Source organism: Coffea arabica, chromosome 1c (assembly GCF_036785885.1).
Source record: "Coffea arabica cultivar ET-39 chromosome 1c, Coffea Arabica ET-39 HiFi, whole genome shotgun sequence".
Taxonomy (NCBI): domain Eukaryota; kingdom Viridiplantae; phylum Streptophyta; class Magnoliopsida; order Gentianales; family Rubiaceae; genus Coffea; species Coffea arabica.
Window position 1 is genome coordinate 3,791,545 of NC_092310.1, and position 72,089 is coordinate 3,863,633.

The 72,089-nt window shown below is 36.7% G+C and overlaps 4 protein-coding genes and 1 long non-coding RNA gene across 17 annotated transcripts; 2 read left to right on the top strand and 3 right to left on the bottom strand.

Annotated features, from left to right (window-relative positions):
* Nucleotides 1-10,033: 10,033 nt before the first annotated feature.
* LOC140038398 (uncharacterized) lies at nt 10,034-11,095 on the bottom strand. Its single transcript, XM_072083745.1, has one exon. It carries the CDS (start codon nt 11,093-11,095, stop codon nt 10,034-10,036), a length of 1,062 nt encoding a protein of 353 aa, XP_071939846.1.
* Nucleotides 11,096-20,063: 8,968 nt separating this feature from the next.
* LOC113736415 (putative disease resistance protein RGA3) lies at nt 20,064-26,283 on the bottom strand. The gene is made up of 4 exons (XM_072047405.1): nt 22,440-26,283; nt 21,942-22,076; nt 21,771-21,866; nt 20,064-20,929 (listed from the first exon to the last, which is right to left on the bottom strand). Exons 1-2 carry the CDS (start codon nt 25,856-25,858, stop codon nt 22,073-22,075), a joined length of 3,423 nt encoding a protein of 1,140 aa, XP_071903506.1. The 5' UTR covers nt 25,859-26,283; the 3' UTR covers nt 20,064-20,929; nt 21,771-21,866; nt 21,942-22,072.
* Nucleotides 26,284-42,453: 16,170 nt separating this feature from the next.
* Nucleotides 42,454-43,683, top strand: LOC113701026 (uncharacterized). The gene is made up of 3 exons (XR_003450796.2): nt 42,454-42,830; nt 42,950-43,170; nt 43,383-43,683. It is a non-coding gene; the product is annotated as an uncharacterized lncRNA (long non-coding RNA).
* An 8,150-nt stretch (nt 43,684-51,833) lies between these two features.
* LOC113701072 (disease resistance protein RGA2-like) lies at nt 51,834-58,498 on the top strand. 13 transcript variants are annotated; one of them, XM_027222032.2, is made up of 7 exons: nt 51,835-55,164; nt 55,516-55,546; nt 55,853-55,928; nt 56,014-56,059; nt 57,181-57,266; nt 57,390-57,591; nt 57,710-58,498. In XM_027222032.2, the coding sequence occupies exon 1, from the start codon at nt 52,004-52,006 to the stop codon at nt 55,133-55,135; it is 3,132 nt and encodes a 1,043-aa protein (XP_027077833.1). In that variant the 5' UTR covers nt 51,835-52,003; the 3' UTR covers nt 55,136-55,164; nt 55,516-55,546; nt 55,853-55,928; nt 56,014-56,059; nt 57,181-57,266; nt 57,390-57,591; nt 57,710-58,498. The 13 variants fall into 13 exon arrangements, 11 of the variants coding, with proteins under 11 accessions (XP_071903846.1, XP_027077833.1, XP_027077685.1 ...); XM_027221884.2 differs by having other exon boundaries at nt 56,014-57,266; XM_027221958.2 differs by having other exon boundaries at nt 51,836-55,164; nt 55,516-55,928.
* A 5,973-nt stretch (nt 58,499-64,471) lies between these two features.
* Nucleotides 64,472-67,368, bottom strand: LOC113736424 (putative disease resistance protein RGA3). The gene is made up of 2 exons (XM_072083749.1): nt 64,595-67,368; nt 64,472-64,499 (listed from the first exon to the last, which is right to left on the bottom strand). The coding sequence occupies exons 1-2, from the start codon at nt 67,366-67,368 to the stop codon at nt 64,472-64,474; spliced, it is 2,802 nt and encodes a 933-aa protein (XP_071939850.1).
* Nucleotides 67,369-72,089: the final 4,721 nt, after the last annotated feature.

Consider the following 72,089-nt stretch of genomic DNA (forward strand, 5'->3'; position numbering starts at 1 on the left):
TCATTATAGAAAAGTCCACCATACTACCAAGATGAGAAGCTCAAAAAAGAAAAAAGAAAGTTAGGCAAATAGGTTATTCAAATCGAGTTTAATTTTGTGGATTGTGTTCGAGTGGACGTGTTATTCAAGATACTTGATTAGAGCACACAAATTTTTTGTGAAGAAGTGGTCTGTCATCATCAACTGAGTCAATTTGTACTGGTGGTGACAAAGATAATGAATTTTTAAAAAAATTTTAACAAGACATGATGAACCGTTGCCGATTGAACGGTAAAACCCGAAATCAACTACTTCGTCGGGTCACTCAGTTATCGGAATTTTGAAAACGAACATACCAATTTGAGAATTCCTTTCAGTTGGTTAGAAATTCTAAGAAAACAGTCAAGACTGGGCTTTAAAACCTTAAAAGTATTTGGTTCGGATAACATTAATTGTGGTAGTATGTATAGTCACATGATAAATTAAGTATAATTAAAATATATTAACAAGTGCTCACAAATGCATGTTAAAATAATGCTATATCCGCATAGAGGATACAGGTGCTTTCCTATTAAAAACCAGGGATAAAAGGGCTTTCCAATTTTAAGAAAAAGGGAAAAAAAAGGTGATAGTATCCCCATCTATATGAGCTTAACATCGAATTATATATATATATATGAATAAATCTTATATACACTGACATCCAAGATATAATATATATATATATATATATATATATATATATCTTGGATGAAATTTCTAGTACGGACAATAGATACACTAACCGTTTTAGATGCATAGCAAATATATAAAATTTTGAGTACCTAATATCATGCATTCAGACCTGCTAATGTGCACAATGTTAGTTTAGGAAAGATTAATAATTTTTTTTTGTTACATATGGTTTTTTTGGCAGTTCAATTTCTGTATTGATGAGACTTCATGATATGTTCAATTTTTTTAAATATATTTTTCGTAAGTGCGTGTCTCACGTATGAGAGGCTATAATTAGATTTTTACATTTTTTCATGACAATTTGCTTTTGTTTTACATTGAATTCCATTCTGGTAACAGATGACACTCTGAGAGAAATCCTCCAAAATTCGTTACTACTTACCAAAAAAAAAAAAAACAAAAGAAAGAACATCATAGAATCGATTGCAGTGTATTTTTTTGGTGTTTGTATAAAATTTTACTGTAATTTACTATAAACTTTGTAGAAAATACTCTTGTATTTAGGTTTTAGAGATATTAAAATTTTTTCTCTTTTTTTCCTTTTCTTTTTCTTTGATTTTTTCACCTTTCTTTTCTCTTCTCTTCTTTCTTTTCTACACCTTAACTCCTCCCATCCTCTCCATTGTCACCACAGCCTACTGTCGCGCCCCATTTTTTGAATAAATAAATGAATGGTTTAATAAATGTATTTTGTGATTGGAAAATGAATCGTGATTTAAAAGAAAAATGGGTCTAAATGGGATTTTGAGAATGCGACGATTTGACCCAAAATTATAGTTTAAAAAGGGTTTTTAAAACTAAATACGGAGTCGCCACTTGATAATGAATTAAGGTGTACCAAGTCACCTAAAAATGTATTTTTAAAGAAAAATAGGAAAGAGTAGTGAGAAACCCTTTTTAAACGACTCATAGTCTACGTAAACCAAGAAAAAAGGTTCGGGAGTCACATTTGACAAAGGGGAAGGCAAGGATACAATCCAAGGCACCCCTTTGACCTAGCCAAGGCTAGTTGCGTGATTTAATCAAAAGATTTTCTTGTTTTAACCAAAGAATTTATTACATTTGGATGTGCTACATGAAATGCAAAACTCTAGATTCTAAGATGTCTCTTGTAAGGTTTTTGGTCCCAACCACATGAATTGTGGCGGCCAATGAAAGAAAACCTTATAGAGGTCGATTAATGCAAATGATGATTCAAGTGCAAGTGTGCAAGTGTAAAAAAGGGTGCATGTGTGCAATTGTATGGAAATCCGAGTGTTTGTGTGCAAATGTATGAAATATAGTGATAAGTGTATATAGATCGTAATTAAGTGCAATTTTGTGAAGTAGAAACCAAAATTGAACAATAAGGAAAGGAAAAGTAATGAGGAAATGTGAATTGAAAAAGTGAGTAAGTGAAAAATTGAGAATGAATGAACCTAAAGGAATGCATCAGGTCGGGTATGGAAATGACTCCTAACTTTTTCGACTTTGATTTTCCCTTTGATTAGAAGGCAAAACTAGCGTGCTAAGGCTATCGAGTAGCCACACTCGCTCGTTTTCCTTATCGGAAGGGGACACTCAAGCAAAATGAACCCTATAGCTAGTATGGGATGCAAAACCCTAAAAATGGAGGGAAAAGGGGTTTGAGAGGCATGCCCAATGATAAAACTAAAGAAAGTTGCATGATATGTGGTGAACAAGCAAATGATGCACTAATGAAAAGAAAGGAAAAAGCCTATTGGGTCTAGCGTTGGACTAGCCCATTCTATGAATTCCGACTAGCGTTGGACTAGTGGAAACGATGAAAGAAGCCACAACTAGCGTTGGACTAGTGTGGTGACGTACATTCATCCATTCCATTCATCCACACTATGGAAAGCAAGTAGACATACCAAATACTCATAAACACGTAGCACGTAACATTTAGCATGCTCGACTAGATGCAAGGCCCTAATAAAGCAAGTAACAAGTAACACATAGGCATGCAACTAAGCTAATGAACTTATTACATTCACTAACTAAAACAAAAGGGGAAAGAGAAAATGGATCAAATTGCTCGCCACAGCCCTATCTATTACAAGCCAAGAGGTGTACACATACCCCATTTAAAAGAATAATTTAATAAAAGCAAGAATGAATGAAATAATGGAACTAAAGAATGGTAATGAAAGCAAATTAGGCATGCGATTCACACTTAGCACATTGGATCACATAGGAGAGACAAAAGGGATAAAAGAAATTATACCTCCCTTGAAATGAAGCTCTAATGGAGTGAAATCAACTTATTTACCCTCCAAAATAAAAGAAATGGTCAAGGTACCAATTTATTTGAGAAAATTAAAGAAAATAGGCAAACACAAGCTCACTTGGTCATAAAGCCCCTAAATTCATGTATGACGTGCAATTTAAACAAAGCATGGTAACTAATTGAAGCAAACAAACAATGAAAAGTGGTAAAGTTTGAGCTGCCAAGGACCAAATTGAAGAGATTATTCAATTGCTTGGGTTATAGTGGCATAAGGAGAAACCTAAGGGGTCAAAGTGCAATTCTTGGACATTTACATGCATGCATACGTAGGAAACAAAATTTCTGCAATGAACATCTTCTTGATATTAAAACAAACGCTGGCTGCAATTTCCATCTTATGCACAAATTCTAAGCAGCTTTGACTAACCCTTTCACCTATCCAAACTTTGGATGAAGCAACAAAACGAACAAGTTCCACATCTAACAATCAAAACATGGAAGGAAATTATGCAAAAGCTTATGAAACATTGATGCAAGATGAAAGAAGATTGCTACAATTTAGGAGCTTTGGCAAAGGGTGTGACCTTTCGGCAACAAAACTAGTTGTGATTCTCATTTTCAAACACAGGTCTCAAGTGTGCCGAACATAAGGCATGCTGCATTTTAGTTTCCTAACTCAATTTTTTCCAGTTTTTGACACATGATTTTGATTGAATACTCCCAACTCCAGGTTCACATCTTTACACTAAGCAATTAACTAACCAACCAAGCCAATCAAGATCAACAAAAATCAGATGGAAAGCCACGCCCAAAAAAATCTAGAACATATGTGCGCAAGACTGGTTCAATGGTTAATTTCAGCAAGCACTTGGTCCTAATTTAAAGCTTTCAAGCCTCCCCAAGCACACACGTATATTGCATCTTCAACTCCAACCAACCATATAACTCACATGCGTTAAACCAAAGAGGAAAATCAAATCATTTCAGAAGGCTTAGATACCCAGAAATTATCAATCAAAAATGAAAATCTGTTTGCTGTTCAACTGTGAGACAGACTTCAGATTCAAAGTACTTCAGAAATAATTCATGTTCATGCTAAAATTTGACTCAAACAAACCAGAAAACAATGCCAATGAGCCAGAGTTTTAAATGAGGACAGGTAAGTTCACGGCCAACCTTCATACAAAATCAGTTAACGGCCAACCTTAGATTGCCGCAAGACTCTTCATTCATTTTTTTTAATCTTCAACCCAAATCACAAATCTTTACCATTATTGAACCACATCCCAACAATCAACATCATGAATTTTTAGGCTTCTAACAAGAAAACAATATGCAACACTTCCACATGTAAAAATCTATTCCAGAAATTCCAACTCTTCGGCCCCTTTAGCGTTAGAACAAAATGAAGAACTAGCCCAAGACAAAACAGGCATGATCGATAACTACCCAAACAAAACTGATTCTCACGACAAACAAACTCCAAAATCTTCAATCTCAACCTCCGACAACAAACCCAGAATGTCAATATAAACTCATCATATCAAAACAATGTCCAAACCTGCAACTCTCTACCGTGAAACTTGCGGACCAAAACTGAAAATTTATGAAGTCTAATGGAAAAGGAAAAACATACAAACTGCTGAGCTTGTTGGGAGATATGAAGCCAGAAAAGGATTACCTTTGTAGCCTATGAAGTTGAGATGTAGGAATCCAAATTTTGGGAGCTCAGAGTCTTCTGTCGTTCGCTGGAAAAATGCAGGCTGGAAGGTCGAATTTTTTGCTGCTCTTCACCTCCTTGCCCGTCGATTTCTGCCGCTTTTGCCTTTGTTGAGTTTCTATCAATTTCCTCTAGATTCAATCACCACTCCCATCCTATGTTCTCTCCCTTCTCACCTCTATCTCAGCCCATATTTCTCCCTCCCCTTTCTGTTCAGTCGTCACTCTTTTTTTTTCTTCTTTTGCCGTTTCTTTTGCTCTTTTTGTTCCGTCAATCTCTTCTCACCATCTCGGTTTTTCCTTAGCCGTTCCTAGCTGTTTTTTTTTTCCTTGTGTTTTCCTTTTGCCGTCCAACTCCCTCTTTGATTTTTCAGCCGTTCTTTTCTACCCTTCCCCTTGCGGCTGTCCCTTTGGCTTTTATATGGGCAGCCTCCAACCCTAAAACTCCAGGATCTTCTGCTATATTTGCAACTAAGGATCTCCCCAAAGTTCACTTGCAAGCTGCGTTTTTGCAGCAGCTTGCATGCTGAGCGTTAGTTTTAGTTTTTTTTTTAAACTTAATAAATACAGAATATAAATAATAATAATAATAATAACAAAATGACAAAATCATGTAACAATAATAAAAATGAAAACAAATAAATAAATAAATAAAAACAACAAAAATGTCCATTTTTCAAATTTTCTCCATTTTTCCCCTTTTTCCTTTTTTCTTTTCTTTTCTCAAAATAACTTAATAAAAATAACTAAAGTGCCAAAAGATTGAATTTGAACGTATTTTTGTGACCAATTTTCCCTTTTTCTCTTTTTTCATGATTTTTCCATTGTTTTCTTTTTCTTTTGAGAAATTCCATCCTAAAAGTTTAAAATAAAATAATGACATGAAAACTAAAAAAAACTAAAAATGAATAAAACAAACATGACAAAAACAAAAACTAAGAAACAAAGAGTAAATGAACTTGAGCTAAAATTTGGTGTCTACACCTACTGTCAGCCACTGTTGACTGAAATACTATCCTCTTTTTTTCTTCTCTCTCTCCCTCCCTCCTTCTCTCCTTCTCTCATCCTTTCCCCCTTCTCTAGCTATCCCTTCTCTCTCCTCTACATCACCTTGCACTCCTAGCTCTCCCTTTCTCTTGTCCCCGCAACTTTTGATCATGCGATCGTCTCAAGCTGCATGACCGAAGGTCAAAGGAACTAAGGGTGGCAATCAGGTCAAGTCGCAAGTTGGCCAGTTGTGTTAAGATTTAGTATCCTAAATAACATGTCAACTTGACTGCGATTTGAAAAATTAAATTTGCCAACTTTCTTGGCCTGAAACCTTCTCGTTAATTTTGTGAGTTATTTGAACTGGACCTAAACAACCTATTTGATTAACTTTCTTTCTTTTTTCTTTGGCACTTTTGCCTTGAGAGAATGGTAGACTTTTCTACAATGGAGTTTCCATAAGGATAGACAGCCCAATCCTAGATTTTGTATATAGTGGTTGTGGTAATTTTTGGATTTTCCTTTTTGTACAAGAAAAAGATCATGAATAAAAACAAAATTATGACATTTTCACAAATAAAATATCTTATTTTTGCATAATATCCATGATTCCATCCTCAAATACTAATTTATAGCATTGGCTAGTTTTCTTTTGATTTATTTCATACCTCCAATTTATTTATTGATTATAAACTTACACATCATACAAGTCAAATGGGTCAACCTCTATTTGACCTGATTTGGATATTTTTGTGCTGCTAGTTATTCAGGTTTGACTTGATTTTTATCAGATCTCATGAAAAGTGAATCCATACCCGCTAATTTTGTATTAAATTTGAGTCATATTTTTGGGTTATGTCGAGAATTGTCACTCCTAATAGGGACAGAGAGGGGTGCAGGAGAGAGGGGAGAGGAGATTATTGAGGAAGGGGTAAGGAGGAGAAGAGGGAGGAGAGAAGAGGAGAGGAAAGGAAAGGAGGAGGGGAAAGCGGAAGGAGAAGAGGGAGGGAAAGAAAAGAAAGAAAGGCACTAGTATTGGCATTGCGGAGGTGTTGACTAGCGATGGTGGAGTGAGGTGGGGAGGAGAAACAGAAAGAAGAAATGTAAGAAAGAAAAAAAAATTCGAATATTTTTGGTTATTTTAGAGTGTGTATTTTAAAATTTTGAAGTGTTTTTAAAGTTGCAGAAAAATTTCGCCATAAACAAACATGCTAAAAAATTACTTCTAAATGTGGTCAGGGTTTTAGTGGTTGAAAATTGGGGGGGGGGAGTTGTCATGTGCTTTTTTCTTTTTTTTTGAATACAAAGGAGAGGCCACTGCCTTCTAACATGGTATTAAACGTGGGGTTGTGACCACAATCATATCTGCTCCTAGTAACTCCCTTAGTCCTTCCGGTGGCTCTTCTAATCTTCCACCTGTTGACTGTAAACTGATTGCTTCCTTGGCTAGCCAGTCTGCACATCGATTTCCTTCCCTCCAGATATGTTGCAGCTTGCAAGACCAATCTCTGCTCTTCATGCTCCTAATCTGTTTCACCAGATTGTGGTAAGGCGATGTGATCACTACCTCCTCTATTAACTCCAGACCCACTTTTGAGTCCGACTCTAAAATTACTTCTTTGTATCCTTTATCCCAAGCCAGCTGCAGTCCTTTAAGAATTCCCCATAGCTCAGCCGCTATGTTACTTGCTTTCCCTATACTCTCTGCAAATCCTCCTAACCATATTCCTGCCGTATCCCGAATGAGCCCACCAACTCCAGCTCTTCCGGGATTCCTTTCTGATGCACCATCGACGTTAACTTTGATCACTCCTTCCCGTGGTGGGATCCATCTTATAAAACACTCTTTCTTAGAGCTTCTGCCTCTCCCATTGACGAGGAGCTGCCGCACTTGCTCTGCCAACTGCCTCAAGGCTATTGGGGACATCTTAAGGAAGTTATTCTCGCCTTTAAAAGCAAATCCGTTTCTAGCCCTCCATGCATGGTATGTCGTTATTTGGAAAATTAGTTGCCACACCACTCTCCCCCCAGCTCCTATGCCATCTTGCGTTAGGTTCCAATCAATCCAATCTATCATACTTTTACTAAAAAATTCCTCCCAAAAATGTGGGAACACCAAGCTTCTCCAAATAGACTTAATCCAGGCGCAATCTCTGAGTGCATGGAGTGCGGTTTCAGCGTGCTCTCTACATATCGGGCATTTGTCCTCCAACGCCAAGTGCCTTCTCTTCTTCTCTTTTTGTGTAAGTAAGTTGCCATGTCTGACCATCCACAACAGAAATTGCCACCTCTCAGGACCTCTCTATTTCCAAATTCTCTCCCATGCTTTAGCTTTTCGCCCCAATTGTTCCTCTTCTAAAAGAATTTCATAAGCTGAAGCGGTCGTAAACTCCCCTCTTACTTCTGGGCTCCAACTCATTACATCTGGGTTATCCTCCCCGTGCACTACACAATATCCTTTGAGTTTAGCTAGCGTATCCAGTGTTAATACTCCTTCCAATTCATCCCATTTCCATCCCTCTCCTGCCCTCCAGTACTCCCCAACCTTCCGTTGCAAAATCTCAGGGTTCAAATCCCCTTCGACTTCTTCAACTAGAGGTGCATCTATCAGCCACCTATCTGTCCAGAACAGAGCAGACTTGCCATTTCCGATTCTCCACTTTCTTCCTCTAGCTATAACCTTACTTCCTTCGCAAATACTCTTCCACGTGTGTGAATCGCCAACCTTTTTCAAGAATAGTTCTCCTCGTCTTCCACAATATTTCTCTCTCAAAACTTGCTTCCACAAAGCCTCCTCACTATCCATTAACCTCCAGCTTGCTTTTGCTAACAATGCTTTATTCACTCTACTCAGTCTCCGAATCCCTAGTCCACCTCTTCCTTTTGGTTGCGACACCTCCCCCCACCCTACATGGTGAAGTTTCCTCTCAGTCGAGCTGTCCCCCCAGAGGAAGCCCCTAGCTATCTTTTCTATCTCCTCCACCACTGAGCAAGGGAGCAAGCTCGTTTGCATGGAGTAATTTGGAACTGCTGTAAGCACTGACTTGATCAGAGTTGCTCGGCCTGCAAAGGACAGTTGCTTGCTTTGCCATCCTGCCAATCTACTTCTCACCTTATCCAGCAAATCTGTGTAAGTAGCCTTATTCACCCTTGTGTGCAGAATAGGCATTCCTAAATACTTCCCCAAGTCTTGTGTCTCTTTAACTCCTGTCAGCCTGCACATTTCCCTTACCACTTGTCTTGGGACATTTGAAGATGCGAACAGTTTAGACTTGCTTACATTCACCTTCTGTCCCGATAGCATAAAGAACTCCTCCAAAGTCTTCCCCACTTCCCGTGCTTGTTCGACACTTGCTTCGGCGAAGAGGAAAAGGTCATCCGCAAACATGAGATGTGTAATAAGTGGTCCTGATCTTGATGCCTTCATTCCTTTCCATCTCCTCTCACCCGCTGCTTTATTTATCAGACGACTCAATCTTTCCATACATAAGATAAATAAGTAAGGGGAAATGGGGTCCCCTTGCCTAATCCCTCTCTGTGGAGTGAATGGTTCTGATCTTCTTCCATTCCAAAGAATTTCCATGCTTTCCGCCCGTACACAATTCATGATAAGAATCACCAGATCTTGGGGAATTCCCACAAATTCCAGGGTTTGCTTCAAAAAATTCCATCTCACCCGATCATATGCTTTTTCCAGGTCCACCTTGATGGCCACATAACCTTTTCCTCCTTTTTTCCTCCTCATTGTATGGATCATTTCCTGGATAATTATAATGTTATCAGATGTAAACCTTCCAGGAAAAAAACTCGCCTGATGAGGGCCAACTAGATCTTTCAGCATAGGTCGCAGGCGATTCACTATAATCTTGGTAATTACCTTGTAGCATACATTACACAAAGATATTGGTCTCAACTTTGCTACCGTATCAGGGTTTTGCACCTTAGGTATTAAGGCAATGTAAGTAGTGTTCATGCCTGGCGGGAGGTGTTTTTCTCTAAAGACTTGTTGAATGCATTTAACAAATGAGCCACTCACCTGGTTCCAGCATCTTTGGTAGAAGCTCGCGGGTATCCCATCTGGACCTGGTGACTTATCCCCCTTTATCTCGAACAAAGCCCTTTTTATCTCCTCTGCATCCACTGCTCTGGAAAGGCGTCCCCCTTCTCTAGTTGACAGGGTTGCAAAACAGTGAAACTGACTAACCATTCTAAGTTGGTCTCCATCACTATACAGCTCCTTGAAGAAATCGACCACGATACCTCTCACCGTGTCGGGATCCTCCTGCCACCTTCCTTGTTTATCCCTCAGACTGTGGATTGTGTTTTTTCGTCTTCGAATAGTAGTTGACAAGTGGAAAAATTTTGTGTTTCCATCCCCATATTTCAACCATTCCACCTTCGCCCTTGGTGCCACATTATCTCTTCTTGCTCCAGGATAGTATTATACTCTGCAATTAATTTCTTTTCCAGTCCTAGCAGGTGAGTAGAAGGCTGTCGAGAAAGGCTCCTCTGGATACCATTAATTCTAGCCTGACATCTTTTCTTCCTTCTAAGAATATTACCAAAAACCTCCCTATTCCAGTTACCAATTTTTTCCGTAAAAATTTTCACATTCTCCAGCAAGTCCACATTATTATTCCAACTTTGGTCCACTTGATTATAGAAATCCTGGTGAGTAAACCAGGCATTCTCTACCCGGAAGGGACTACAACCCCTCTGTCCATCGTCCCTTTTCGTATTCACTCTTATCGGATGATGATCTGAGTGAGTTCGTGTAAGGTGAGTAACGCTAGCCTTTTGGTAATCCAGATTCCACATTCCATTGCACAACACTCTATCCAATCTTTTCCGAACATTGGCACCTCCCTCTCTGCAATTGTTCCAAGTAAGAGCTGGGCCACTAAAACCCAAGTCAATCAGCTCGCATATCTGGATGCACTCAATTAAGCTGTTTGAATATTCCCCTACAAAGCGTCGCCCCCCTCTCTTCTCAGTTGAGTCCACAACTTCGTTAAAGTCCCCCAACAGTAACCACGGAAACTTTACTTTCTCACCAAGCTCCTGCAAATACTTCCATAGTAACTTCTGCAACTCTTTTTCCGGTGAGGCATAAATTGCCGACATCAACCATTCTTTCCCATCTCTGTTTTTCACCACAGTATTCACGATCTGCCAGTTAGTGGACACTACTTCTACTTCCACCTCCCGATCATTCCAGAACATCCAAATTCCTCCTGAAAAACCTTGCGCTTCAACGAAAGCCATCTGGTTAAAATTAAATCGCCGTAGTATCCTTGCACCTTTATCACTACTTGTTCTTGTTTCTACTAGGACCAGAATCATAGGGTCATTATCCCTTATAATTTCCTTTAGATTTCTCCAGAATCGGCTATTCACCGCTCCTCTGCAATTCCAGCAAATTATTCTTGTATCCATATAAACCATTACATTACAGATATCGGAAGTATGGACTCAAGTCCCCTCCTCCATTACCCCACTTGAGCTCTCCTGCTCTGCACTTACTCTGCTTTCGGTATTAGCTACCACCTTATGGTGTTGGCTATGGTCTCTGGTATTTATCCTTGCAAGGGCCGGGAACTCGTGGTTTGTTAGGTGGAAACCCCTTATACTGCCACCATCCCCTGGGTCTAGGTTCTTTGCCTTCTCCTGCTCCACTGTGGCAGTGGTATTCGTCATCTGATGCCACATCTCCCTCTCCTGCCCCTGTTTACTCTCCCCTCTTCCTTCACTGACTCTGGGGTCAAGCGCATGACAGTTTCCTGCTCGGTTTCCCTTACCCCCTAGCTTGATAGCATGTTGGCCTGCCTCGCTCTTCCCTCCTACTTTGGCTCCTGTTGCTCTTTGCTTTTTGAGGGCAAGAACTTCCACCTTCTTATTAGGCCTTGAAACTTCCTTCCCTTGTCTGCTCGGTGCTGACTTTGTTCCCTTAAAAACCATGCCATCAGGCGAGCTTGGGATGGCGTTAATGATATCCCTCAGTACATCTCTTGAGGTTATCTTTTCTGGTGCAAACCCCTCTGCTTCCATCTCGAACAGTGCCCCGAATCAAGACCCTGAGCTGTTTCCCCAATTACTGGAGCCTCCACGATCCACTTGTGTTTTCTTCCCATATTGTTTCGTGCTTGTTTCCCCTTGCTCATATAGCCCATGAGTTCTATCCTGGGCTCTCCCTCCTCTTTTGGAGAAATTTGTCTTCATTCCATCACTGTTCTCACCAAAGGGTCCAAAAAAAAAAGAATTCCCCAACCCACTCCCTTGCTGGGTTCTGGATCCCTGTACTCTACTATCTGGCTTGCTTCTCCTCTGTCTCGCCAGCATCCATGGTCCATAGGGATTAGCCTCCGGCAATGCCCTCTTGTCTGTCCGCTGATCTTCCCCAGCCACTGGGTTAGCCTGTGCATCCGTGCCCCCTCCATTGTCGGAGTTTTTATGACAATTTGCAGCAATGTGGCCATATTGGCCACAGTCGAAACAGATCGCATCCAGCCCTTCATATTCAACTGCCTGCAGGTCATTGTTCACCCAAATAAATGGTACTAGTGGCTTTTTTAAGTCTACTTCCACACAGATCCGCGCATACTTCCCCCTAGTCACCTCCAGTGTTTGGCTGTCCACCTTCACGGCCTTACCCACCACATTCCCCACTTTCATGAGAAAACCTTCCACATAGTATTCAATCGGCAACCCTGGCAATCTTACCCAGGCTAATGTTGTCTTGATATCCTCCTGCGCAGGCCTAAAGTCCGGCCTCCATTTGCTTATGGTGACATAGTTACCCTGGAACATCCAAGGCCCTCCCTCTAGCACCTTCTGGTAATCCTCCTTCTTGAGGAACCGCGTGATAAAGTAGCCATGTTCCAGGTCTATGAGTTCAAAATATTGGTCCAGCTTCCATAATTCTCTCAATTTGACTTCAAGAGCTCGGAAGTTAACTGTTCGACCCAGCACCTTGACAATGAGACTCTTCCTCCAAGGCTTCCAGAAATCCGGAAACTGCCCCTTTTCTGTTTTTACTCTCGGAAATTGCGAGGCTCCGATCTCTGCCTCCTTCTCCGAGTCCTTCTCTTCCTCTCCGTTTGCTTCAGCTACATCCATGTCCTCCTCAGAGCCATCGTAGAAGGCCTGTTTCCTTGGCTTCTCCCTCAGGGCTTCGAGGAAAGACCTCCCGGATCAAGGTGACGCTGGGGGAATGGGCGTGGGAACCGCTGGCGTCGACCCATCCTCAGTTCTAGGGCTCGGGTTAGGGACGACTTCCCCTGAAGATCTTCGCTTAAATTTCTTATGTTCACGTCGGGCGCTACCATCGATCATTCCTTCAACACAATCTTCTCCTCGATCTGGGTGTTTCCGAGCGTCTTCTACTGGAGCCTCCATATCGCCCAAAGAAATCTTTAATCAGCGATTCTTTTTATGTAAAGAGAAACAAATTTGATGTCCACTAGAAATAGGTTCATTGCAATTTTTTGGTCAAAAAATTGGGCGAAAATGAGCTCTAGGACCAAATGAGTAAAATTCTTATATCTAAATGACTATTTTGACTAATTTTAAATATGAGGGACAAAAAAGTTTTTCTCGGAAACTTGAAGAACCAAATTGACAATTTTCCTATTCCTAGTTTTGCACATTTTTCTTATACTAGCTTGTTTCTTTTTGACCCTGTATCTCTGGTTTTTCCTGAACTGCCAAAAACAAAGCAACTAGAGAGGGCAGAAAGGTTCGCCTGCCCCCCAGGTCCCCAAAGATACTCTCTAGAAACTAAAATGTTTTCAACCAAATGTTCTTCGAAAAAGTCGAATCAAACCCACTTTCATACGAAATTCCACTGCAACCTTTGTTCTTTCAAAGCAAATTTCCTGCGCTGCACTATAAACAACCATGACAATATATTTGTCTCCGCAAAAACGCATTTTATACGTCAAATTGACATTTTCATTCGTCTTGCTAGTTTAGCCAAGTAAACTCATACTTTTTTTTTTGAGAATACCAAGCCAGTTTAGCTCTCATATTTAAAGTGGAGATAGCCTCTGATTCCTGAATTTGTTCATAAATCATATAAGATGTTTCTTAAAAGTTCGTCCGTATTTACGTAGGAAACTTTTGACTATTCATTTCTGGTAGATTTCCACCTTTTTCCACGATATAGCGTTGAAGTGCTGAAAGTTCATGGCAAAAATCCTTCACCATTCAATCTCAAGTTCCAACAGAGTGAGATAGCTCTGGCAAAATCAAGGGTTTTTATACTCACGTGTAACAAGAATTTGAGTTGAAGCGGACTGACAAGCTACCATAAGAAACAATAAGCTCAGTCCATATATAAGCTCAGGCAGCAGCCCGCTTTCAGTCTTCATGAAGATCTCAACTTTCATTCCCTTTAGAGATCCTGCAGCCTAACCTTAGCTTTCTGTAAAATGGGATGTTCTTGATTTTCCCTCTCCATCATGAACTTCTCAATTCTCATAGATGAACTTTGCGATCTTAATCATCACAGCTTGATTCCATATTAAACTTATCTGGTTTTAGGCCAAAAACTCCTGAAGCATCCACTCAGAAGAGCTGGAAAGGTAGATGATCTCGGAGGAAGGATCATGGCAATGTCTATCGACAAATTTTCAATATCATGTCCAGGAAATATACTACATTGTCTCCCACTCTATTGACCTCAAAAGCAACATCTGAGGAATCAGAACTACAAAGAAGTATTTGAGGTTGAATCAACGTTGTTAATAATTCCATCAAGTGCAAAAACCAGGATGCGTTCATTAGTAGATATGTGGATAGCAGTATAAGCGACACCCAATGAGTGGAGGAACCAGCAAAAAAAGTCACAAGGCGGATGATTTCTTCAAGTGTATTGAAACTGAACAATCCTAGGAGCATAAACCTGCAACTAGGTCAGTTCTTTTAAATCCACTGTTATATTTGAGTTGTTACTTGAAAATTGTAACTTTTTTCAATCCAAAGCAACCCTGAATTATCTTATCTTGAAGATTTGGGTTCACATCCAAAGGTGATGAAAAATGTGCCCGGTGTATGAACACAAATCAAGGCAAATAAAACAGTATAACACTAATTAAACCATGAATATTCACCTATAACCATCATCAATATGGATCAGTGAATTAACATGTAGCAATTTGCTGAATGTTAGACAATCAACATTTGCCTTGCATATGACCTGAAAACGCAGCTTTTTCTCCTTAAGTTCTGCTCAAAAAAATAACACAGAAAAATCTTCATCCGAGAGCAATGCTACAATCAACTATTACAGTTCAGTTATACGTGGACAAGTGCCAAAGAGAAAACAGAATCCATAAAAGTCAAGCTTAGAAGTGTCTTTGCTGAAATATAAAAATTGACAGGTGCCGAACCTGTGCAATAATAATAAATAAATCCTAACTACCACCTGAAACAGTCAGTAATCAATTCGAGTACTGGAGCAGGGACTCTAGGTGTGCAATGGGTTACTCGATTCACCCTGTTCCCGAAGAGTTTGCTCAATCCGATATACCTGAATTAATTATTTAACTGAATTCCCTAACTAGTAGACAGTGGTAAGCAGGGTCGTCTCCTCAGGAACTGGAGAGATATTTGTTTCTTTTCAAATCAAGAATAATGGGAGGGGGGTTTTGGTATCAAAAGCCAACTGAACAAATTAAATGCAGAAAATAATTAACTAAAAGAAATAACTAAGAGAAACTCTAGCCAAGGGTATACTTCAGAAATGGTTCATGCACTGATCATTGATGCAAAAATAATTCCAACACTTATTAATAGATTGGTTATAGTTGTCTCGCACGCGCTAAACAACCAACCCTTCCTTAATTTATCGATAGCTAAGGTACGACCGTTAGCTATTTCTCTAACCCAAAAACAACCCTAGGTACGACCGTAGGATTTAATTTCTAGATTGCATTAGTAATTAGAAAGGCCCAATCCTGACTAACAAACACGCTATGAGGGTTTGTTTAAATTAGATCACATGTTCCCCTGACATAAATCCAATTACGCCAGTTGCTACTGGGATAGAGATAACGAACAATTACGGATTCAATTATCCCTATTTAGCAAAATAGCCTATATGAACAATTAATTATTGCGCATTAATCAATCATACACAAGAGCTATAACAGTTAAAAGCAGGAAACATATGAATACCAATAAATGGAGGAAACAATTAAAATAAATTAGATCTCACAGAAATTATTGAACCAAATCTTCAGTTGTCCCCTTGACTAGCAGTAGGAGGTTAGTCCTCCATTAATGGAGAACAACCATGCGAAAAAGCAATCTGAAGCTTACAAAATTCTTCCTGGCCAAATCGGCCAAGGAAGGAAAGTAAAAAGTCGGCTACGGAGGAAAAGTCCCTGACCTCCGTACCTTTTTTCGCTTTTCCAAGTCAAAACCAATTTAAAGACAAGCCTTCACTAAGTCTCCTAATCCTCTACGTTTTTGGGCCACTCAATGGGATGAAGGAAATTCCTTTTCTTTTAGGCTAGGCCCACCAGAGAGAATAATCAAATCCCCATCCGGATTCCTCTCCTTAAAAATTGGTACTGGGGTACCAATTTTCCTAAACAATAGGAGTCCTATTATAGATAGCTTTCTTTAGCTCTTGAAATGGCCCCACTGCCTTTCAGCATTGAAGTCCGCTGCTTCATACAGCTTTGGAAACTTTCACGTGTGCAAATTATCCCGAGAATCCGTCCTTGAAAGCTGGAGTTAGGCGTGGGCACGCCAACCTATCAGGGAGTCTGCTGGAATGACGATTTTCAGTACTTTTTCTTCACCACTTCCTGCAATTAATCCCAAATACCAAATATAAGTAGAATATATCAATTAAGATAATATTTGGCTAAAATCAAAGGGAAAAATAATTATAAATTTAGTACAAATTATGACTTATCAATTTCCCCCACACCTGAACCATGCTTGTCCTCAAGCATGAGAACAACAAATCAAATAATCAAATTCAAACAATGGTATTATTCAAATCTTCTATTGCCAAAATACAATTAAAACACATGTCAAGTATTAGTGGCACTTTTCAAGAAATATCTCTCCAGTTAGTTTTGAAGATTAAGGACTCTTTCAATTTATGACTAACTAATCTAAGAATATAAAATATTCAACCAACATCCATAAGCAAATGGTTCAACTATTAAGCAAAATTTCAACATTAAAATTCAGGGATTAGCGGGTTAACAATTCATTCAAACACTTCCATATTTCTCACTATTAGCACTTTTTTTCTAAAATATCCCCACACTTGAATGATGATTTTTTTTTTTTAGGGGGAACGCTTAGTTTTTAGCCATTCAAGCGTTTTGACGCGAACTCCGACATTGGCCATATGAAGGAGCCCGGTTACTCAGCCATCATCGCTTAAAAACCACATACTCATAGCTATCGTCGCTTTTTGACGCGAAAGTCGACACTTGTGGTGAAGACTCCCGGTTACTAGGCAACGATACTAGCGGAGTATAGCCTAATACTATTCATAAATAAGCACCAAAAATAAAATTAAATACCACACAAACCCGTTTCATTTCTTAAACATGGAGAACTAAGATTAATAGCTGAACCAATTTGCACAAAAAATGCTAAACAAATATTTACAATACTTAAAAAAGTTAACCAAAAAGTGCAAAAGTCACAAAGTCTCAAATATTCACCAAAGAGATACCCTTAAACTTAACCATGTCGTACTTAACACCTTAGAGTATAAAATCTTGGCAATAGAAAAATTCGAGACATCTAACCATCGTTTATCAGGAATAATCACAAATAAGCACAAAGATAAGCAAAAATTGGACAAAATTCGACAAAGTCAAACAAAAATTCCAACAAAAATGCCTACACTTGCACTTTTTCAATAAAATGCCAATATACTACTCCCCCCACACTTAAATCTTACATTGTCCCCAATGTAAGTAATAAAGAATAAAATTCAAAGCAAAAAGGGACAACGAAACTTCCCTGATCATCAAAAGGGGGGGTTGTGGCACAATTGTAGGTGAGAGACAAAAGATATGTAGAGCTCGATGGCAAAACTGATGACGATGAAAGGTTGAACGGTGCAACGGTGGCAGTGGAATTTGAAGTCCTTTGGTTGCGGTCTTGTGGGTTAGACGTGGGCACGCTCAACTGCTATAGAGTCCGCAGATCCTGAACGAGAATTTCTTTCCCTCAGGCGTGACCACCTGGCGTGGGCACGCCTAACCGCTAATTCCCTGCCACCAAACATCAAACCATTAATTGATACTAACACTTAACTAAAACTTCAAAAATGCATGAAAACTGAAGCAAATAGTCTTGGGTTGCCTCCCAAGTAGCGTCTTTCTTTAATGTCTTTGGCTAGACATTGTCCTGTTTATTTATGGAGGATAAAATCGCGTAACTCGCTTCAGTGATTCATCTTCTATGTAATCCTGATAGCCCTCGTAAATAGAGTAATTTTTGAGCACACGAGCTACGGTCTTCCATGGACTAGTAGATGGCGCCAAACAAATAAGTGATGACCTTGAATCTGCACTCACTCCTTCATCACGAGCACTTACTGGTTTGAGATATTTCGCCATCGTGACCCTTAATTTGTTCCTGTCATGAAACTCAAAATTTTCTGGTATAATAAAATCAATCTCACTAACAGGAATTAAAGAATAAGAGTCAGGAAAATATTGATCAAGGAATAAAGGAGATGTCACCGCATTTGGAGATTTTTCACTGGATTCATTCACTTGAACCATTTGATGCTGGGGTCTCAATTCTTGCGCTTCAACTTTCTTTTCAACTGCATCTTTAGATTTTTCTTCTTGAGACCCTTGCAGTACCATGTCATTTGTCAGCATAATTGCGCTCTCATCTTCCTCATGGTCGATAATAGTCGGTGAGGGCAATTCTTCATAAACTGGAGAAATCAATTTGCTCATTTTAGATGCCCATTCACGCCTTCCTTCTTTCATCTCTTCACTCATCTTTTGTGTCTCCTGTTGAAGTTGATATACCTCCTGTTGAATTTGATGTGTCTCCTGTTGAATTAGATATGTGTTAGTAGCTAGTGATTCAACTATTTCTTTAAGAGACATACCTGACATGGATGACGGTTCTTGAAACTCTAGCTGTTGAAAATCTATTGGCCTTTGTTCATAATTAAAATTAGAATCATCCCACCATCCTTGATCATACCCGTTTGAAATAGGGTCATACCATGTTTGAGACCAGGGTGAAAAATCTCCATAATTATTGAATGGGACACTCAAATCATCTTGATATTCGGGGCACATACCGGTTGAATGATCCCTGGCATAACAAATTTCACAGGTTGCAGCAGCCATTCTTTTTTTAATAGAGTTTATTGCCTCTAAATATGCAAACTTAGAAAAACAATCAATCTCATTGCCTTCCCCGAAAACAAAATCCAGTATATCACCAAAATACGGAATGTTAGAAGCCATAAACTATATAATAAAAAAAATAAGAGAAAAATAAATAAATAAAAAATAAAAACAAGATGAACTCAAAAAAAGAAACAAATTAATCTGGCACCAGTCCCCGGCAGCGGCGCCAAAAATTGACAGGTGCCGAACTTGTGCAATAATAATAAATAAATTCTAACTACCACCTGAAACAGTCAGTAATCAATTCGAGTACTGGAGCAGGGACTCTAGGTGTGCAATGGGTTACTCGATTCACCCTGTTCCCGAAGAGTTTGCTTAATCCGATATACCTGAATTAATTATTTAACTGAATTCCCTAACTAGTAGACAGTGGTAAGCAGGGTCGTCTCCTCAGGGACTGGAGAGATATTTGTTTCTTTTCAAATCAAGAATAATGGGAGGGGGGTTTTGGTATCAAAAGCCAACTGAACAAATTAAATGCAGAAAATAATTAACTAAAAGAAATAACTAAGAGAAACTCTAGCCAAGGGTATACTTCAGAAATGGTTCATGCACTGATCATTGATGCAAAAATAATTCCAACACTTATTAATAGATTGGTTATAGTTGTCTCGCACGCGCTAAACAACCAACCCTTCCTTAATTTATCGATAGCTAAGGTACGACCATTAGCTATTTCTCTAACCCAAAAACAACCCTAGGTACGACCGTAGGATTTAATTTCTAGATTGCATTAGTAATTAGAAAGGCCCAATCCTGACTAACAAACACGCTACGAGGGTTTGTTTAAATTAGATCACATGTTCCCCTGACATAAATCCAATTATGCCAGTTGCTACTGGGATAGAGATAACGAACAATTACGGATTCAATTATCCCTATTTAGCAAAATAGCCTATATGAACAATTAATTATTGCGCATTAATCAATCATACACAAGAGCTATAACAGTTAAAAGCAGGAAACGTATGAATACCAATAAATGGAGGAAACAATTAAAATAAATTAGATCTCACAGAAATTATTGAACCAAATCTTCAGTTGTCCCCTTGACTAGCAGTAGGAGGTTAGTCCTCCATTAATGGAGAACAACCATGCGAAAAAGCAATCTAAAGCTTACAAAATTCTTCCTGGCCAAATCGGCCAAGGAAGGAAAGTAAAAAGTCGGCTACGGAGGAAAAGTCCCTGACCTCCGTACCTTTTTTCGCTTTTCCAAGTCAAAACCAATTTAAAGACAAGCCTTCACTAAGTCTCCTAATCCTCTACGTTTTTGGGCCACTCAATGGGATGAAGGAAATTCCTTTTCTTTTAGGCTAGGCCCACCAGAGAGAATAATCAAATCCCCATCCGGATTCCTCTCCTTAAAAATTGGTACTGGTGTACCAATTTTCCTAAACAATAGGAGTCCTATTATAGATAGCTTTCTTTAGCTCTTGAAATGGCCCCACTGCCTTTCAGCATTGAAGTCCGCTGCTTCATACAGCTTTGGAAACTTTCACGTGTGCAAATTATCCCGAGAATCCGTCCTTGAAAGCTGGAGTTAGGCGTGGGCACGCCAACCTATCAGGGAGTCTGCTGGAATGACGATTTTCAGTACTTTTTCTTCACCACTTCCTGCAATTAATCCCAAATACCAAATATAAGTAGAATATATCAATTAAGATAATATTTGGCTAAAATCAAAGGGAAAAATAATTATAAATTTAGTACAAATTATGACTTATCAATAGTCTTCAAGTAAAAGAGATGCTTAAATTCCTTCCTTGCTCTCAGCTCCTTTGCTGAATTGAAAGATTAATGGACCAATTATCTGGTGTAATTTTCTTCGCATGGTCCAGTATCCTTCAACTCTTCCATCACCCTAAAACAACATGTAGACTAGCTAAGAGTCAGTAAAACTGAGAAAGACTGCTATAGGTCTGCAATCAAATTATTATGCTTCAAACACGGTAATATATCAATTCCAAGTTTTGCATATCAAGATAACTGTTAGCTATATTATTGGTAAGAAAGTTGTCTATTATTTCCTCTATAATCTCTTCGAGGCATTGTGGTATGAAGCCATTCTCTGATGATAATTGTGCTAGATCGAGGTTTAGTCATCAAGGATAATAAAAGCTTCATACTATCAATCTTGTAACTCTTTGGAGACCCTTATTTCCAATTCAATAATTCTCAGTAAAGTTCATCAAGAGTAATTTTGGTTCTGGAACTTGAGAGCTACTAGACAAGGAAAGAAGTTCTATGACAAGCAGCATTGGGATGGGGAAATTCGTCTATTACTGTATATGAAAGTTCCAGGTGGAATGACAAAGGAAGAGCAAGAAAAGAATACCAAGCACCTTGGAGAGGCCAGGAGTAAAACTTGATCAATCAAGTTACATTCATGGTTCGCCATATCGGCCGATACCGATACGTATCGGCCGAGTCGTATCTAGAACGGAAGGGACCGGTACGATACCGATCCTCGAATCGCGGATATCACCATATCCGCGACGACTCGCGCTGACTCGGCCGATATTGACCGATTCGAATCCGTGATACATGATATCGGTCGATATATCCGAGTCAACTCGGAGTCGACTCTGATATTTTTAAATTATGTCTTTTTCAGTATTTTTTAATTTTAGTAATTTTTTCAAAATTTTTGGAAACTTTAATGTGTTATAATGTTCATATCACCCGATATTCAACCGATATACCGCAACGGATGTGGAACAACTGAGACCGCGACGCAACCGCGACCCGCGATGGCGAACCATGGTTACATTCCTTATCTCACTTAATTTCCTGCATGACTAGAGCAAAACAAGTTTGCAGTTAATGCAACTGAGGAGAAATTAGATATTTAACAGTTTCAAGAGAATTATTACCTCATGGGGATGCAACAAAAGCTAAAGCTAACTCAAACTGGGAAAGTGTTAAAACACCATAAGGGATCTCGGGCTCTGGTTTCTTGAGCTCAACGGAAGCAAATGAGAGCCTTATCCTAGAATTGTTCCATTCAACTGCAAAACAGGATACTCAAACTCAGTAAAGCATGTTGCCAATTAAGTGACTTTCTATTCTGTCAATCTTGCAACAAGCTTAACCTACAAGAGTAAGCAAGTAATAAAACTTGAGAGCATATATTCTCATGTCTTGATATACAAATTATAGTATTTGTGATTCCACATGACATTGGTGCTAGAATGCAAAAAATAAGCATTTTCAAGAGGTAAAAGTTGCCATTAAAGCATTGTCAACTTGGTAATTTTTGTTTAGGTAATCAAGAAGTAATTTTAATCAGCAAAGTGATGTTTTGTAAAACCTGTACGAAGTGCAGTTGGGAATATTAGAGAAAATTTGGAAGTTCATGAAATTGATAATACCAGAAATTGTTGCTAAGATCAGGTATGTGAGAAATCCCTGACCACTGGAAGTTGAAGACGCTCTGAGCAGAGCATCCTTCCTCTAACAAAGGCCAGCCATTAATTGACAGTGATCTTAGCTTGGTGAGGCGTCTCGTGACAGCCATGGATGGAATATATCGAAGCTTTTCACAACCTGACACAATTAATTGTTCAAGTGACTCAAGATTCCCAAACCAATCTGGCAAAGCTTCTATTCCAAAGTCATGTAGACTAAGTTCTGTAAGGCCAGTGAGGTCTTGGAGCTGCTCTGGCAAGTAATCCAGATGAGGCCCTCCAAACAATGCTAGTTCACGAAGAGATGATGAAGCTAGTTCTAACCAGTCAAATTCAACTGTATCTGAGAGCGGACCAATGGACAATTCCCTTAAGCTGGTAAGGAAACCAAAGCCTCTGGGCATAGTTAACAAATTGGGACACTTGTGTAGCAATAATACGGAGAGAGAAGGCATTCGTTCCAAATAAACAGGAAAGCTGGAAAGCCTGGGGCAATCGTACACAGTCAACACCCTGAGGGATTTGCATGACTCTAGCATTTCACCTGGTAGATCTATTAACCTGTCACAGTGACAAATTCTCACATTTTGGAGAGAAGTGACCCTTTGCTGTACATTTGGAAACATCATCAAACTTTGGAAAGAAGTGAGCTGTGCTAGTGCACTAGGAAATGGAAATGCCTCGAGACTTGGACATCCATCTATTGACAAGGTTTGCAGAGACCGAAACTCATACAAGTCTTCTGGCAACTCCCTTAGATTTTCACAATCTTTGATATCCAACTCTCTAAGAGAAGTGCCACAGCCCCGCACACACTTTAAATTAGGACAAGTTTGCAATCTTAGAGACTGTAAATTTTTATTGTTATGCACTAGAAGATTTGAAACACAAGTGAGGTCATCCATACCTGTGATCGAGAGGGTCAACAGACTGGTTACTTTACTAAGAATATTTTGTACAGGCAAAAACTGGTAACTATTTTTGACTGTCAGTTTCTTAAGACTCGGGAAATGACTTGGAGCTGTCGTCAATTGGGTGCAATTGCTAATAGTCAAAGTCTCAAGGATGGGAAAGACCTCAACTTGTTCAAATCCTACTGGCTTTGCTGTAGGTTCCATCCACTCAATCAGGTTCCTCATATTGCCTAGATAAAGATTTTTCAGGGCGGCAAACAGATTTCTTGGGCCTTGACTGGCAGTGCTGTAGCTTCCTAATGTGCTGTGATCACTAATGCCGTAGAATGAAAGCCCAATGCTTCTCACAGTTTGCAGTCCAAGCAATTTGAGGTCTTGAAGAAGGGGCAGTTGGCCAAGAGCAGGAATTTCTGTACATCTTCTGCAATCCGTCAAGCACAATCTTGTTAATCTGAAGCTTGCTGATAAATTCATGACCCATGATGGAATATGATCGCCAATGTAATTTTCAATTACTAACACCTGCAGATTTGGGTGTGGTTGGAGGCCTTCAAGCACATTTTCATCATCACTGTCACTGTCTCGAGTTCTACCCCACTTAAAATGCAACTCATGCAGATTTAACTTTCCAAATAGGTTTGCCTGTTGAGCTCCTTCTGTACCATTTACTAGTTCAAGATTGCGTATTTCCAGTCCACCTCTAAGGTTTTCCAAGCATCCTAGCTCTTCAATATGACGACCCTTCTCTTCACCAACATTAAAGAACTTCAGAGTTTGAAGACAAGTTAAAAGTCCCATGTGCTTTGGCATAAGAAATTTGGCATCATTATAATAGCAGAGATGTCTTAAGTTGATCAAACTGCTCATCCCTTCTGGAAGATCTTTTAGAGCTGGGCATGAATACATCCTCAGTGTCTGCAGATTATAAAGCCTTAAAAGACATTCTAGCAGAGTTTTTATTCTAGAATCTGAAAGGTCAAGATATCTCAAATGTATTAGTTTGCCGGTGGACGTTGGCACCACTTCAATCTTTGCTCGAGACAGATTTAAAACATGCAAATACTTGAACTTTGATAGCATATCACTAGATATACTACTCCCCAAAAACAATGTACGAAGTGATCTTGACATGTCTTTTGAGATTTTACTTGTTTTTCCTTCTATGGAGTCTAATACAAGGTGGCTAACTTCAGAACTGTTGTCTGCTATACCATTCTCCAAATCAATGCATTTAGACCTCCAAAATGATTCTGCTAGATCATGCACAAGATCATGCATTCTGCCACATATAATTTCCTCCTTTCTTACCTCTTGAATCAAGGAACTCTGCAACAAAATTGAAAAATACTTGTGTCCTATTTCCTCCATTACTGTTTGATTGTTGAGATTTGACTCAAGAAAACCTTCTGCCATCCAAAGCTGGATTATCTGCTCCCTCTCTATGTCACAATCCTTACCAAATATAGAACAATATACAAAACACTTTTTAATGGCTAGCGATGGCAAATTATCAAAGCTCAACTTAAGTATTTGCAAGACACTATTTTCATCTCCAGTCAAACTCATGATTCCTTTCTCCACAGCTGAGAGCCACTCCTCTTTTCTCTTGATACGTAACAAACCACCAATGACACTAGCAGCTAGTGGTAGGCCACCACACTTGTTTGTGAGTTTCTTTCTTATCACTCGCAATTCTTCTGGTTTTTCTCCACTTGGAACTGCCGTTTTTTGTAGTATGGACCAACAATCTTCATCAGATAGCTTGTCTAATGAATAAGGAGGATGTGTAGCCACATTGGATGCTACTTGGAACTGCCGGGTAGTCACAATGCACCAATTTCCATTGGTTGTGCTGATTCCAACGAATGACTGGAAAAATTCATCCCACAAGGTGGATACTTCGTTCCACACATCATCGAGTACAATAAGAAATTCTTTTCGAATTTCTTGGACAAAAACATCCCTATTGGCTACTTCGACTTTTCTACTTGTCAATGATTCCAAGATTAGCTTAAATAGCCGTGTAACTTCAAAATTTTCAGACACACATATCCAGATCTTTTTATCAAAGTGTTTGTCAACTTGTTGATCATTAAACACTAACTGTGCCAAAGTTGTTTTTCCTAATCCACCCATGCCCGTGATGGGAATAACAGAAACAACTTTTTCAGAAGAGCCTAACAATATCTCCACTATATTTGATGCATCATTGGCTCTTCCTACAATATTTTGACCTACAATGGAGTCTTTCTCTCTAGTTATTAGGCCTCCAGAAATAGCAGAAATTTCAGATGCAGTTGCACCATTTCCCATCTGGGACACAAGTCCAAAGCTAATTGCTTCTTCATTAATCATTTTCAACTTCAGGTTAATGTCCCTGATCTCCCTGGCCATTCTCCAACGAAAACTAACAGGCTTAGAGAGGAAGAAGAAGCGTACCTTTCCCATGAACTGATCTCTAATTTCCATCCGTCGACATAGATTATGATAGTTGAAACTCGTTCAAGCCTCTTCAGCCATAGTTGCACTGCCCGTTGCATTGGTTTCTTCTCCTCAGCATCGGCCAAGAAAGCCAGGATCATGGCTGCTGAATCTTTAAATCTCTCCAGATCATTCTTGAATCCAATCACCATCCCAACTTGGTCAGTCGCAAGGGAAATTGCCTTCTCTAAAGTAAGCGTTATCGTGGCACCAACGAGTGCATCAGCCATCCTGGTTCCTTGTCTAGTTCTTTTAGGCGATTGTTTTGGGCTTAGGTTCTGGGGTAAATATTTTCGGCACTACAATATACAAACTCTATACATTCCTTGTAGATGGTTATATAACTTTCATGTTTTTTTTTACTTGTTTGACTAGTATATTTCTGCTTCGCCATACTGCTCTTTCTTCTGAATTTAAAACAATTCATGATTGGGATATAAAAACTAACAGAAATAATTTTTTGAAGAAGCAAATATACGTGGAGCAGTTAGTCAACTATTGAACCACATCTATGTTTTACACGTATCTATGTCGATGTAATCCTTTATCTGACAATTGGAGGGTTTGAATACAACATCATTGAGATAATGCCACATGAACTAGGTAAGTATACATGTTTGAATGTGTTATTCTTGGGCTGTAAGTGTATATGATACATAGAAAAGAATGCATTTTCTGATACAGAATATTTCAAATTCTGTCACATTGTTACAACTTTTTCTGTTTTGTTACTGCAGAGTCCTTTGATCTGTTTTTTGTCTCTCTTTGTATCAGAAGAAATTTGTACTTGTAGTAGATTTAGTATGCTATTAATAAAATTTGTCTCTCTTTGTATCAGAAGAAAAAAAAAATGTAGTTAATTAAGGAAAAGTGTTTGCATAAAAGGGAAGGAGGACATTAATTGCTTGTGTATTCACATGATAAATTGATTGTGATTAAAGTGTATTAACAAGTGTCTATTAGATATTGGTTAAAAAAATCCTCTAATTATATGACCTTTTTATCTTGCATTCATCAAAATTTAAGAAAGTACTTAAGTATACATTTATATCTCCCAAATGTTATCATGATACTAGTAGTTGACACGGGCGTGGTGGGAGTAGGCTCCTCTCCATTACCCCGCTCTCCAATTTCCCCCTATGCATCTTTGGATGATAGACACATATATAAAGTAGTATCAATCAACGATTGAGATTGTCTTTTCTTAACCATGTGTGCTTAATCTTTTGATCTGTTTGATAACATAAAAAAGATTGAACTTTTTTCATACATTCAGATGTTTTGGATATTTAATAAATCAAAATTCATTTTCTGAACTTGTTAAGTAGTGCTTAATTTGTATGTATTTTTTTTCAGATTCAGTTGTATCAAACAGAGCCTATGCGTGGAATATTCAGAAACATATAACAAAATGATCCATGTCCATCTGTGGATGTTAGCAAAAAAACTATTAAGTTTTAGGCTACTGGAAACAGCATGTAGGGAAAGAGTGAAACCACAACTATTTGCCGCGTGCTTGTTCTCACACACACACACACACTATATATATATATTTTTTTATGTATATATATACACTATCAAGAAATTCAGTGGTTTTAGTCTTATATCTTCAAAGATGATTTCCATTCAAGAGCCTATGGAACTGATTAATCAAACTATTCAACATGAATATTTAAACTACAATGGATAGGAAAGGATTGACCGTACAATCGTTCTCACAGAAAATCAGTTTATACAAGAGTTGGATAGTTGGGTACAATTATTGACTCTATTGTTATAGTTTTTTTTTTGGAGTAGTATTTGGGACACAATACTATTTTCTTTTGGAACAAAACTGATAGAGCAACTATTGGGCACCTTTTGCGCTGTTATTTTGTCATAATTTTGGCTACTTACTGTGCTAAGTGTTGAGATTTTGTTCATATTTGATATTTGTGTAAATTGTAGGTGGTTGGTGTCAAAAGTGCTCTCTCAAGGTAAATTTTTCAGAAGACTCTTTATTTTATGGCGTGCCCACGGCAGAAACGGAGGAGATACACCTAAAAGACGGACTCGCGGGATTGGTAGCAAAAGTGGGCAATTAGGAAATCAAAAAGGCTCGTGGGCCGCGGAGGCGCAGAGGATAAAAACTCTAATCCTACAAAGCTTTAAGAACTCTGAAGCTTTTTTTTTTCGGCGGCCATTTTGGATGAATTGGCTAGAAAAGCCAGATTCACGTGGGATTGATAGATTAGTTTTTGTTTTCTCCTGTCAGACGATTTACTCTTGGCTTTTGGCTTTTGTATGATTGGCTATTAGACCTTTTGCTTTTTACTTTTCGCTCCAGTACGAATACGAAACCCCAAAAAAGAGAAGCAAGTCTTTTCGTCTGTTCCTTCGTTAATTCGTCTTTCCCAATTCTTTGGCAATTGTGTGGATGGAATCAATCAAATCATGCGAGAGTGCCACAATGAGGAGCGGTTAGATTTCTCCTCTACTCAAGGATTAATGTGAAGGCGCGGTCCATAACATATGTGAGATCTAATTGAATTTTTATTATTTCTTCTAATTTGTTACTATTCGTGCGTTTCCTGGATTAATTGTTCATGCATATTTTATTAATTGAGTATCAATGGCCGGATATTTAATTTAATCTAATAGCCTACGGTCACGTTAATTAAATTGAATCCATAATTATTCGTTTAGTTGATAACTAGTGGCAACCACCATAATTGGTTTTATGTTGGGAAAATGTAAAATTTAGTTTAAATAAACCCTCTTAGCGTGTTTATTGGTTAGGGTTGAGTTTTTCTAACTTTAATGCAACTGGATAATTAAATTCTTACAATCGTACCTAGAGTTGTTTTTTGGTTAGAGAAGCAGTCAATGGGCATACCTGGATTGTCGAAAAAGTAAGGAAAACCTAGCTGTCAGAACTTGTTAATGGTTATAATCAACCTAGTAACAAATGAATGAAATATCTTTACATCGATAATCATTTAATTAGACCGTACCCGAAAAGTTAATCTTTTGGGTAGAATTTTACTAATTGCTATTTTCAGTGAATTGTCCTTTGTGAATTAGCTTTTGAATTTTGTTTATTCTACTTTCATTTTCATTCCATTAAATATCCCACAATTTTATTCTATTCACTTGGAAAGAAACAATTTCCTATCCGTTTTCTGTGGAATCGACTCTACTTGCCATTGTATGTAAATTTAATATTTTTATAAACAATTTTGGTATATCGGATCAAACAAACTCTTTGGGAATAGGGTGAATCAAGTAACCCATTGCATATCTAGAGTCCCCGCTCCGATACTCAAATTCGTTCTATAATTAATTGTGGTGTCAACTAGGATTTTTTAGTAATTATTATTATATAGGTTCGACACTTATCAATTTTTGGCGGTGTTGTCGGGGAACGGTATTTTGGCTAATTTTATTTCTTTCTAAGTGTTTTCTTTCGAGTTTGTTTGGCATTTTTCTAGTTTATACCTCGTTCTTCTCGTACACGCGAATTAATTTTTGACTCCGAAGTAGAGAAGACTGTACGCCGAACTAGGAAAGAGACTAGACTGCTCAGAGAGGAGCAATCTAGCACTGCATCTCAGAGATTGGATCCAGAAGTTGAGTCAACAGATTCGAATGGTGATAATTCAAGTGACTCAGACCAAGAGGACATTCCTATGGCAAATGCAAGAACACTAAGGGAGTTGGCTACTCTAAAATTGACCTAGCAGCCTTTGTGCATTACATTTTCAACTCTAGCAGAGAATACTTCATTCGAACTGAAGTCGGGGTTAATTCACCTCTTACTCTCAGTCCATAGCCTTTCGGAGAAGGAACCCCATAAACATATCCAAGAGTTTGATGTGGTATGTTCTATTATGAAACCTTTAGGGATTACTGAAGAGCAGATCAAACTTAGAGAATTCCCTTTCTCCCTCAAGGATGCAGCAAAAGATTGGTTATACTACCAGTCTGCGGGTAGTATCATGATATGGGCCCAATTGAAAAAAAAAAATTTCCCTGCATCCCGGACTGCGAGTTTGAGAAAAGAGATATGCAACATTAAGCAGTATCCCGGTGAGTCCCTATATGATTATTGAGAAATGTTCAATAAGTTGTATACTAGATGCCCACAGTATCAAATTAGTGAACAACTGTTGATCCAATATTTCTATGAGGGAGTTCAGTCATCAGACAGAAGTATCATTGATGCTGCGAGTGGAGGAGTATTGGCAAATAAGACACCGAGGGTAGCATGGCTGCTTATTGAAGCTATGGTGAAAAATTCTCAACAATTTGGCTTCCGCGAGAGTAATCCTACCGTAGGGTTAACGAGATAGAGACGTCGTCCATTCAGCAGCAGTTATCGGAGTTAACATCTTTTGTTCAGCAATTAGCTGTAGGAAATACGCATCAAGCAAAGGTCTGCGAAATTTGCATAAACATGGGTCACCCCAATGACTCATGTCCTATTTTGCAAGAGAATAGGGCTGAACAAGTGAATATGGCTGGAGGCGTGTCCACGCCCCGTAAACAGTATGATTTATACTTGAACACATACAATCCAGGTTAGAGAGACCACCCCAACTTTAGCTACGGGAACAGGCCATAGAATTCATTCTCAAACCGTCCACCAGGATTTCAGCAACCATGGCAACCAAATCCTCAACCTTCGTCCTCCAATTCAGGAAGCTCTCTGGAGGATATTGTCAAGAGTATGACCACGAGCACTACTCAGCTCCAGTAGGAAACTAGATCTTTGGTCACGAGTACTGTTCAGTTCTAGCAGCAAACTAGATTGGGCATGAAAAATCTAGAAACTCAAATAAGCCACATAGTGACTGCAATTAATCGCTTAGAGTCCCAAATTTTTGAAAAATTGCCATCACAATTCGAGGGAAACCCCAAGAATGTGAGTACCATGACACTGAGGAGTGGTAAGGAAGTAGCGGGGTCTAAGGCCATGAACCTAAAGAGCAAAAGTGAAGAAGAGATCGAGAAGAAGATGGAAGAAGAAGGACGCATTCGTGGAGACCCTGAGGTAACTCTTACTCCATCAATACCCATTAAATCTAATTTACCTCCTTTTTTCATGCAGATTGGAGAAGACAAAGAAGGCGGAGAAAGAAAAAGAGATCCTGGACGTATTTCGAAAAGTAGAAATCAGCATTCCCTTGTTGGAGGCAATTAAGCAGGTACTGAAATACGTGAAATTTTTCAAGGATTTATGCACCCACAAGAGGAAGTTGAGAGAGGACGAAAGAGTAGCGGTGGGAGAAAATGTATCGGCTATACTCTAAAGAAAGCTCCCACCCAAATATTGAGATCCAGGTATGTTCACAATCCCATACAAAATAGAAAATACACTAATTAGGAAGGCAATGTTGGATTTAGGGGTATCAATCAACATGATGCCAAAAATCATTTATGCTTCCCTAAATCTTGGACCACTAAAAGAAACAACCATCATAATCCAATTAGCTGATCGCACTAATACTTATCCAAAGGGGCTAGTTGAGGATGTCTTGGTTCAGATAAATGAGTTAGTTTTCCTAACAGATTTTTATATCCTTGATATGAGAGATAAAAAATTGTTAAATCCGTCACCTATTTTGTTAAGTAAACCGTTTCTTAGCCCTGCTAGGACTAAAATAGATGTGAATGAGGGTACTTTATCAATGAAATTTGATGGCGAAATTGTGAATTTCAATATTTTTGAGACAATGAAGTATCCGAAGGAATCTAACTCCGTTTTTACTTTGAGTGTTATTGAGTCTATTGTATAGGAAATTTTCGAATTGGATGGTGAAAACACATTGGAAGTGGCCTTGACCAAACCTCTTGAATTGGGTGTAGCTCTTAATGTGGACATGAGGGATGAGTTGCACCATGCAGTTGAAATATTATATTCACTTCTAACAATTCCTCCAAGGTGTGAGCTCACTTCTCTTTTTGTGTCAGAAATTCAGACAAAGTTGTTGCCTTCAGTTGTGCAGGCACTGGAGTTAGAGTTCAAACATCTTCCAAAACATCTAAAGTACACATTCCTGGGAGACTGAGAGACGCTTTCAGTGATCATTTCTGCACATTTATCTCCAAGTCAAGAGGACAAACTGGTGCGAATCCTTAGGGATCATAAGGAGGCAATTGGGTGGAGTATAGCAAACATCAAAGGAATAAGTCCGTCCTTATGCCACTGGTCATTCGATTTGGAGTCTTGTTGCTATATTTGATCCGAATTTAGGCTTGCGATATCTGTGGGGTCGGGTGGGTAAGAGATTTGGTACACTTTGTTGACTATAATTGATTGTTAATTTCATTTTGGTGCCTCGGATCTGCTATCTTTACTGTTATTTGCCAAGTGACACTAGTAGGGACATCTTTGTGTCTGTATTGACTTGTCGTTGTTCTGGTGGGGTCACTGTGTTTCTTTTTGCTACTGAACTGCTAACTGTTAAGTACTATCTGTTGACTATGGTCCCCTGTCCCCATTTGGTGGTTGACTCGCTGTTTCTGTACCTATTTATACTCATTTCTGTGGCCTCCGAATGCCTCCGAAAAAAATAACAACATCTAGTTCATCTGGATCCTAACCTCGTAAGAGACGAGTCCCAATTCAACCCCCTCTCGGTCCCGTCTAGGTCTCTCAAAGAGTACTTTATCTCCGGGGAACTGGGAGGAATCTATCACTGACCTTACACGAGAACAACAGGATCGATTGAATAGCCTGTTGCCTCGTCCTTTTGTTCCGTCTAAGTGTTTCCATGCTCCGACCTTAGATCATTTGCAAATTGCACGAGAAGTTGAATAGTTGTTCTCAGTAATTGGTTGGCAGAGGTATCTAGTCATTGATTACCTTACATTTGAGGAGTTGTGTTATGAATTTTACTCCACTTTTGAGTTCATCAAAAATGAATTCATTACTTTGAATGAGCAGGGGGTGATTAAATTTATATTAAGAGGCACCCCACAGGATTTGTCCAATAATGACTTTAATCTGATTTTGGGATTTGTTAGTGAGGATACCATTTCCTCCGGAATGTATATCAACAGTGTGTGTGATTACACCAGACCCTTTTCTAGTGATTATATTGATATATGGAGGGAGTGGTCCACGGACCCTCAGCTCTATGATCCGAGTCAGTCCAAGGGTCTCATCTAAAGGAGGCTTGAAGGTTATCCACAGATTCTTGGCCTACAATTTCTCGGGCCAGAAGGATTCTTCCGGCACTCTTGCCAAGGCTGAATTTTATTTTCTTTGGTGCATGCGCAACAAGGTACATGTTAACTTTGGATGTTAGGTGACCACTCAAATGCAATCCGTCATTCAAAAGCGGCATAAACTGGTGATTATGGGCTCGCTCATTACTCACTTGGCCGTTCGATTGGAATTGCTTGACCTCAACAAAGAGCACAAGTTCGCTCTAACTCGCGAAATTGAGCCACTGAATTTGCGTAACTTGGAGAGAATGGGGATTATTTTTAAAGTCGGAGATGTATATCAGATGACGCCTCCTACCGAGGGCAGGTCACAGCCCCGGGTTCCTCCGACTGTCCCTCCTACTGATTCACCCCTCCACACTGATCAAGCGGGTCCGTTCTCCTACCATGCTCCCTCTGCTTGGGAGTCCTAATACCGTTCCCTCCAAGATTCTATCCATGAACTAGGGGAGTAAGTTGAGGGACTAGATGGTCGTCTTGCAGCGTTGCAAGTTTTTGCCCATATTCAAATGGAGAATCAGGCAACTTTCTTTGCTCATATTGGATTCCAGCTGCCTCATCCTCCTCCCCCTTAGTGTTTTGCTGCACCATCTCAGTAGTCAGGGAAGTTTCGCCCCTTTAATCCTTATACTTTATTTGTCTTTGCTACATTGAGGACAATATAGGTTTTAAGTGTGGGGGGTGATTTCTACCATTTCTTTTTGCTTATTTTTTTTTATTTGACAACTCAAAAAAAAATAATAGAAAAGAAGAAAAAAAATGTAGTTGGTTGACTTCTTTAGTTCTACATTTGTTAATTGCTAGAGAATGTTGCTATGATGGATTGCACAATCAAGGTGCACGTGTGTGTGTCATTTAACCTAGGAAATTAAATCCCAATAGAGCAAACAAGTCTGCTAGAAGTGCTACTGATAAAATGGGAGAAAAAATTGGAGTACCTCAACCCTTGGGACTGCAGTAGGTGGCGGTGGAAGGAACTGTGGCAGTGCGGCAGCGGCGACTTCGAGAGCTGCTGAAGCGCCGTTGATATCGCGCGCGAGGGAGATGGAGGGTTGGCGGCGTGCGGTGGTAGTCGTCCGCGGGCTACGGGCGGCGGTCGCGACGTGGAGAGAGAGTAAGGGAGCGAGAAAGGGTGGCGGCGAGCGCTCGCAGGCTGGCTACGGTGGGGAACTCAACGGCGTGCGAGGAAAGAGAGAGGCGGATACGTGGAGCGGCGTACAGTGGCGGCGGCCTGGAGTGTGATGAGTGGCGTGCGAGAGAGTGGGGCTGCGGCTGTGTGCGTCATCGGTGGCGCGACGGAGAGGGAGAGCGAGAGAGAAAGAGAGAGAGATGTTGAGCGGTAGCGGCCGTGGGTGCGCGCGGGCATCGGCGGCATGCGATGAAGGAAGCCAAGGGAGGTGGTGCGGCGTGCGCGGGGTGCGGCGTGAGAAGGGAAAGGGAAGTGGGGAAGAAGAAAGAAAGAAGAGAGAAAGAAAGAAAGAAAGAAAAAGGAAAAAGAGAAAAATAGTTTTTTTGGGATTTTTTTTGTCTCTCTCTTTTCTTTCGAATTTAAATTTGAACTTTGAAAATCAAAACTGAAGGTTAAAATGGAAAACATTTTTTAAAAAAAAATTTTTTGGATCGTCAAACATGGCATAGGCACACCAAGATTGGAAAGAGTATACTGACCTTGGGGGTTACGTTTTGCAATTTAACGTGTGCCCTCCTCGAGTGGGCACATGTCGCGAGATGTTGAGAATTTATCAATATGGCGTGGGCATATATTTTGCAAAAGTCCACTGACCTTAAGACTGGGACATGTAAGATTAACGTGTGCCCTCCTTACGTGGGCACGCCAAGATTACCTGTCCTGGTCACAGTTTAAAAAAATACCAAGATCAATCAGCACCCTAGTGAGAAACGACAAATTTTAAGCATTGAACAATGAAAAATAAACAAAATCAATATTTGGATTGCCTTCTAAAAAGTGTCTTAACATCATTGGCTAGATGTTAAACATCACTTTTTAATTTGGATGTAATTCAATTTTTCTTGTAATCGGTGGCCCTCCTCCGGGATCCAAATAGCCATTGAGTGCAGCCTTCTTTCTTAATTTTCTATTCATTTTCACTTCATAAATTGTTTTCATCCCCTGATACTTGTTCGCAGTAATTTTGAATTTATTCCTACAAGTAGACTTAAAAAATTCTTATGCAGAGGGATTAATAGCATGAATAGCAAACATAGAATGAGAGTTAATAGGATGTTTCATTGTATCAAAAATATTAAAATGGACTATTTCTCCAACAAATTTCATTGTGAGAGTACCTTTACTAACATCAATCTTAGTTTGGGCAGTACTCAAGAATGGCCTTCCTAATATAATGGGTGATGTATTTGGGGTACTTCCATCATCCATATAAAGCACATAAAAATCAGTAAGAAAAATTAATCTATTTACTTGTACTAAAACATCCTCAACTACCCCATCCGGATAATCAAATGTACGATCAGCTAATTGAATTATTATCCTTGTTTCTTTTAAAGGTCCTAAATTTAGGAAATCATAAATTGATTTAGACATCACATTAATTGAAACTTGTAAATCTAGCATGACATTTTTAATTTAGAATGTCTAATCTTATAGGGGATAGTAAATATATTTGGATCTCCGCATTTACGTGGTAGTTTTCTTTGTAAAATCGCTGAAACATTCTCACCTATCACAATATGCTCATCCCCTCTCAATTTTTTTCTTGTTGACGCACAAGTTTTTCAAGAATTTAGCGTATTTTGGCACTTGATTGATCGCGTCCAATAAAGGGATATTGATTGCTACCTTGCGAAAAACCTTTAGAATCTCATTTTCTTTATCTTGTTTCTTTGGTTTCTATAACCTGCTCGGAAAAGACGGTGAGTTAGTTCCAATTCTAATTATAGAATCAGGAATTACCTTTGGATTCGCATTTCTCATTCCTTCCTCCTCAAACTCTTTGTCAATTCGATCTTTATTTTTATCCTTCGGAATCATAAGTTCGGGTTCCTGAATTTCCTTCCCACTCCTTAAGGTCATTGCACTTACATTCTTCAGATTCAGTTCAGGTTGAGATAGCAATTTTTCATAAACTTAGGATTCCAGGCGAATGATTGCTATTGCCATCTGACTCTGCATTGCTTGCAACTGTCTTGGTTGATTCCTCACACTTTGTAGGTCAAAATCCGTCTTTTGTTGATTAGCAATTAATTGCTTCATCATCTCTTCTATAGACGGACTTGAGTTTGAAGGGGGTGGTGGCGGGCGAGGTTGATACTGTTGTTGATACCCTTACTGTCTATTTGGTGCAAAATTTGACTGCATATTTCCTTCATAACTGAAATTAGGGTGATTTCTCCAACCCGGATTGTACGTATTCAAATACAGATCATATGGCTTTCTTGACGCGGGCGCATGACTAGGCATGTTCACTTGCTCTGCACTTTTTTTTTGAATCAGCGGACATATCTTTGTAGAATGACCCATAGCAGTGCAAATCTCACACACCTTGGCTCGTGATGTATTTCTTACAGCCAATTGCCTAACAAAGAATGTTAATTCAGTCAACTGCTATTGGATAGAAGATGTCTCTACCTCATTCACTTTGTCTGTCAGGACATCCTTTCTCGTACCAAACTGCTGCGAATTCTCGGTCATTCCTTCAATTAGCTTTCACGCTTCTTGCGGAGTCTTGTTCACTAATGCCCCTCCACTTGCAGCATCAATTATGCTCCTGTCTCTGAAAAGTATCCCCTCGTAAAAATATTGGATGAGCAATTGCTCACTTATTTGGTGTTGAAGGGACTTGATGCATAATTTCTTAAATCGCTCCCACTAATCATAGAGCAACTCTCCTGGATGCTGGTTGATACCGCTTATTTCTTTCCTTAGATTTGCAGCTCGAAACGCCGGAAAGTATTTGTCTAAAAATTTTTTCTTCAGCTGGTCCCACGTGGTGATACTACCTGGTGGTAGGTAGTACAACCAGTCTTTCGTGGAGTCCTTCAAAGAGAAGGGGAATGCCTTCATTTTTATCTGTTCTTCTGTAATTCTTAGGGAATTCATACTGTTGCAAACGACATCGAATTCTTGCAAGTGTAAGACTCCTCACCAGGTAAACCATGAAAAAATAGTAAAAGATGAATTAGGCCATATTTTAACTCAAAAGATGTGTTATCATTTAAATGCGAAAAAATAATGTATAAGGGCTACTAATTTAAATCAAAAGCAGCCAACTCCCTTAGTGTTCGTGCATTCGCCATGGTGGCTTCCTCCTGGTCTGAATCACTCGAATTAGCACTACGCAAATTCGTCGACTCAACCTCTGGATCAATTCTCTGAGGTGCAACACTGGACTGCTCCTCTTTGAGCTGTCTGGTCTTTTTCTTCGTTCTACACGTTGTCTTCTCTACTTTGGGGTCAAAAATTAGTTCGTTTGTACGAGAAGAACGAGGCATATACTAGAAAAATATTAGAAGATTAAAACAAAAATGAACTTAAAATGAAACAAATAACTAACGCCAGTCCCCGGCAACAGTGTCAAAAATTGACAGGTTGTCGATTCCTGTGCAATAATAAAAATAAACCTAATTGCCAATTAAAGTAACCAAAACCCGCTTCTAAGTACTGGAGTAAGGATTCTAGGTGTGCAATGGGTTACTTGATTCACCCTGTGCTCGAAGAGTTTGTTTAATCCGATATACCAGAATGAGCTTGCTTATTTACAAGAAATTATTGATTTGTATAAATGGCAAGTAAGGTCTTCTCCTTAGGAACTGGGGATATTTGTCTCTTTTGAAATCCAAAGTAGCACGGGGAGTGTTTTAAGTAATTCAACTAAAAATTAAATGACAATTCACCTGGGCCTCCGCTACCCCCCTCCAACGCCTCTCTCTCATCCTCAGCGTTATTTATTTACGACGGCTTGGAGCTCCTGCTGTCCATCAACCCCGACAAAAGGCCGTCTGCAATGCCCAAGAAAAGCGACACCGTTCTGCATGCCAGGATGGAAATCTCCGGCCTTAAAGAGGGATTTGGTTTTTGGGCCGATCCGTTTTGGGTTAAAAGGCTCGAGAGTCAGGCCCGGACTTCAGGGTCTCATTTGATAAAGGCTTAGACTAGTACAATTTTGGGACTGTCCTCTGTAAATGGACTAGGAACATGACAATTCCTTACAAAGCCTGCCCTGTTTCATCTGTAAAGATGGAATGAGTGACCTAAAAAAGAAAGAAAGAATTAATCTTTTTTACTGAGTCAATATATACATTTATGGGATTAAATGAATGTTATATAATTTCAATTTGAATTTAAAGTATCAAACTTTGCATTTGGTGTGTAGTTGGAGTGCATAAAAGATTTATCCAAAAGTATGTAAATAAGCAGATTAATGCCCGGTTTGATATGCAAAGATGGAAAGCAATAAATAAACAAAAGTGTCAAGCCAAGTTTTAAGGGGATGCGGTCGACAAATTCCTTGTATGTGTCCCTGAAGAACAGTATCTGTATGTATGAAATGGGGTCAGATCTGGAACTAAAAAATTTTTAAGCTACAAGGTTTGTTTTTCTGATATAGAGAGATTTTCAGCTGTTGGCCCAAAAGCTTGTCAGGACCACCCATGAGTTCGAAAACTATATGAATAAATTGGTTTAATCTTCTTCAGTTCTGAGGATTATATGTTCCATTTAGATCTTGAGACTGGAGTATGGGTCCAAAGGTACAAGTTTGGTGGGCATTAACAATAATTTTTGGCTCTCGAAAACAAAAAAACTGGGGCATGGGTTTCTTCTTTGGTCCACATTCCAACTTGATTCTCTGCCATTGGACGACTAGTTTCCCATCAGTTGTGTCTCGACCACGCCACCCACTTCATTCCTTAACTTTTCCCATTTTGTCTCTTCTGCGAAGCACAAACATCCAGTTCTAACGAGCCACATGCTCAGAGAGAAAAGAAGAAGAAGATAAAAAAGTTTCTCTCGAGAAAAACAACAATGCTAGAAAGGATGGCATTTCAAGGCCCCCACCAGATTCCTTTAGTCCACCTACCCTAATCTCAACTATGGCCAGCAGCACACCCTACCGTAGGGGAAGGGGGTAAAAAATGTTGTAGTACGTACTTTAGATTGCGAAAAAACAGAAAGAGAGAGAGAGAATTTTGTGTATTCTAGAATAGCTCAGGGGTTTAACGGGACTCGAATTTGTCTCTTATAAAAGATGACAATTAAGCAATTCAACTAAAAATTAAATGACAATTCACCAAAATCAGAGTAATAATAATTAAAGGTCTAGTCAAAAAATAATTTCAGCAATAGTTCACTTAATTGATCATCGATGCAAAGGTAGTTCTAATTATTTACTAATATATAGGTTATTACTGTCAAACAAGCGATGACAGTCAATCCCTTCTTATTGTGTCGGTGATTAAGATACGCCCGTTAATCACTACTCTAATTGAGAAATAATTTTAGATATGCCCGTAAGATTTAATTTTTCAATTGCCTTACGTATTAGAGGAGTCCTATTCTAACTAAATTACGCACTACCAGGATTATTTCAGGTTAGCTCGCATATTCTCCTGACACAAATCCAATCCTGCCAGTTGTCACTATTTCAGAGCAATTAAATAATTACGGATTTAACGTCCCAATTGACAATAGATTACCCAATCAATTAATTATCCGGATCCAAAATAATCAATTAATTGAACAATCATAAGCACTGTAATCAGAGAACATGCTAATACCAACAAATAAAAGAAATAGATAAAATTAATTCGATCTCACAATTTTTAGAAGAACCAAAACCTTCGTTGTTCCTTAATTAGAAAAAGGAATTTAGTTCATCGTTGATAAGAAAAATCCATACAAAGCTGAAGAAACTAACACGGCCATTGTCTTCGATTGAGAAAGCTCAATTCGTTCAAATACTGAAAGGATAGCAAAGCTACAGAGAATGATTAAGTTTCCTATTGCCCCTGACATACGCAGGGAGAGAACCACTAGAGGACGAAAAGGAAAAGTCACAAAGCTAATCTAAAGGTCGTCACCATTGTCTGCCTCTATTTTCTATCTAAATCCTCCTCTCCTCTACTATGCGGCGCCCCCGAGGAAGAAAAGGGAGACTCCAGGTCCTTTTCCGTCTTCTCTCTCTTCGGCAATTAACAAAAGGGGAAAAGTTTCAATCTTCCAAAAGTGTCCCTCGTTGACTGCTGCTAATACTCCTTTTTTATAACTGTCAAATTTGCACCCTTTTATGGTATTTGTGTTTCATTCCTTGTAATAAATACAAATTTTTAAAAGTGAATAGAATTTGACAATTAATCCACATTGGATCAGGTAATAGAAAAAATTAATTATAAATAAATGATAAAATTGTAACCTATCACACAACTTATATGTCTGCTACCTCCAGTTATGTATCATGATTGCTGAAAGGAGCTAATTCGCTTTAAACTTGAGATTCTACCGGGATGGAAATGCTTGCTTTGAACTTCCACCTCCTGGAAATATATTTATCATCTTTCTTCAAATTATCTGATTATTGATAATCTTATTATGTTTCTTAAATGATGGGATTCTACTTTCTTCAGCTGTGATCTCTTTACATAAATCCAATGGTCAATCGAGTTACTCTGATCTTTATATAACAAGGATCTGTTGAAACAAATAACACATCAAAGACCCTTGGATAGTAGAATGGCTACATTGCTGGAGGATATCTCTAATATGCAGAGTTTGTTTTGCATGTGCTCCTTTTGTTTGGGTAGGGAAGAAAATATGGTGGATAGCAGAAAACTTAGTGTTGATGCCTTAGGCATTATTTTGGACGAGGAAAGGAATTTTTCTCAGTGTCTTTGAACACTTATTGTATAGTTCTCCCGAGCCGTTGCTCGCACATGTAATTTCTTTTCTATAATGAAATTTTCCTATTGTTTCGACAAAAAAAATAAAAATTGAGTTACTCTGATTGCCCTTGGTTGTGAGATTGGTAGTCTGATAATTTATAATACCATCTATCTTCTCCCACTACTTAATATTGGGTTTTAAGCAATTTAATAACCAATGCACTAACTAAAACCTATAAAAAATTGTCATGTTTAAGACATTTTCAAGCAGCAGAGACTTGGTAGACTATCCTCTTCTGAAGTTTAAATTCAAATGCAATGATATGAGATTTTAAGGGTAAAATAGTTGTAATTAGTTCTACTTGTTGCATCTTGCAGTCTCAAATAGTTCGCTTTAATGGCAATTCTGGGACTCTCTGCCTCTCCTGCTTGTGGGTGCCAGTCATTATTGTTATAGAACTTTTTTTTTTTTCAGTGTTTTGAGCAAAAGCTAATATAGTTTTTGTGATGCTTCTGGTACTTGTGGAATGAACAGAAAGATTTAATATTTGTTTACTGATTTACGTTAGAAAAGAGCAACCAAAAAAAAAATATTGATTTAGCTTTCTGAATAATTGTCTAAACAAAAATGTCATGCAATTTCAAGTTAGCCTCAGGATTTGCTATGTGAAGTCCTGAGTCTGAGTTTTCTGTTTTGCAGTGACTGTAGGTTTATAGCTCTGTAGGGAACCCCGATGGCTCCTAATCACCGCCTTTACTTTTCAAAGTCCTTTCTTTCCTTTAAAGTATATCAAGTGATAATTGGAGCAACAACAGAGTAGGTCTGCCAAGTTGGATGCAAAGTCGGTCCTCTCTCTCTTCATCATGATTGAAAGTTGCAGGTAACTCTTATCATGAATAAGCGCAATATTTGATAACCTTCACAGACTAATAAGCCATGCATGGTTCCATACCAATCTAAACTAATGGAACTAAACAATCATTTTGGTTAATTTAAAATGTCAAATTGGTATTTCTCCCGTTGTATCACATCTCATTTGCTGTTGCAAAGATCAAACATGGCAAATGGTGGTCCAATTCAATACCATCATGTTGCAGTACTACATTTAGAGCTTCAGTTGCATATTTTTTTCAGTGACCAAAATGAACGAGATTTTCTTGGGTTAACTGAATAACGTTTTGGATGAACCAGCACTAAACAAATCCACTAATATGAGTGGAATTAAGAATTTAGTTTTGTTTATGATGTATGTCAGTTACTGTCCTTTGTACGTCGTGATTGCTAACATCGGTGCACTCTCTTTAAACTTGTGATTTCACCAGGATGAAATGATTTCTCTCTCTGAAGTTTCACCCGTTGAAAATGCATTGGACATTTTAGATTTGATACCACAATCAGCAATTCTACAAACCTTTTCTATAAGACTTTAAACCCGCAATTCTCTACTGCACTCCTTCCTCCTGCACTTAACAGGGAGATTTTTGAGGTCTCTCCCCTAGATTAACTTAGATTAGATTTTTATAGCTGGTATTAATTAATTTTCATTTTGCATTTCCTACAAGTTACCCATCAATATGAAATAAGCACTAGAAGTTTAATTTTGTTGATTTTATATATTTGCTTTTGTGGATGTAAGATGTGATTACTAAAGTGATCGGCTCCCTAACTTATGTTCCTAGGGGAGTAAACAGTTGCTCCAAAGTTTAATCGCCTCTTGAAGACACATTTATCAAGCTTCTTGAACCATTCGATTAGTGATTTGTTCGATAATCTCGTAGATGATGGGTTTCTGTCTCGTTTTTACTTGGTTGTGATTTTCTAGCCGTAAAGATTTCAGGAGTTTCCAAAGCTGTTGGCTGTCAAACTGGATTTTGGTTCTAGGAGTCCGGGAAGGTCAGATATACTACTCTTCTTTTACTACTCAATTTTTACTTTTAAATACTTTGATTCTGATTATATTACAACTAAAACTTGAGAAATCTTCTCGTAATGTAAATGTTTTTTTGGAGCAGCTATGGAAGATGTACTATTCATGCAATAAAGCTGCACAGACTTGTTAGAGTATCTTCTAACACAATCAAGTCTAAGCTGCAAGTTTTGAAGCATATCGCCGTAGTTAGTAAAGACTGTCAAGCATACTTGCTGCCCGCTGCTACTTGCTGCAATTATTTCATCCACTGTGATGAAGGCTATTAAGCTCATTCTGTACTTGTTGATTGCTCCTCCCTTCATGGTAAGTTCTTATTTTTGTGTTTCAAATACAACAAAAATGTCATGCAGCTAAGTGTTGGCTTTATTCTTGACTACATGTTGTCTCGAGTTTCTTGGGCTTTTGTGTTTTGCAGTGATTTTACGCTCAAAACCTTCATAGCTCTTACTTACCATCCTTGGTACATTATTAAAAGTCCTATGATCCCTTGCTGAACCAAATCCTGTTTCAATCAGATCAGATGAAAACATCCAGGATGGAATTCTCTTTTGCTCTCTGCCTTGGATGGCTAAAGCCTGAGATCTTCCTTGTCAGCCGGTGATTTTAAACTGTCCAACCATTCAGCAATTTGTAGACATGTTAATGAGGTGTTCTTTTACTTCTTTTGGAGCTCAATTTGCCATATCTTCCGTGCTGCTTGTAGTTCAAAGTAGCCAGTATTTTACAGCAGAAAGATGTGGATTAGCTGAACCCTGATAGCTGCTTGCATCCTCTTGAAGTTGTATCTTAGCTCCACAACAGGCAACATATTTTTTCTGAGTGTTTTGCAGTTGACTACATGGTTGTGTCCAATGATACTTTTCCATTGCTCCTCGTACCTGTAAAGCTCAGACAGGACTCAGAGCACAAAGAATCAGTCAGCTTGAGACCTTCTATTTATGTTAATTCGAGAGCAATTTAGAAAAATGAATTTCTAAGGCACCAATTTCTATTCAAGAAAGGATCCCACTTGGTGGCTGGGAACGTTGGAGAGATGAAATTATGGAAGTCATATTAACAAGAATTAAACGGGAACATACAAGGTCAACCTTAGTTCATCAAACTGACATTTTACATAGCATCTATTTGCAAAATTACTTCTATGTGAACTTGTCACCTTGTACGTCAATATTGTTCCATGAAGCAATAATGTGACAAGGATCGTACACATCTTGGCTTCAAATCCTATTCATTGCTAGCTCAGGATATGTTACAAGGAATGCATTTCTACTTTTCTATGCCTCTAAGACTTTGGCGGCCAATACAAGTAAATATTCTTATATCTGTATCAGTACAGAAAGTAGTAGTAATATTTTAACTAGTTACCCAAAAACAATAAAAACTAACTTCTCAGAAAGAAGGAAGGGGATCTGTTTTTTGCACAAAAATGTCAGATGAACTTATTTCTACACGAGGGGCGGGGGGGGGGGGGGGGGGGCTGCTTTCCTCCTGTAGAATGTTTTGGATATCAACTTTTTTCTTGTGAATTTACAAATATATAAATAAATAAGTAGAGGAAATGACAATTCGAAAAATAATAATATAAAAAAATCATTCAAAACGCGTCCCAGGAATTTCTTGCAAATGAGCCTAGTAAGGGCTTGTATTGGAAGTTTCATGTCTATTGTCTGTAATTCTGTGACGTTGTAGCTGGCTCTGAATTAGTTTATAATGAAAATTTTGTTCCACACTGATCATATTGCTGTGCCTTCTTTTGGAGGTGTAGCCCCCCTTTCATTGCTATTGCTTGACTGCAACAATTGCTGTCATTTCTCAAACCCCAGTTCTAATTCTAATTCTCAAGGATCAATAACTGAGACCATATTATGTTTCTAGTTCATTTTCCAAGGATTAACTAACCAAACAAACACTGCCGAACATCAATTATCACATTATTTATTACTGCCGAACATCACTATTTTTGAGCTAAAAGATAAAAATGTGTTTTTGAATGAGTGCTTTACCTTCTCTCTTACAACTAAAACGAGGGATTAGAGTAAAAGATGGAGGAGCCGTTTGTAGACGAGAAAGAATAGCTTTTGGTTAGACTTTTTACGTACCAATAAAAATCCAACTATAGGACAGCCACATTTTCTAAATACATTATTTAACTCTTTTTTCTCACAAACTCATTATTTTTCAATTGAAAAGTATTGCTAATAATAATTGATTTTTACTTTGAAAGAAAGTTCTGTCATAAAGTTAAAGAAGACATTCTCATCCATTTGGTATCAAATTTTGCACTTATAATACCCAGAAAAAAAAATTCAATGTTACGCTAAATATATTCTTTTGTTTTTGTTCTCGTCTTTTTTTTTTTTTTTTTGGGCCGACAAGGAACACGACATAATCGTTATCAAGCTATAACAAAATCTTCAAAGTTGAATTTTCGTAATATGTTTTCCTCTTTCTCATTGATTGAAATTATTTGCAATAGGAACTGTATTACAACATAAGATCAGAGCACTTACTTGTCAACATTCCAGACATTGATTTATGCAATATTTTTCCGTTTTGATTTGTAAGACATTGATAAAGACTTTTTTTTTTTTTTTTTTATAAGAATGACGCTACTTTTGTATTTTTTAAGAATTATGATTATTGAATGGTTTAGTATATTGTCACTGATGCGACCATTAATTGGATCTGCTTGTGGAAAAACTGTTACCATTATATTTTTAGCATGAGAATAAAAAGGTGAAATATATTTATATTCATTATATAGTAATATGAATTAGATCTTAAAAAAATTCGAGGTTTGAGACAATAAGGTTAAAATATGATATTAACTAGAGGTGGTAATATGGATAAATGGTTCATAATTGGTTTTGGCTTAATGGATGGTGGATGAAATTTATCCAATCCATTTAGATCCATTTAATAAATGGATCTAAATGGATTAAATAAAAACCAATTATCCATTTATAATCCATTTATATATTTTTGGTTACTTTTTTTTTTTTTGTATTACCAAGTAACTATACCTATTCCTGATCCTACCAAGTAAGAATTTCATGAAAATACTAAAGTATTTCCATGTAACTGTCATCTTATATAATCCCAGACAAAGAGGACAATCAAATGAACAATATTGCTGGTTGAACGATGTAATTTTAGGATAGCTCCCTTTTTAGTCATTTGCTGTCCGTTTCTTTTATTTGGTTTTTAAGTAAATGGATATATGTGGTTTTTGTGGATAATCCATATAAATTCATTTAATTTAATGGTTTTACTTTGATCAACTATTTAAAACCAATATTATAAATGGATAATCCAAATCCATTTAATTATGGATTATATGGATGGATAAATGGATCTCAATCCAAATTGCAGTCGAAACCAATAAAGGCTCCAGCACTTAATCAGAAGATGTGAAAGCCCCAGAAAAAAATAATGATTGAAAAGCATCTAAAGTTACAATAATTGAGAAAGTTAAAGTGAAATTGCCAATGCAAAAGCATCTAATATAAAGAAAGTTTGTAAAAGAAGAGCTGCACACATTTTCTACGCGGACTAATCATCGATGTTCTTTTCTTCAAAACCCCAATTGTTCTACTCCGAATAAGGTTACCTGTTGGTGGCTGCAAAAGACCTTCTTCCATTGAATAGGCTATACTTTAAAAAATAAGCTTTCAATTACAGAATTGAATTACTTTTCATTTACTAATTGCACACATTTTTCACCAAACATTTCTTTCTTCTGAAAAACCTTCGATAATCGTATGAATTAATTCACTCTCTACCTTTTGAAGTTCTTTTTGGGATTTAGATAATCGTCTATGCTCACAAACTCCATTTAAACTTTGTGATCATGTTACAAGCAAAATACTTAGTGCTGAAAATTAAGCTCAACAAGTAAATGCTCATCTTTATTGGGAAAGGTCCAAGGCAACCAAATTGAGCAAAATCAAGGACTGTTTCTCTTTTGACTTGGTAAATTATATGTTGCTACTTCAAGAAACTCCTCAAATTTGCACCACTTACATCTTGTACGTGGAAAGTTGTTAAGTTCCTTCTTCTAAGTTTTTTTTTTTTTTTTTTTTATAAGTTTTTCCTAACAGGAAAAGAGTGAGATTTTAAGAAGCGGAATGGGGAACGTGAAAAAGAAACAGCCTCCACTTAGATTTGAATGTGTAGTAAATACTGGCTTAATACGTTTAGTTATATTTCTTTGAATTTCTTACTTCTATTAGCTATTGAGATCTGTATTAATGCTGAAGTTAGTTGTAAGAACAAGTAAAACTTCCTCTCTTATCTTCAACTCAAAGCTGTCGTCAGCAGATATAATTGAGGACTTCTGGGCCATGGCCCAGCCTTCTCAAATATTTTAGCAAAGAAAAATCTCGTGTGTTCTCTGTTCTGATCTTGGCCCTGCTTCCTTATGCTTTGAGAAGCTGACCATGAAGATTCTAAGAGAATGATGAAAGAATTTAACGGTAATTAGGGTCTGTTTAATAACATAAAAAAGTGATGAAATTGAATTTTTTCAAATATTCATATATTTTGGATGTTTAATAAATAAAAATCCATCTGCTGAACTTGTTAAGTGGCGTTGCATTTGTGTGTATTTTTTTCAATACAAGAATCATAAATTAATGCTTAATTCTGTTAAGAATTAACGGATTTACTTCAACTATCTTATCTTATCTACTAAATCTACCTTTGTTTGTTAATTATGTTCAAAATTCTTATTTAATTAAACAACTTGATATTCTCTATCTAACGGTTTTCTACTTCTCTTTTTTCCCTATTTAATGACTTTCATATCTTCTCCATACTCCTCATACAATATATTTCGTCTTTTATATTAATTTGATTTAAAAATAAATATTGACATTTTTATACATAACAATTTTAAGTTAATTAAATTATAGGTTTTATTTCTTTTATTTCTTTTTTGGATGAAAAGACAAAAAAGATAGAAGGGTAAAATTGTACAATTTAGCTAATTAAGCATTCAGTTATAAATATTTATCAAATAGTATAAATAGGTCCAACATTAACTTTCAGACATTCATATATTTCTTTTCAGTACTTAAAATTTAACAAATTAATTGTTTTAACATTTAGATTTTAAAATTCAGATTTACTTTTATCAAATGTAACATAAGGGCTAACTACACTTAACCCTCTTGAACTTGGAAGTAAGACGTAACACTTTATCCTTTTGAACTCAGGATACATACACTTTGCTCCTTAAAATGACTGTATAAAATGTTTAACACAAAAATTAGGTCCAAAAACTGGAAGAAATCACATTAATGCCCAGAAATGATTAGCTATATGCGTGGCATGCCCTATTAGGTAGGGCTTTTGGGTGCCTATTGGCGCACTTAGGTTCCGTTTGATAAAACTGAATCTGAATTCTGAAGTTTGAATTCTGAAATCTGAATACTGAAACAATTAATTTGTTGAATTTTAAGCACTAAAAAAAATATATGAATGTCTGAATTTTAATGCTAAACATATTTATACTGTTTGATAAATATTTATAACTGAATGCTTAATAAGTTTAATTTGATAATTTTGCCCTTATATCCTTTCATTCAAAAAAGAAATAGAATTTATGATTTAATTAGTTTAAAATTGTAAGGTATGAAAATGACAATATTTATTTTTAAATCAAATTAATATAAAAGATAAAATATATTATATGAGGAGTATGGAGAAGATGTGAAAGTCATTAAAAAGGGAGAAAAGAGAAACTAAAAATCATTAGATAGAGAATATTAAATTGTTTAATTAAATAAGAATTTTGAACATAATTAACAAACAAGGATAGATTTGGTAGATAAAATAAGATAGTTGAAGTAATTATATTGATTCTTATCAGAATTAAGCATTCAGTTAGGATTCTTGTGCTGAAAAAAATACACACAGGTTCAGCACTGTTTCACAAGTTTAGCAAATATATTTTCATTTATCAAACACTCAAAACATCTGAATGTCTGAAAAAATTCAGATTCAGCACTTTTTTATGTTATCAAACAGACCCTTAGTGCGCATGACTCGAAAGAAACTACAAAATTATTAAGGGACTTTTGTTTTTTACGCTCCCCTCTTTCCAATTCCTTCCCACCCCAATTGCTTGGCTAGGGATCGATCTTTTGACCAAGCAGCAGGGAAAGGGCTTTAATTCCCTTCCCTTGACCAAAAACTAAGAAGGGACTTGGTAATAGTTGCACGGCCAAAAACCTCAAAAGTGTCCAAAAAAAAACAACTAAACTAGTCCTGCAGGCTCCTCTTCTTTCAGTAAATTTGTATTGGCATTTAATCATGAAGGAACAGGGGGATTTAGCATCCTATAACATTTGAAAATTGTCGAATAATCTGCATTTTTGTTCATGAGATGAGCCTTTATGCGTAGAATAGGCCTTGGTCAATTAGTTAAGATTGAGGTTATAGGAATTAGAGATTCTAGATTTAAAACTCTGACTTTTTAAATCTCATCCCTCCCTGCTGATTTCTGATGTTCTTTTCCTAGGTTTTTGAAGTTTCTTTTAAATTTTGGAAAAAAATGTTTTCGTCCTTCGTGTTTTGCACTTGTATGATTTTAGTTCTAAAGTTTTAGCAAAAACAAGTATGGTCCTTAAATTTTTGGCAAAATTTTTGGTAAAAAATAATTTTGGTCCCAAACTATTTCCAATTTTAAGCAAATTTAGGACAACTGACTAACATTTTTTAATTACTAATGGAATGTAATAATGTTCAGTCTTGTGTGAGTTAAATTAATTTTGTAAGAAAAGAAGTGAACAGTAAGAGCAACTCATGTGATGACACGTGAGTAATTAATTAACCAATAAAATAGGAAAAGAGGAAATTTATTTAATTATGCACAAAAACCAAGTGTTAGGGCTTTTTTTTCTTAGGGTTGGTAGGGATGGAGAGAGAAAATGAGTTCCAAATTGATGAATTAAATGCTCTGACTAGTTAGAATTTTGCACTTTAACAATTTTTTACCAATTAATTAGTTAGCACATGAGTTATTAGTCCTTAATATTGTCGTTTAAAGTTAGCCACCATTTTTTTTATTTTTATATTTAATATAATGGACACATGAATAAATTCTATCAGTAATTGAAAAACATTCAATTATGCTAAATCTACTTTTTATTGGATGCGTTAGAGACCAGAGTTATTCTCATAGAAACTTTAGGGACTACAACCGTGCCCATGCTAAATATCAAGAACTAAATTTACTTTTGTCAAAACTTTAAGGACTGGTGAATTTTCATATTGACAACAAAAAATTTACAAAGAATTTTAGTACATCAATGATGTTGTGTTCACCTGCTTATTACTGGCAACCAGAAGTTGAGGTGGAACATGGAGTTTTTAACATCTATGCTATGCCACTACTTGAAATTTCTCACTGATTAAGGTAATTTTACTCCTTAAATTTTTTTAAATAAAAGTCAAAATTTATTAAATTACTAGAAAATAAATATAAGATGGAGGGGGACATAAATGTTACCTCTCGATTCTACTGAATTTCAAATATCAAATACTTGAAGTTTGATCGTTATAACTTAACATGCATTGCAATACTGGTAATCGGAGGAGTTACAGTATTCGGCTTGATATCCTGGTGTATATTCGTGCTAGAGATATAAACAGTCATGGATAATTATGAGATGAGATCCTTCCGAATGCGTTAAGAGAATGCCTATAATGATCATTTATTCTCTTTCCTTTTCTTAATTAAAGAAATAATTGGAAAATAAAACAGCAAGTACAAAAATGAGTAATAACCCCCAGTATAGACTGGTACGATTCAATTCAACATTTTGTTCGTTCGGGTTTGATTGTGTCATAGCTCTATAATTCGGATGTAGTTTTATCGTTGGATGAACTGCATTGCTGAAATTGATCCTAAAAAAAAGACGGTAGGTACAGCTAGGCCGTGAGCAGCCAACCATCGTACTGTAAAAATTGGATAGGTTCGATCTATAGTCATTAGGGCCTCCTAAAAAGATCTACTAAATTCATCAAGTTGTTCCAAAGGATCAAAACGGCCAGTTATTAATGGAATATATGTGAATAGTGCTTTCTCCTTTTGGAATTTTGTAGAAATAATTAGAATAAACTGATATGCTGCGTTGTATTCATCTTTAGTGGTTTATGAGTTGGTTGCACTAATTTTCACAAAAAATATTTTTTTTCCTTAAATATCATTTATATGCATTATAAGCATGAGTTTGTTTGTTTATGTGCTAATCAATCTATAAATGACCATCGCACTGTGGTTGATTTTGTAGATAAATTTTCTAAAGCAGTTAGGTTGAACAATTGTTTAGGCTTCTATTGCCCCTTCAACAAGATTGAGGCAAACTCATTGTTCACATCACATCATTCTCTGTTAAACCTTATTAGCTAAATGTTATATAAAAAATTTGGATAAGTTTGAAGCAAATCCACATTTCAAGTTATTCTTTGCCAAACTTCGTTCGCCATAGCTATTAACAAAAGCAAAGAATATAATGCACAGTTGAAAAGGCTCAATGCTCAACATCAACAACATCAGAATCTGAATTAGCAAAATAATTAGAAGCCTAATAGACTTTTGTATTGACTATATATTTTTTTCCAAACATTAAATTTATTGAGACACAAAGGCGACTATTCACTAAATATATGTCTCTAGCTAAGAAGCAAAATTCAACATAGCTACTGTGGAATGAAATATGTTCCCAAGGATCGGTAATTAAGACCAAATTATGCTCTAATTAGTTCATCTTTCAAGGATTAACGAATGAAATATATGATAAGCAAACAAAAAATGTAATTGTCAGCCCTCAATGGAATAAGGATGAAGTTTCCAGCAAGACAGTTAAAGTGAGAATCCCAAGCAAGGAATTTCCATTTCAAAGCATCCAAGAAATTTAAAGTGAAGATGCCAAACAAGGAATGTATATTTCCATTGCAAAGGAAGGCATCAAAGTTAAGAATAACTCTGCACTTTTAAGCGACCAAATACCAATGCTCTTCTCTCTTTAACCACTTGTAACATTACCAACTTCTGGCTGCTAAAACCTCCCATTTAAAAAACCATCTTGATCTCAAGACTGAATCCAAGTTGTTTATTAAAAAGAAAAAAATGTCCGACGCTCTTATCAGCTCCACAATTCAGGTCACCTTGGAAAGGGCACTGTCTCTTGCCTCTGATAGGATTGGTTTGCTAGTTGGGTTCAAGAAGGATGTGGCCAGCATGACACTATCTCTTGGTTTTATCAAAGATGTCCTGGTTGATGCTGAGGGAAGGCAAAACCAAAGCAGCGGAGTGCAACGATGGTTGAGATGTCTGGACGAGGTGGCTTATGATGCTCAGAATGTGTTGGATGAGCTCCACTATGAATCTCTTCGTCACCAAGTGGAGTCCCGAAACCGGCACAAGCTAAAGGTATGCTGCTTCTTCTCCTTCTGTAACATTAATCTTGCTTTTCGTTGGAGAATGGCTTCTAAGGTCAGGGACATCAAATTTAAGTTGAATGAGATAAATCAAGAAGCCAACAGATTGGGGCTGGTCAGTAGGTTAGTGATGACAGCTGCCCTCCCTGCTGCTGTTGGAGACACAAGAAGTCGGCAGACCGACTCTGTTGTTGCTCCAATGATTGGAAGAACTGATGATGAATCAAAGATAGTGAAGATGCTGTTGAGCCCGTCTGAGAAGGTTGTTTCTTGTCTTCCCATAACTGGTATGGGTGGTCTAGGCAAAACAACTTTGGCTAAATCGATATACAACAACAAGCAAATTGATGCACACTTTAACAAAAAGATTTGGGTTTGTGTATCGAAAAAAGTTCCAATAGAGGAGCTTTTCAAACTCATATTAGTGCATTTGACGAAAGAAAAGGTTGAAGTGGATGTTAGAGACGTCATCGTTGAAAAAATTCAGAATCAACTTGGGGGAAAAAGATATCTCCTAGTCCTTGATGATGTGTGGGATGATAATCAGGCATTGTGGGATGACTTTTTCACCACCTTGAAGGGGCTCAATCCAACCAATGGAAGCTGGTGTCTGGTCACTACTCGTCTAGGTCCAGTGGCACACAGTGTGTCTAGAGTTTTGAGGATGATGGAAAATGAACCCTATCCATTAGGAAAACTACCTGATGATCATTGTTGGTCTATCGTAAAAGAAAAAGTAGTTGGAGGGGAAGAAGAACTTGATGAACTAAAAGCAATTAAAAAGAGAGTAATCAAAAGATGTGATGGTCTACCATTGGCTGCAAGTGTAATCGGAGGCCTATTATCTTTAAAGAGAAAAGAGGAGTGGCAATCAATTTTGGAGAATAGGCTTTTGAGTTGGAGTGCAGGTGGAGATCATGTGAAGGAAATACTTGAGTTTAGTTTTGATAATTTGCCATCTCCATACATTAAGAAATGTTTTGCATATTGTTCTATATTTCCTAAGGATATTGAGATGAAAGGAGATATGCTAATCGAACTTTGGATGGCAGAAGGTTTCCTCCAAGTAGACATCAATAGCCAAATGATGATGGAGGAAATTGGAATGAATTATCTGAGAATTTTATTGCAGAGTTCATTGTTTGAAGAAAGAATTTATCAGTCGATAACATATTATGTGATGCATGATTTGGTGCACGACCTTGCAGGGTCAATGTCAAAGTCTACCAAAGTCATTAATAATGGAGATACACATATCGTAGACAGTGGTAATCAGATTCGTTACCTTGCAATAGACTCATCTGGTGGCAGAGAAGACAGAGAAAAACTTCTGGAGAGTCTATCAACTTCAATTCATACATTGTTCATCGTAAATGGTGACTTATCTGGCGATATGTTAATGAAGTTGAAGAACTTGTATGTCTTGAGTTTGTCTCGTGCAACAACTCAAGAGCTACCAGTCTCAATTGGCAAATTGATACATTTGCGGTATTTTAACATTGAGTTTTCTGCAATTAGTATTTTGCCAAACTGTATTTGCAAGCTTTATAAGTTGCAGACATTGACCCTAACCAAAGCTGTTAAAGATCTTCCGAAGGGGATGTGCAATTTGATTAGCTTGAGACATCTCTATTATTATAATGATGATGAAGAATTTCAAATGCCGCTAGGGATGGGACGACTGACTTGCCTCCAGACACTAGAGTTCTTTAAAGTGGGCCTAGAGAAGGGTCGACGAATTGGAGTGCTTGGAAGCTTGAAGAACCTCAAAGGCAAATTAAGTATACACAATCTTCATCTAGTAAATGATAAGGAAGGAGCTGAAGAAGCAAATCTATCTGAAAAGGCAAATCTATTTAGTTTCCGACTTGTGTGGGCCTGGCCTTGGTATCGAGAAGACGACAACCACAATGACAAAGATGTGTTGGACGGCCTTCGACCCCACCCAAATTTGAAGGAGTTGGTAATTGAGAATTTTATGGGTGAGCAATTTCCCCGATGGTTAATGGAATTGCCAACAGCAACAACACTCCCCAAATCAGCAACAACACTCCCCAAGTTAGCGCGTTTGAAATTTAAATGCTGCAACAGATGCAGAGAACTCCATCCCCTGCAAAACTTTACATCTCTTAAAGAGCTAGTGATTAAAATTTGCTATGGGTTGACAAATCTGCCAGGTGTTATGCTACACTCTTGTACTTCTCTCCAGAAGCTTCGGGTGATTGGTTGCAACAATCTTATCTCCTTTCCGCTTGATTTGCAACAAACACCTTCTCTCTTGAAGCTGGAATTATTCAAGTGTCCCAAACTGAAAACAAGCATGACGCCCAAAGGATTTGGTTTCCTAACCGGATTAAGGCAGCTTACAATTGGTCCCTTCTCAGATGATGATGATGATCATGAAAATTCTTCACTTTATAATGAATTTGATTGGTCTGGATTGATATCCTCCTCCTCCTCTTCATCATCCGCACCCTGTCAACTAAGATTATATGGGTTGCCACACATGGAGTCCCTGCCACATCAGATCCAATACTTGACGACTCTCACAACACTAACGCTAGATGGCTTTGGAGGTATAAAAGCTCTGCCAGATTGGTTTGGAAACTTGGCGGCTCTTGAAGACCTGTATTTACGGAATTTCAAAGAGCTTCGACAATTACCCTCTGAGGATGCCATGAGAAGTCTCACCAAACTAAAACGTTTGTGGGTTTTACATTCTCCTCTGCTAAAAGAAAGATGCACTCCTGAGAGCAGCGGCCCCGACTCCCAGTGGTCCAAAGTTTCTCACATTCAAGACCTAGACATAATCCATTTTTAACCACTCATCTTTAGATCAAATTCAATCATGTAAGATTGTCTTTTACCAACTTTCTTAATTTGCTTTACAATCAATCTCCCCTTCTCTTCACCTCCCCCTCTGATTAACCTTCTCGGGAGAAAACCTAAAAAGTCCCCATGGTTATTTTCACAATTTTCTCTTCTCTCTTTTTATCATCCTATTTATTATCTTTCAAAGCTGCAGCATTAGCATTTCTTATCGGGTCCAAAATATTGTTGCTCTTCATTTACTCCTTACAAGTTACAACATAATACTCTTGTAACCATTAATTAGAATGACCCCAAGCACCTGTTCTGTTTCGTGCTTTGATGTTTTACTGTATCTCTATTCATATTCTGTTCTATGCTTTGTTTTTGTAGGATTGATAGAAGAATAGCTTTACGAACAGAGGTCAGAATTTTGAAGCTTTTCAGCACCGTCTAGTTTTGGCCTGCATTTCCTACAAATAGTCTATCAACGTTTAGAACAACTAGCAGTCTTGTTTTGTTTATTTTACGTGATCTGCTTCTGTGGATTTTAAGTTATTAATGCTAAAATCATCTCACTCTATTTAAAACAGTGATTTTAAGGGGACTGAACTTTTACCTCTTGATAATGAACTTGCATACTTATCTGAACTATTTGACTAGTAATTGCTCCATCAGAGTCATATATGATGGTTTTCTGGCTCACTTCTCCTTGATTTTGGCTTTTTAGCCATGAAGACAATGGTCAATTGAGGAGTTTTCACAGCTGTTGGTCATCACTTTCATGTTTTGGTTTAAAAATTCTGGTAATTTTAGATATGCTTCTCTTCTTTCACTGCTCAGTTTTGACTTTTAACCACTTTAATATCTAATATATTACATATAAAACAGAAGAAATCTTGTCGTCGTGAAGATATTTTTGAGGTATCCAAGGAAGGTGTGTACTGTTTGAGCAATGAAGTTGTATCTTCCAACATTCAACTCTATGTGCAATGGTCTGAAGCATTCTAGTAGTTAGTCAAGTTTGCTTGTTGTGAATTGCTGCTCTTAATGAATCCACCTTGATAGAGGCTTTTAAGCTCTCTCTGCTTTTATGCTTGTTGGTTGCTTCCTTTTTTAATGGTAAGTTTCTCCTTTTGGGGCTTTAGTTACAATGACAGAAAACCTGCAATTATCTGAAAATTTCCATTAGCTTTATTCTATGCTATTCGCCGGCTTGAGTTTGAATTTTTGTGCTTTGCAGTGATTTTAGACCCAAAACTCAACAGGGAACCTCATCAATGACTCTTACTTACTGTCAGATAATTTATAATGCCAATAATCTTCTTCCACTTCTTAATATTGGGTTTTAAGAAGTTTAATATCCAATGAATAAATTAAAACCTTTAAAAAATTGTCATGTTTAAGACTTTTTCAAGCAGCAGAGACTTGGTGGACTATCCTCTTCTGAAGTTTAAGTTAAAATGCCATGATTTGAGATTTTAAGAGTCAGAGTTGTAATTAGCTCTACTCATTGCATCTTGCTGTCTCAAAGAGTTTGCCTTCATGACAATTCTGGAGCTCTCTGCCTTTTGTGCTTGTGGGTGCTGCTCATTATCATTATTGTTATAGAACTTCTCATTTTCAGTGTTTTGAACAAAAACTAATATAGTTTCTATGGCACTTCTGGTACTTATAGATTGAGCAGAAAGATTTGATATCTTCCCACTGATTTAGGTTAGAAAAGCTATCTAAATAATTGACTAAACAAAAATGTCATGCAATTTCCAGTTAATTTTTCGTTTGCATTTCCTAAAAGTTACCCATCAATATGAAATAAGCACTAAGAGTTTCGTTTTGTTGATTTCATATATCTACTTTTGTGGATGTAAGATGTGATTGCTAAAGTGATCAGCTCTCTAACTTATGATTCTAGAGGGGGTAAATAATTGCTCCAGAGTTTAATCACCTCTTGAAGGTGCATTTATCAAGCTTCTTGAACCATTTGATTAGTGATTTGTTCGATAATTCTCATAGATGATGGTTGTGTCTCACTTTTCCTTGGTTATGATTTTCTAGTAGTAAAGATTTCAGGAGTTTTCAGAACTGTTGTTCATCAAATTGGTGTTTCGTTCTTCAAATTGGTGTTTCGTTCTAAGAGTACGGTAAGTTCAGATATACTGCTCTTCTTTTACTACTCAAATTTGACTTTTAACTACTTTGATTCTGAACATATTACAACCAAAACTTGAGAAATCTTCTCATAATAAAAATGTTCTTGGGAGCAGCCACGGAAGTTGTACCATTCATGCAGCAAAGCTGGACATACTTGTTAGAGTATCTTCTGACACAATCAAGTCTACGCTGCAAGTTTTGAAGCATATCGCTGTGGTTAGTCAAGACTGCTACTTGTTGGCTGCTGCTACTTGCTGAAATTATTTCATCCGCTCATTCTGCCACGTATACTTGCTGGTTGCTCCTGTCTTCATGGTAAGTTCTTATTTTAGTGTTTCAAATACAACAAAAATGTCATGCAACTATGTGCTGGCTTTATTCTTGACTACATGCTGTCTCGAGTTTCTTAAGTTTGAGTTTTTGTGTTTTGCAGTGATTTTGCACTCAAAGATCAACATTAACCCTGATAGCTCTTACTTACTATCCTTGGTACTTTTAATATGATCCCTTGCTGATCAAGATCCTGTTTCAGTCAGATCAGATGAAAACATCGGGGATGGAATTCCCTTTTGCTCCCTGTCTCGGATGGCCAAAGCCTAAGATCTTCCCTGTTGGCATGGTTCTTTTAAACTATCATATCCAACCTATTCAGCAATTTGTAGAATGTTAATGAGGTGCTATTTTACTTCTTTTTGGAACTCAATTTGCCATATCTTCCTTACTGCTCGTAGTTCCAAGTAGCCGGTATTTTGCAACAGAAAGATGTGGATTAGCTGAACCCTGATAGCTGCTTGCATCCTTCTCGAAGTTGTATCTTAGCTCTATAACAGGCAACATATTTTTTCTCAGTGTTCTGCAGTTGACTACAAGTTGTGCCTAATGATACTTTTCCATTGCTCCTTGTATCTGTAAATCTCAGACTGGACTCAGAGCACAAAGAATCAATCAGCTTGAGCCCTTCTATTTATGTTAATCAGAGGGCAATTTAGAAAACTGAATTGCTAAGGCACCAATTTCTATTCAAGAAAGGATCCCACTTGGTGGATGGGAACGTTGGAGAGATGAAATTATGGAAATCAATTGAACAGGATTATATGGTCAACCTTAGTTCATCACACTGACATTTTACATAGCATCTATTTGTAAAATTACTTCTATGTGAACTTGTCTCCTTGTACATCAATATTGTTCCATGAAGCAATAATGTGACATGGATCTCACACATCTTGGCATCAAATCCTATTCATTGCTAGCTCAGGATATGTTACAATTAAAGCATTTCTACTTTTCTATGCCTCTAAGACTTTGACGGCCAATATAAGTAAATCATCTCATATCTGTATCAGTATAGAAAGTGATTTGAGGTTCAATAATAATAACAATAATAATAATTAGTTACGTAAAAAATGCATTTCCTCGTAAGTGCTGCCCTCCCTCTTCTCCCTCTGATTCTAAGCATTCCTTTTTCCCTTATTCTTTGTTTTTTTCTTTTTAAATTTCCGAGCAACGTAACTGGTTTCAGCAATTTCTACTTAGTTCTTGAACTGCATTCGGAATTTCTTTTTCCCTTATTCTTGAACTGGTTCCAGCCTATCTCGTGGTGGTAGCATTTCATGGTTAGAATGGTAGATAATTCGCCTTTTTCACTTGACGCTGGGAAACTTATAAGGTTAAGAAACTACAGCAAAAATTATGCGTAAAACCCAGAATTCGCCAATGTTAGACAAGTGCATGGACGTTTATGAAGTTCAAATTTTGATCACCAATTCGAAATTTTGTTTGTTTCTCTTTAATAGTAAGAGTTATGCATTGAAATTATTGATGGGATTCTTGTAAGAAATGCATTTCTCATTTTTGCTGAAATGCTGTTTTGTGTTTTCTACTTCTTATATGCACTTTTTTCTGTGAAAAGTTATGGAAAGCAATTAGACAGAAATATAGAGAATTTCCGGCATATTTGAACTGAAAGTGTTCCCAAACCTATTTAAATGAAAGAAGACCATCATAGGTAGTAATTAACGTTGTCTTGATTAAATAGGTCTGGAAATAGCAAAGATTGTAGCTTTGAGCTCTCTGTTTTAGTTTGGCCTGATGTTCTTTTGTCTCTGGTCGGACCAATTAGGAGATGCAAAATGTGCTGTATCCCTATATTCCAAAGAATTGGATTAAATCAGTTGACTTTCTTTTCTTTTTTCTATGGTGACACTTCCCCAGGAATTTCTTACAAATTAGCCTCGTAAATTGTAATTGGGAGTTTATGTATAAGGACTTGTATTGGAAGTTTTATGTCTATTGCCTGTTATTCTGTGACGTTGTAGCTGGCTCTGAATTAGTGTATAACAAAAAATTTGTTCCATACTGATCATACTGTTGCTATTGCATTTACTTCCCTCTTTTGGAAACTAGTAATAATTCACGTGCTTTGCGCATGATTGTAATATTTTAAAATATATTATTTTTTAGATACTAAAATTTTTTATGAAATTTTGATCATCAACATCATAATATAGTATTTTTATGTTATTTATTTTTTTAAACTAGTTACTTTTAAAAATTTTATTAAATGAAAAGAGACAAAAAACATTTCAATATAGTTGACATATCCCTTAAGATTGAATTTGAAATCATGAACCAAACACTTTTTGATTTATAGCTTGAACTCTAGCATATCAACTATTGATAATATCATGTTTTACCAAAATTATTGTATATTCATGGCTCTATTGCATAAAAACCGCAATAATCACAATTTTTTATAAACGAAAAATAAAATTAGGTTAGAAAAATAAACATAAATGTAATTTGAATTCTTTGTATTATGTTAATTCTATTTTTGTCAATAATGGAGTATAAATGATCCATCACGTAAAATTTTTTTGGCTTGTACATTCTAACAATTGATATTTTATAGATAGAGATAGTTGGAGTTTTTCTATTTTCCTTTTCTTTTATTCATGTTTTTAGCACAATCCAATGCGAAGCAAGAGCAACAAGTCTACTTTTTTCATATGAGCACAATATTTTTGGTTTTAATATTAGTTTTTTTATGATCATGAAATTGGAATGAGAATCGTGGCTAATTAATAATTTTAATATTAATTTTTTTTGTATATTGCAGTGTTTTAGTTTTTAATTGCCAACTTTGAATCCATAACTGCTATCATTATTATCAATTATTGGAATGCATTAAATCTGTTTAATTACAATTGTCACCATAAATGAAATTTACTTAATTTTAAAGCTTTTCATTTCATAACTGCTTCCATTATTCACTAATATTGCAATACAATAAATATATGTAATCATTAGAAAAATAAGGGTATTTTGGATATTACTAAAAACAATTTGGATATCATTTTCATTTTATCATTCTTCATTTTATATTTACTCTTGTTATAATTCTTATTTTATCATTTGAAGATGGTTTCTGACTTAATGGATGGATTTAGTTTGTTCAAACCAATACAAATGAAATATTACTATATTATTGTCAATAACAATGTTTGTCTTCTCTTGGATATCAGTGATTTGGATGTTGCCTTTGGTATTATTTGAATTGTATTCTAACTTTTTAATTCATTTGCTATTTATTTTATGTCATTTTATAAATAGTTTCCAATCTTATTTTAGTTTTTCTTGTTTTGATCGGTTGCTATTAATGATAATAGTGGTTTGTATGGTGCTATTTTAGATTTCTTTTTTCTGGTTTAATACTGCTATTTCAGTTATAAAGGTGTAATCATTTTTTGTATATTGAAATTTTATTGGGTGCAACATGAAAAATTCTTCTTATTGGTAAAAGTGCATAATTGTAAAATTTACTCGTGATATTTGTGTGAAGATATACAGATGAATAAGGGTTTTTCTTGTCATTGTATGTTTCTCCATTTTCTAGAGAATATCTAGTTTTTGAAATTGATTTTTTTTAACAATCTCAACTAATGACTAATGAGAAATTTTTCATGCTTCAATTAAGAAATTTTGATACGTTATAATAATAGGAGATGGAGTCCAAGGGCAAGTAAATAGTTTTTAATTTTTAATTATAATTATCAATGCCATTAAAATGTAATCAATTGGAGTGTTTTATTTCTTTTAATTAGTGCCACTTAAAATGCAATAATTCTAATTAAAAGACATGAGGGTAATTTAGGAATAACAAAAACTATAAAAAGTATGAATGTTGGCATTAGGGAGTGCAAGTGTAAGCACTTTTTTATCTTAGTTTTTGTTATCCCTAAATTACCCTCATGTCTTTTAATTAGAATTATTGCATTTTAATGTGGCACTAATTAAAAGAAATAAAACACTCCAATTGATTACATTTTAATGGTATGGTATTGGTAATTATAATTAAAAATTCCTCACTAAAAACTATTTACTTACCCTTGGACTCCATCTCCAAAAGTATGAATGTTGGCATTAGGGAGTGCAAGTGTAAGCACTTTTTTATCTTAGTTTTTGTTATCCTTAAATTACTCTTATGTTTTTTAATTAGAATTATTGCATTTTAATGTGGCACTAATTAAAAGAATTAAAACACTCCAATTGATTACATTTTAATGGTATTGGTAATTATAATTAAAAATTCCTCACTAAAAACTATTTACCTACCCTTTGACTCCATCTCCTATTATTCTACATATCAAAATTTTTTAATTGATGCATGAAAATTTTCTCATTAGTCATTAGTTGAGATTGTTAAAAAAATCAATTTCAAAAAATAGATACTCTCTAGAAAATGGAGAAACATACAATGACAAGAAAACACTTATTCATCTGTATATCTTCACACAAATATCACGAGTAAATTTTACAATTACGCACTTTTACCAATATGAAGAATTTTTCGTGTTGCATCCAATGAAATTTCAATCTACAAAAAAATGATGACACCTTTATAACTGAAATAGCAGTATTAAACTAGAAAAAAAATCTAAAATAGCACCATACAAATCACTATTATCATTAATAGCAACCGATCAAAACAAGAAAAACTAAAATAAAATTGACAACTATTTATAGAATGACATAAAGTAAATAGCAAATGAATTAAAGTAAATACCAAAGACAACATCCAAATCACTGATATCCAGGGGAAGACAAACATTATTATTGACATAAAGTAATAGGAAATGAATTAAAGTAAATACCAAAGACAACATCCAAATCACTGATATCCAGGGGAAGACAAACATTATTATTGACAATAATATGGTAATGCTTCATTTGTATTGGTTTCAGCAAACTAAATCCATCCATCAAGTCAGAAACCATCTCCAAATGATAAATAAGAATTATAAGAAGAGTAAATATAAAATGAAGAATGATAAAATGAAAATGATATCCAAATTGTTTTTAGTGATATCCAAAATACCCTTATTTTTCTAATGATTACATATATTTATTGTATTGCAATATTAGTGAATAATGGAAGCGGTTATGAAATGAAAAGCTTTAAAATTAAGAAAATTTCATTTATGGTGACAATTGTAATTAAACAGATTTAATGCATTCCAATAATTGATAATAATGATACCGGTTATCGATTAAAAGTTGGCAATTAAAAACTAAAACACTGCAATATACAAAAAATTTACATCAAAATTATTCATTAGCCACAATTCTCATTCCAATTTCATGATCATCAAAAAAACTAATATTAAAACAAAAAATATTGTGCTCATATGAAAAAAGTAGACTTGTTGCTCTTGCTTCGCATTGGATTGTGCTAAAAACATGAATCAAAGAAAAGAAAAATAGAAAAACTCCAACTATCTCTATCTATAAAATTTCAATTGTTAGAATGTACAAGCCAAAAAAACTTTACGTGGTGGATCATTTATACTCCATTATTGAAAAAAATAGAATTAACATAATACAAAGAATTCAAATTACATTTATGTTTATTTTTCTAACTTAATTATATTCTTCGTTTATAAAAAATTGTGATGATTGTGATTTATATGTAATAGACTTATGAATATACAATAATTTTGGTAAAACATGATATTATCAATATTTGATATGTTAGAGTTCAAGTTATAAATCAAAAAGTGTTTGGTTCATGATTTCAAATTCAATCATAAGGGATATGTCAACTACATTGGAATGTTTTCTGCCTCTTTTTATTTCATGAAAATTTTAAAAGTAACTAGTTTAAAAAAATAAATAACATAAAAATACTATATTATGATGTTGATGATCAAAATTTCATAAAAAATTTTTAGTATCTGAAAAATAATATAGTTTAAGATATTACAATCACGTGCAAAGCACGTGAACTAGCTCTAAAAAACTATCAATGATTATGCTGATATGAAGGAGAAGAAAGGTATGGCACCAAAAGGTATGATCATTTTTCAGTGCGACCCCAAAAATGACAAGAAAAATAGAAACTTAAAAAGACGTAGAAAAGAAATTATGTTTTAATTTTTACCAAAATATGCTGCTCGAGCTTTAGTTGCATCATACAGAAGACTCATTGCTGCAGAAGACTTGTCCAGCTGTGATCTACAGTTGAAGGAATTAACAAATCAATAATTGCAAGACCTAGATAGCATAAACATGTTCATCATGACTAGCAGCATCCCATTTGGAGAATTTCACGTCGAGAACTGATGAAGAAGTTCTGACACTAACAAACCAAAATTAGATACATTCATATCCAAAAGGAAAAAGATCGAAAAGTTGAAAAAATAGAACAAAAGAAAATATGGAAAGCAAATTGGAGACGGCAAAAAGGAGAAATTTTTTTTGTGGAAACCCAACAAAAGAATTACGAGTGATTTGAAGGTTGAGAATCTTACAAGGTAAATACTGAACAGTCATCTGACCAACAAAGATATGAGGTATATGGTTAATCTTAGACCACTCAGAGTCAGGGCCGCTTTGAGGAGTACATAGTTCCTCCAACAAGGGACAGTGTTTGATGCACAATTCACTTAACTTAGTGAGGCGTCTCATAGCAGCCATGGAGGGTAAAGTTCGAAGTTTAGCACAATTCACTACTTCTAGTTCTTCAAGATGAACAAGGTTCCCCAACCATTCTGGTAAAGCTTCTATTCCAAAGCCAAATAGATGTAATTCTATCAGGGCAGTCAGATTTTGAAGTTGATTTGGCAGGGACTCAGAGTGAGGCCACCCCTTTAATGTCAGTTTTCGGACAGGAAAAAGAGAACATAAGGCCAACCAATCATATCCATAGTTCTCCATTGAAGTATCTGAGAAGGGACCAATCCATAATTCCCTTAAGCTGGTAAGACCACCAAATCCTTCGGGCATAGTGGTTAACTTGGGACAGTTAATTAGCCATAACACTGAAAGAGAAGGCATCTGCTGCAAATCAACTGGAAACCACACAAGATTGTGGCATTCGTACAGTCTGAGTTCCCGGAGAGATGTATTGAGCTCTAGCATTTCACTTGGAAGACTTCTCAAGCGATTGCATTGACCAATTGTCAAACTTCGAAGAGATGTGAGATGTTGCCGGTCATTCGGAACTACAAGATCGATAGTGTTGAGATTAGGACACCTTACTACTGACAAGTGTTCCAAAGAATGCAACTTATGCAAGTCACCTAGATGCAGTAAATGAGGACAGCTCTCTATTGACAGGTATTTTAAATTTTGGTGGTTGTGAACTGCTAACACATCAGAAACGCATGTGAGTCCTGCCTGGCCTCCTATTCTGAGTGTTGAGAGAGTGGTCGCTTTGCTCAAAATATCTTTTAACACCAAAGCATGGCTTTTATTCGGTGTTTTCAACTGATAATACAAACCATCACGATAATTTTCAATTACCAATTGTCTAAGGCATGGGAAATAATTTGGAGCTCTGTTTAGTTTATAGCAATTCTGTATCTTCAATGTCTCCAGCATGGGGAACACATCTAATACTTCACCTTCTGTTGCTTCTGCCTCCATCCACTCAACGAGATTGTTCATATTGTAGAGGTAGAGACATTTAAGATGTGGAAACACCTTTCTAGACAATTGACTAGAACTACGAGAGCTTCTGGATCCACTTGGATTGCATAAGCCATAGAATGAATGCCCAATGACTGTTGCCTTTTCCAGTCCAATCATGGCCAGAGACTGGAGAAATGGCAGTTGTCCAAGTGCAGGAAGCTCTGTGCATCTTCTGCAGTTTATTAGCCGTAGACATACCAATTTGTCGAGACTTGTTGACAGATTCATCAACCACAGTGGAAATCGATTACTCATGAAATTTTCAACTTCGAATACTTGCAGATTGGGGTGAGGTTGGAGGCCATCCAACACATTTATATCAGCACCGTCAACTTCCCATCTACCACCCCATTCAAGTGATAGCGAAGACAATTTCTGCTTTTCGAACAATTTTGCCCTTTCAGCTGCTTCTTTGCCTTCTACTAGTTCAAGATTGCGGATCCTCAGCAAACCTTTCAGGTCTCTTAAGCATCCAAGCTCTTCAATTTGGCGTCCTTTCTCTTCACCAACATTGAAGAAGTCCAGCGTTTGAAGACAAGTTAATCTCCCCATCCCTAGCGGCATCTGCACTTTTCTATCATTATTGTAATAGCATAGATGTCTCAAGCTAATCAACTTGCTCATCTGCTCTGGAAGGTCCATTGGAGAAATGCAATTGAACTTCAGAGTCTGCAAATTATAAAGCTTGCAAAGAGATTCTGGCAAAGTTTTTATTTGAGTGTATGGAAACTCAAGATAGCGCAGATGGATTAGTTTACCAATTGATGTTGGCAACTCCACAGTATTTGCTGAAGACAAGTCTAGAACACGCAAGTTCTTCAACTTTGGTACTAGGTCCTCCGATATAGGACTCCTTGGAAATAATGAACGAAGTGAACTAGATATGACTTCAAAGATTTTTGGTGTAATTTCTCCAGATGAGTTTAAAACAATGCTTTCACATCTCGAAATAGATTGTGCAAGGTCATGTACGAGATCATGCATTCGACCAAATGTCCGCTTATCACTGCTAATTTCTTCATGCAACAAGGAACTGTCCACCAAAACTCTGAAATACTTATCACCTATTTCCTCCATTACTTCATTTTCAAGATTTGATTGAAGAAATCCCTCTGCCATCCAAAGTTGGATTAACTTCCTCCTTTCTATCTTGAAATCCTTGCAAAACATCGAGCAGTATGCAAAGCATTTTTTAATGGATACAGATGGCAAATGATCAAAGCTCAGCTTGAGTATTTGCATGACACTATAGTCATCTCCAGTAGACTTCAAAAGCCCATTCTTCACGATTGAGAGCCACTCCTCCTTCCTTGTCATACGCAACATACCTCCAATAACAATTGCAGCAAGTGGTAGACCTTGGCACCATTTTGTGATTTCCTTTTCTTGTACTTGCAATTCTTCTGGTACTTCCCCACTTCCTATCATTTTGTCTTTTATTATAGTCCAGCAATCATCATCAGATAGCTTCCCTAATGAATAGGGAGGATATGTAGCCACAACGGTTGCCACTTGTAGCTGACGAGTAGTCACAAGACACCAGTTTCCTCTGGTCGTGCTTATTCCAGTCAAAGAACGATAAAAATCCGTCCAGAGTAAAGGAATTTCATTCCAAAGATCATCCAATACAAGAAGATATCGTTTGCCCTCGATTTCTTTTCGAATCTCTTGGACAATAACGTCTCTGCTAGCTACATCAACTTTGCGTCTTGTCAACGATTCCAAGATTAGTCTGAATATCCTAGTGACCTCAAAATCTTCAGATACACAAACCCAAATCTTTAAATCGAAATGCCTCTCGATTTGCTGGTCGTTGAAAATTGACTGAGCCAGAGTTGTTTTTCCCAAACCACCCATTCCAGTTATGGGCAAAACATAAATAACATTGCTGGTCTCACTCGAAATCTTCTGTACTATTTTGAACTTATCATGCTCTCTACCCACAATATTAGGAAAAACAACGGAGTCAGTCTCACGATTGACCATCACAGTTCTACTAATGTCGGGAAGCAGAGTAGCTTTTGTACCACTACCCCCCAATTGGGACTTGAGTCCAAAGCTATTCGCTTCTTCATTAATAATGTTCAACTTCTTGTTCAAATCCCTTATCTTTTGACCCATTTTCCAACGAAAACCAATTGAGTTAGAATGGAAAAGAGAGCGTACCTTTCCTTTCAGTTGGTTACCATTTCTCTTTCCGGTCTCTACCTGTTGCCTTAGAACATCATAGTTGAGCTCATCCGACCATGGTTCGAAGTCTCGGCCGAGACCGAGACGACTCTATCGAGTCGTCACCGTCTCGCCCCTTACCGATACGATATCGTGACGAAACGATACCGAAATACTTGACTCGCCGAGAAATCGGCCGAGTCGTCACCGCGACGGATTGATTCGGCCGAGTCACACCGAGTCACTCCGAGTTATCCCGAGTCAAGACGAGAAATCAGCCGAGTCACACCGCGACGGATTGACTTGGCCGTTTCTTTTGCTATTTTTTAATTATTTTTATTTAGCATATTTTTTTATATTAGTAACAATTTTTAGAATATTGAATACTTTAAAATTTGCGTCTCACCGAGACCGCGACTGATATGCCGAGACCGATGTGAAATGTTTCGGGCCGCGACCGCACCGTGATTTTGAACTATGCATCCAACACGTTATCAGCTTCATAAGCCAGTCCTTCAAGTCTCTTCAGCCAAAGCTGCACTGCCTGCTGCTTCGGCTGCTCTTCCTCAGCATCAGCCAAGACAGCTAGGATCATCTCCACCGATGCTTTGAACTTCACCAGATCCTCCTTGAATCCATAAACCATGCCAATCTGGTCACTAGCAATGCCAACTGCCTTCTCTAACGTAATCCTTATGGTAGCACCAACAAGAGCATCAGCCATTCTTGATTTCTCGATCACACTACAGTTTTCTTTTTGTGTTTTTGGGAAAAGGGTTCGTGAGTTATGTTCTTGAAGAGACGTCAATGGGGGGCTAGAATCGCTGCCTTAAGGTGAAGGTTGAATTTTGTATGCCTGTTGACGCGGAATGCATATACTGTAAATTAAACAAAGACTTTGCCAGTCACGTAAGTGTGTAAGCATTTTTTTTTTATGGGTATTTAAACTTGAAAGAAACTGCATTAAGAAGAAAATTAATATCATCGAGGGATTATTTTTAATACACTGTTTGTGTAAATATTTTTTTTTACACACAAGCAGATTTAAATGAATGTCGCATTATCATTGTTCAAATTTTAAATTTACTTTTTATCTATGTGTCATATATCTATATCTGGTAATGTAAAAGTGTATAACATTAATCCAAATAATCAACATTTCGTATACTATTTATGCATTTCTTGATTCTACGTGTTTTGGTACAACTTCTTCTTCTTTTACCTCTTTTGGTGAGAAATGTCTCTGCCATATTTTGGTTCTCTTTTGTTAATCAAAGGATAATAATTGACGAGAAAGTATTGACTTTAAATAGATTATGAATCTCTTTCTATAGGACAATTGTTGATGATTTATGTACATACATTACACTTAAAAAGTTCTATTAACATGTTTCCTTTAGTTCATTAGTAATTAAGTAACTTGCTCACTCTCAATTTCCAAAGTTGATTTATAGGGCAGATTACACTTTATACTCCAATGGTTTAGGTTTTTTATGCATAACTCCCATATGGTTTCAAAAGTTATACACAACTCCCACATGGTTCAGAAAGCGACGAACAGAGTCACCTAAAATATAAAAACTATCCCTATGTAAAGTTGAAAGTTATTTATTAACCATAGGGGGATTATGTGTATATTTTGAAAATTATAAGGGATTTATATGATAAATCATTAAATCATAAAGGGGTTATATGATAAAATATAAAACCATAGGGGGTTAGTGTGTCAAGTATATTATATTTATATATTTTGGTCACTTTACCATTTTAATTTTTAAACAAAGATAATTTTGATATTTTTATAGGTTCTGTTACCAATCATTATTCGGTTACTTTGACACTTTAATCCAAACTATAAGAAGATTACATATAGTTTTTGAAATCATAGGTGGATTATGTACAAATGACTTAATTCGGTTCATCAAAGGTGCTTTTCCTGTTCTTTTTTGAAGATAAGTAAGATAAATTGATAGATTCTGCGTTTACCTGAAAAATAAAAAAAAGGAAAAGAAAGTACGGAGAGCTAAAATGCACCCCAGATCTGACTTCTGCGATCCCCTCCATTTGGCCAGATCTATCTGGGATTAGGAATCAGCAAAGATAAGTTGGATTGGTATACAATAACAATGAGTATTCTCCCTTCTTCTTCTTTTTTTTTTTTTTTTTTTTTTGGTTGGGTGTAAATTCAAGCTGCTCTCTTCTTAAGTGCTGGTGTCAACATGTAGGTGAAATTCAACAGATTGGTTAGCAGGACAAAAAAAGAAATAGTTTTGGATGGAGACAACAGATTAATTTTTTTTTCTTTATAGAAGGTTTCACATTTTGACTTAATTTATGGATGGGAAGAATTAACAATTTTTTTGTGAAATATTTGTGGAATCAGACTCTGTTGTGATATTCTGGCATTATTCTGATTTCAAGGCAACCTAAGTTTGGTGAACAAGCAGCCAAAGATGTCCTCCTGATTAAACAATCAAAGAATATTATTGTTGTTCATGGACTGTTATTATTATTATTTTGGGGTCAAATCGTTCATGGTCTATTTTAGTCATTGCAATTCTTGGTTTTCAATACCGTGTATAAGCTACTTTGCATACCAATTTTAATCGCCGGACTTCAAAATTTAGAAGCCAGATGACAGCAGATCAATGGCATAATAGATCTTTTGTCCCACATCCTACGTCATTCTTTGTCCCATTTTTTATTATATTACTATTTCTCCTATATAAATATCATGTTTTAGTTCTTTTTTATTTTCTTAAGATCTAGTAACTATTAATTGAATAAAAAATAAATACAACGGTTTCAAAAAAGTAATATATATAGTAGAAAATTAAAAAATACAGCAGAAAATTCATTAAAAAATCTCATTTTTTATGAATTTTTATTTTTTGAGTATGTTAAATTTTTTGTATTACTCAATTAATAGTTATTGAATCTTAAAGAAACAAAAAAGAACTAAAACATGATGTTTATATAGGAGAAATAGAAATTTAATAAAAAATGAGACAGAGAATGACATAGAGTGTGCGACAGAAGATCCGTTAGTGATCAACGGTCTCTTATCAAAAGTTACGAAAATAAAAATACGAATAATGTTACTATGACTTTCAAAGATTATTTTATTGTATATTAAGTCCAAATTTAACTCTTATCAACAAGACATTAAATTAATCAAAATTTTACAAACTAATCACTTTTATACGCATGTACCTATGTAAATTATGATGTATGGTATTGCTATTTTGTGTATAACTCGAAAATTTTGTTATTATCCTTACCCATATTTTTTAAACTTTTTCCAAAAATAGTAATATAATTCATGAAGTACGATTAGTCAAAAGTTTATTACATGCCTTGTACAATTGAAAAGTATGAGTAATTTTTGAATTATTTTGAAGTGTACGGAAAACATAAGTATTTTCTAATTATATGTTGGACGTTTAGTGCTACTATTATTTTCCTCCTTTTAATCACTTTACCCTCAAGACTAACGGTCAAACTTAAAAGATTTTGTTAATTCAAGTGACGAGATATGTTTCGTCTTTAAAATTATTATCACTTTAACCAATAAACTATAGTTATCAATTTACCTCCTAAAGTTATTTTCTAGGCAATTTACCTCCTAAAGTAATATGACAATATTAGATTCTTCATTATTTTTGACAGGTGCCGAACCTGTGCAATAATAAAAACCTACTCGAGAAAAATACAGATTTTGTATATAGCGGTGAGTAGGGTCGAATCCACAGGGATTGGGGATAATTCGTTTCTTCTAGAGTTCAAGATATGGGGGGTTTTGGATTAAATGCTAACTAAATAAATTAACTGCAGAAAATAATTAAGTAAAAGAAATAATTAAGATAGCTCTAGCCAAGGGTATACTTCAGAAATGGTTCAGGCACTGATCATTGATGCGCAGATAATTCCAACATTTAGTAATAGATTAGTTATAGTTGTCATGCACGCGATAAACAACCAACCCTTCCTTAATTTCTCGATAGCTAAGGTACGACCGTTAGCTATTTCTCTAACCCAAAAATAACCCCAGGTACGACCGTGAAATTTAATTTCTAGATTGCATTAATAATTAGAAAGGCCCAATCCTAACCAACAAACACGCTACGAGGGTTTGTTTAAACTAGATCATATGCTCCCCTGACATAAACCCAATTACGCCAGTTGCTACTGAGATAGAGATAACGAACAATTACGGATTCAATTACCCCTATTTAGCAAAATAGCCCATATGAATAATTAATTATTGCGCACTAATCAATCATACACAAGAGCTATAACAGTTAAAAGTAGGAAACATATGAATACCAATAAATGGAGGAAATAATTAAAATAAATTCGATCTCACAGTAATTGTTGAACCAAATCTTCAGTTGTCCCCTTGACTAGAATTGAGAGGTTAGTCCTCCATTAATGGAGAACAACCATGCGAAAAAGCTAAGAAGAGAAAACTAAAAACTATGCTAAAAATCTAAACTAAAACTATTGATCAGATTCCCGTTCTCTGTACGTTTGTCTCCCTTTTTAAAGCCAAAAGGAAGTCTAATGCTATCTCTAGTGGTCCCCACACCAAATTCAAAGTCTTGTACGTTTCTTTTCCTAGAGTCCAAATGACTCATGCTTCTTATCCGTGGTCCCCGCACATGTGGACAAAG

Excerpts from the sequence above, each read along its gene's own strand:
- LOC113736415 (XM_072047405.1), bottom strand. The coding sequence starts at position 25,858 with ATGGAAATTAGAGATCAGTTCATGGGAAAGGTACGCTTCTTCTTCCTC.
- LOC140038398 (XM_072083745.1), bottom strand. The coding sequence starts at position 11,095 with ATGGTTTATATGGATACAAGAATAATTTGCTGGAATTGCAGAGGAGCG.
- LOC113736424 (XM_072083749.1), bottom strand. The coding sequence starts at position 67,368 with ATGGGTCAAAAGATAAGGGATTTGAACAAGAAGTTGAACATTATTAAT. Across the intron at positions 64,500-64,594 it reads CAGATGCCTTCTCTTTCAGT|ATACTTCAATGGAGAACTAT; the intron begins GTTATGGCTAAT and ends GTCCCTTCTCAG.
- LOC113701072 (XM_072047745.1), top strand. The coding sequence starts at position 52,004 with ATGTCCGACGCTCTTATCAGCTCCACAATTCAGGTCACCTTGGAAAGG.